The sequence below is a fragment of the Triticum aestivum genome, chromosome 2B (assembly GCF_018294505.1).
Source record: "Triticum aestivum cultivar Chinese Spring chromosome 2B, IWGSC CS RefSeq v2.1, whole genome shotgun sequence".
In the NCBI taxonomy this organism is placed as follows: Eukaryota; Viridiplantae; Streptophyta; class Magnoliopsida; order Poales; family Poaceae; genus Triticum; species Triticum aestivum.
In genome coordinates this window covers 388,814,220-388,886,308 of record NC_057798.1, presented here as the reverse complement: position 1 = coordinate 388,886,308, position 72,089 = coordinate 388,814,220, and positions in this window count along the sequence as shown.

Sequence of the window (72,089 nt, the reverse complement as noted above, 5' to 3'; positions counted from 1 at the left end):
CCGTCATCGCCGGCCTTGGCATCTAGTCGAGAGCAGGTTTTCACCCAGATCTGTTCGAAGAACTCCATCCAGCTTCTTGTGCACGGATCGCCGCCTTCTCTGTCGGGGTTTGGACCACAAGGCTCCAGCCGCCTGATCGGCCGTGACAACACCACTGTGCCAAAGCAGCCGATTTTGTCATGCCCACCACGCCAACCTGCTGTCGCATACCAGATCCGTCGGCCCGTCAAAGCCCATCTGGGCCTGGCGAGATCCGAGACTTCGGCCGCCGCCACAGGGGCGTCTCCGCCATGGGAAGGCCGCGCTGCCGCTGTCGCCGCCGGGATCCCGGGGCACCGCACTGCCGAATTATCATAGACCATGTCGTCGCCGCCAGAAGAAGAAGTCACCATGCATGAGGGAGAAGACCCCGCCGCCGCCGTCACAGCCCATAGCCAGGGCTTCATCGGCGTGAACTCGAGCGGCGGCGGGAGGGAGAGATCGGAGAGAGGTGACTGAGGGCCGGCGACGTGATCTCTCCCCACTGTGTCGCCTAGGGTTGGCGACGCGGGGGTTGGTGAGTGAGCATCACGCGACGTCACAAGCCCTAACAAAAATCAGTTCCCATGATACTACCTTTGAAATAATAATAATAATATATGACAAATAGTTCTGAAATTTTTTAGATGTTCTCAAGACATGTCTACAAGCCCTAACAAAAATCACTTCCAAAATCGAGTGTGTTCTAAACAATGCCTTTTCTATAAAAATAATAACTTTGGGGGTATTTAAAATATATATTATGCCTATATTTCTCAGAAAATAATGTTTTGTGCCTTGTTCGGGCTTATTTTGAGGCTTTCGGGCCGGGCTTCGGGTGAAAAAGCTTAGCCCGAGCCCAGCCCGGATGTCGGGCTGTCCAGGCAGACTGTCCATACCCGTGTCTAGGTACAATACATGGCATAAAAAGCAAGCATGCATAGACATGGTGCCAGAGAAACTCGGCCTGAGCAGAAGAAACAACATGATTACACCCACCCAGCCCTGAACTAGAGAGGCAGGCCAAAAGCAATATGACTTCCAAAATCACCAAAGCCAACAACAAGGAGGTCGCGAGCGAGCATGATGGCGCCTTCCGGCGTCATACACCGGGGGTGGCTAATTCAGAGGAGCCCAGCCCTACGCCTCGTTGGGGCCTACAATGCCCAAGGCCGGACTAAACCCTAAGGATAACGTCAGGGACCTTCCTGCCGACAAAGACAAAGATCGGAGGCGCCCCAAATCGCATATGTTCCCCTGTAAACCCTAGACCTCCTATATCTATATATGGGGAGGTCAGAGAGCTTTCCTCCCATCTAATCTCAAATAGCAACTCTCGGTAGTACCATCAAACACCATTATAAACCCCTCACACGAGTTATCCCTCCACCATGAAATATCAAAGCAAACATGATGTAGGCTATTAGTCTTCGGAGGCCCTAACCTGGGAAAACCTTTGTGCGACCTCTCAGGGTGACCTATACTAAGGGGTACTAACCTATACGGCCCGCAGTCCATGGGCCAGTCTTATGGCCCGCCGATCACTAAAAAGGACTACCAAAGCGGGGAACTTCGGTGTGATCAAGATGGAAACCTTCGAAGACTTGGTGTGTCTACTTCAACGATCGGTCTATAGCCGGCGCATTGGCAACCGACTATGTGTGTAACCTAGGTACCCCTGGTGCATATATAAGCCGAGGGGTTTAGTCTTTAGAGGGACGATTACCAGCCTTAGGGTTTAGAACACAATCATACAATGTCGAGGTAGATCATCTTGTACTCTGTACTCCATCACATCAATACAATCAAAGCAAGATGTAGAGTTTTACCTCTTCAAGAGGGCCCGAACCTGGGTAAACATCGTCTCGCTTCGTACCTTGTTACCCTTGTTCCTAGACCTACAACTCGAGACCCCCTACCCGATATCCGTTGGGTTTAGCACGAACATTGGTGCCCGTTATAGGTCCCGCTATCCGGTCGCCCTGAAATAACGGAGGCATCGATCATCGATCAGATTCAAAATGGCGTATCTTAGCGCCGGACTCTCAAGTCGTCGATTCAACCAAAAATTAAAAACACATCTGATTGCTCTTCCTTCCTATAGAGCTAAAGGTTGACGATCTTGAATCTATACCCGAGCCTCGCACTCTATCTCCTAACTCGACCGAGGACCTCCACGTGCGGATGAACCAGAAATCTGAACGCCAACTGAGGGAGGATGACAAGCCTGACCAATCAGAAGGAGCCTGGAGCTTGGACTCGAAGGTCGGCCCAACTGGTTCGGCCTCAGCGCCACAACCTCGGGAGCAACACTTCGGATCGACAATCCTGCATTAGGGTGGGGTTAAATTTTTACTACCACCCACCCCCACATCGAGTACTGCCCGAGTAACTCCGGACCACCTGATGTCTGGGATCTAATCTATGTCAAGCAGCAACCTCATGAGACAGTTCGACAGTTCTCGATGTGTTTCCCGTTCGTCAAGAACAAAATTTTGGACTGTTGCGTGATATGTCTCCGTCGTATCGATAATTTTTTATTGTTTCATGCCAATATTTTACAACTTTCATATACTTTTGGCAACATTTATATTACTTTTGGGACTAACATATTGATATAGTGCCCAGTGCCAGTTCCTGTTTTTTTGCATGTTTTTTGTTTCGCAGAAAATCTATATCAAACGGAGTCCAAACACGATAAATTTTATGGAGATTTATTTTGGAATATATGTTATTTTTGGGAAGAAGAATCAACGCAAGACGGTGCCCGAGGGCCCCACAAGGCAATAGGGCATGCCATAGGGGGTATGGCTCGTCGTGTTGCCTTGTTACTCGCTCGTAATTCAGTTTGGTCCCTTCTTTCGCCGCAAGAAAGATAATTTTTAGATAAAAACTATGTTAAAATTTCAGCCCAATCAGAGTTACGGATCTCCGGGTATATAAGAAACGGTGAAGGGGTCCAAAAGTAAACGCGAAACAGAAGAGAAACACACACACACACACACACACACACACACACAGAGAGAGAGAGAGAGAGAGAGAGAGAGATAGAGAGAGAGAGAGAGAGAGAGAGAGAGAGGGATCCAATCTCACAGGGGCTCCTGCCCTCTGGGAGCCATTGCAGCCAAGGACCATAGGGTTAACCCTCCTCCCATTGAGGGGGGGGGGGGCAAGGAAGAAGATGAAGGAGGGGGGCTCTCTCCCCCTTTCTCCTGGTGGTGCTAGAGCGCCCGCCAAGGGAACCGTCGTGACAGCGATCTACTCCAACAAGTCCACCATCTTCCTCAACACCCCGATCACCTCCCCACATCTATTATCAACGGTCCACTCTCCCTCAACTCGCTGTACCCCCTACTTGCACTACAAAAACACACTTCCGTGATGATACGTGTTTGTCACAGTAGATCATAATATTCATACAAGATAGTCGTACCTATGCTATCATAGAAGTGTTCCATGACAATAATCAAATTATCATCATGGAAGTGACCACTTCCATGATGATAAATGACTCGTCATGGAAGTGTTTTTGTCAAGGGTAACCGACACATGGAATCCACCATCACGGGTCGCGGTTAAGCTACGAGTTCTTGTTTGGATCGATAACTCATTAACAGCGCGGACCAACGACGATTTTCCACATGTAAAATTCTCATTGGCCTAAGGAACCACGTGTCAGCTCAGAGTCACGACAGATATCATTCAGCGAATGGATGATACGAGCCTATGAAAAGAGACATGTGGCACGACCCAACAATAGTCCATTGAGGTTAAAAAGGTCGGCCCAGTCAAAGGCCCATATGATTTACCCAGGTGCTAGTGGGCTAGCCCACTAATGGCCTGCTTAAACATGGCCATCTATGGCCCACCGCCAGATCGGGCCCATTAATTGTTCGCCTAGTCTTTGGGCCCCATTACTGCCCAGTGAGTTTGAGGCCTATTAGAGGCCCGATGTAGACATGGGCCCATTTTAGTCTGGTGTCTCTTTCGGCCTGGTAATGGCAGTGCTGCGGATGGGCCATATATGGTCTGACACGACATTCAGCCCATTACAGGTCCGTGATCTCGGTGGCAACAGTTCAGCCCAACCTGACTTTGGGCGTGTTAAAGGCCTGTCGTACAATTCGGCCCATTGATGCCTCTACTAAGCTTTCGGCCTATTAAAGGCCCATGATATTAGTGGGCCAACCAAAGCCCGACATATGTTTTGGCCTAATAACAACCTGTCATATAACTGGGCGAATAATGGCCCGAGGTATATTTCAGCCTGCTAAAGGCCCGTGGACGACTCTTGGAAATTGAGGCCCAACATGGTTTTTGGCTTGCTAAAGGCCCATGGTGTCTTCTGGGCCATAACAGGCTAGCAGAATATTCAACCTGTTAATGGCCCGAAGCTACATGGGCCCAATTAAACTTTGGGCCCACTAAAGGCCCATGTGATTTATGGGCCTGGCACATTGTGTCCATGAAGGGCCCATATGGCAGGTCCGCGCATGCCCAAGCAAAGCCTATTGCGGGCTGGCCCAATTATGGCCCGTTAGGGGTGAATGTTTCGGCCAGCTCGCCTCCATCAGATTTTTGCTATTTGTTTCTGATAGCGAACGATGGCATATACGGTAACTAGGAATTCAGAACAAACCTACCCTACACAATAAAGAAATTATGACATAGTAACTTAGAATAAAGGATTAAGGGTATATTACATCCACTAGGCATCAAAGTTCGCCACCAGTGATCATAAACCTCAACCAAGAAGCAAATTACAAAAATCGGGCGTCAAAGGTCCTGCCATTCCAACACGACAAAATAATACCGAACCAAGACCACTTCAAAACAGTTCAAGAAATGTTATCCTTGCGTGGGAGTTGCTGCACAAGCAGTTGAGCAAGGCAGTGAGACCGGACTACATGTCAGCCATATCTTCCAGATGTAGTTGTTTAGCAATGAGGTCCTCATTGGAGTTCTCTGCGATCTTCCTTAGAGATTAGACTTCAAGTCGAAGTTGAATTGCAGAATGCCTTTCTGCTTGAAGTTGAGACTAAACAAGTCGAACTGATTCAGGCAGTGAGTTCTATGAGCCTGTGTGATTACTATCTCGAGTAACTTGAACACTGTATCAAGACATGACTTTGGGGTTGTCTCGCTATCTTCAAGATGTTTTGCTTTCTTTGCTGCAATATATGTTGGGGTTGTCTCATGACCTTCAGTAGACTTGTGCGTGCCATCAGACATATCACCCTGAAACAAGTACATAGATGACATGTTTTGCACGTATATAAATAAAGATGGTAGCTGCAGTGTTAATTCCATCCAATTCATATTAGAATATAAAGACACAATTCAAAATGTTAATAGTATAATTTGGCATTGTTCATAATGCGGGGAGCTTCACCACACTACTGGATTACAGATCAACAAAACAAGCATAGATGCAGGGCAAAAGACAATCATTGTATCTCTTTTTGTTAATGTGCCTGGCATCATATCATCAGCCAGATCAGTAAGATAAAGCAGGAAATGACAAGGTGCAAATGTGGGTAGCTTCACCACACACTGGATTACATATGGACAAAACAAGCGTACATGCAGGGCTAAAGAAAATCATTGGATCTGTATTGAATAATGTGCATGGTATGAATAAGGAATTTGGTTTTACGACTAAAACTTGGAACTTATAGTTGATGCGAACATGCATTTTGATAGAAATAGCAAAACTAAACAACAGTTGACGATAGGGAGTATGAGCAATTTAAACATCAGTTGAGGATAAAGGCTTTAGAAGCACTTACATTAACAGTTAACACCGGCTCTATAATGCCCTTCTCCATATCAAGGGAGGGATAACTCGAGAATTTCAGCACAAAATCTTCTTCATAAGCATTGCCCGTACTCTAAATTTTGTAGAGAGTAATTATACATATAATAATACTAGAAGGGATTGAGGATAATGTAGATAAGATGTAGATTAATTCTACATAATTAACTACCTATCCATGTAAGTACAACATTACATGACAAAATGTGCTGACAAGAGCAATGGGCTACACTTCTGCACTAGCATTGTCTATGTATTCAACTTTTTGGTAAGATTAAATATAGATCTGATAATTTTTAGGAAATGGTAGGCGAGGGAGATAAGATGGAGAGTGATGCTACACAATGAACCACTCCCTCCTACCCACAATGTAAGAGTATTTTGTACACTAGTGTACTATACAAAACACTCTTATATTATGGGACGGAGGGAGTAGCTGTTAATGTAGGTACAGTGATACAAGACATTCGGTGCTCACAAGAGGACTGCAGAGCTAAACCTCTTCAAAAGCATTGGGTTGATTCTAAATTTATTTAAGAGTCAATAAAGATATTATAATGTCCACCAAATGGAGGATAAGGAGGCTAACATGTGCAGTGATGCTACATAATCAACCAACTATGAAAGTAAGTAGGGTGGTATAGATAAAGAGGTACTCACAAGACCAATGTAGTGTGCAATATAGTTGAGAGATTCTGTGGTCCCCTGAGAATGAATATTCTTCTGCAAACAGTTTTCATATAAGTGAGACAGTAAGGCACATGCAGAGATGTAGTTCAAATTGTGATGTGATATCATAGATAGTACCTTACACCGCAAACGAGACCAATGTGTAACAAGCTTGTTCCAGTCACTGTCTAGTAAATGTAGCACCGAAGACTATAGAAATTTTGTTTAGAGGCTTGTCATCGAAGTACGCTTGCCTCAGGTAGCAACGACACTTCATCAACGCGTGCTTGAAAACCACAACCAAGCTTTGCTCATCTTGACTATCCAGTTTGGTCCTCGCCTATTTAAAATAATGAAATATTTTGTGTTTTGTCAGCAAAAATATAGGCACTAATTACCATAAATAACATTAGTACATTACTTACATGTAAGTTGCAGAGGAAGAATGGAAATTGTTCTTTGTCTGTAGTCTAATCTTTCCATGAAGGAAAGATGCGCACAAATTTCCTCACAATAATAAAAGCTTCATCTTCTAAACTAGGAAGAAGTGGAACAGGGGTCCTATTTTCTGAATTTGGGGCTCTCTCCAATTCAAAAAGGGACTTCGCAACTGGAGTTGGTGTACCCTTTGCTGGAATGGGGGTTTTGTGTTGTTGAGCTCGTGCTATGTCAACTGGCATCATCATACTGTTTGCTGCAGTTGGGGTCTGCTGAGTTGGGAGGTAGAGTCTGTTGCTACCTCTTGAGCTTGCGTTGGTTTTCCTTTGAAGAGGAAAGGGTGATGCAGCAAAGTAGCGTAAGTATTTCCCTCACTTTTGAGAACCAAGGTATCAATCTAGTAGGAGACGACGCACAAGCCACCAAATACCTGCACAAACAATCAAGAACTTGCAACTAACGCGATAAAGGGGTTGTTAATCCCTTCACGGTCACTCGCAAAATTGAGATCTGATAGAGATAATAAAGTAAATATTTTTGGTATTTTTGTTGTATAGATTGGAAAGTAAAGATTGTAAAATAGTAAACGATATTCGACTATATGGAAAAGAGACTTAATATAATGGAAAAGAGACCCCGGGGCCATAGGTTTCACTAGTGGCTTCTCTCGAGATAGCATGTATTACTGTGGGCGAACAAATTACTGTCGAGCAATTGATAGACAAGCGCATAATCATGATGACATCTAAGGCAATGATCATGAACATAGGCATCACGCCCGTGTCAAGTAGACCGACTCCTCCCTGCATCTACTACTATTACTCCACACATCGACCGCTATCTAGCATGCATCTAGAGTATTAAGTTCATAAAGAAAGGAGTAACGCATTGAGCAAGATGACATGATGTAGAGGGATAAACTCAAGCAATATGATATAAACCCAATCTTTTTTCCTCGCTGGCAACAATACAATACGTGCCTTGCTGCCCCTACTGTCACTGGGAAAGGACACCGCAAGATTGAACCCAAAGCTAAGCACTTCTCCCATGGCAAGAAAGATCAATCAAGTAGGCCAAACTAAACCGATAATTCGAAGAGACTTGGAAAGATATCAAATCATGCATATAATAATTCAGAGAAGAAGCAAATAATATTCATAGATAATCTTGATCATAAATCCACAATTCATCAGATCTCGGCAAACACACCGTAAAAGAGTATTACATTGAATAGATCTCCAAGAACATCGAGGAGAACTTTGTATTGAGAATCAAAGAGAGAGAAGAAGCCATCTAGCTAATAACTATGGACCCATAGGTCTGTGGTAAACTACTCACGCTTCATCGGAGAGGCAATGGTGTTGATGTAGAAGCCCTCCGTGATTGATTTCCCCTCCGGCAGATCGTCGGAAAAGGCCCCAAGATGGGACTCACGGGTATAGAAGGTTGCGGCAGTGGAAAAAGTGGTTTCGTGGCTCCCCCTGATGTTTTTAGGGTATAAGAGTATATGTAGGCGAAAGAACTAGGTCGCTGGAGCTACGAGGGGTCCACGAGGGTGGGGGGCGGGCCTACCCCCTGGGCGCGCCCTCCTGCCTCGTGGACGCCTCGTTGCGTCTCCGACTTCAACTCCAAGTATTCTGGTTTGCTTTCAGTCGAAGAAAGATCATCGCGAAGGTTTCATTCTGTTTGGACTCCGTTTGGTATTCCTTTTCTGCAAACTCTAAAATAGGCAGAAAAAAAACAGAAACTGGCACTGGGCCTATGGTTAATAGGTTAGTCCCAAAAACAATATGAAAGAACATATTAAAGCCCATTAAACATCCAAAACAGATAATATAATAGCATGGAACAATCAAAAATTATAGATAAGTTGGAGACGTATCAAGCATCCCCAAGCTTAATTCCTGCTCATCCTCGAGTAGGTAAATGATAAAAACATAATTTTTGATGTGGAATGCTACCTAACATGTTGATCAATGTAATTTTCTTTATTGTGGCATTAATGTTTAGATCCGAAAGATTCAAGACAAAAGTTTAATATTGACAGAAAAATAATAATACTTCAAGCATATAAAGCAATCATGTCTTCTCAAAATAACATGGCCAAAGAAAGCTATCCCTACAAAATCATATAGTCTGGTTATGCTCTATCTTCATCACACAAAGTATTTAATCATGCTCAACCCCAATGACAAGCCAAGCAATTTTTTCATACTTTTGATGTTCTCAAACTTTTTCAATCTTCACGCAATACATGAGCATGAGCCATGGACATAGCACTATAGGTGAAATAGAATGGTAGTTGTGGAGAAGACAAAAAGGAGAAGATAGTCTCACATCAACTAGGCGTATCAATGGGCTATGGAGATGCCCATCAATAGATATCAATGTGAGTGAGTAGTGATTGCCATGCAACGGATGCACTAGAGCTATAAGTGTACGAAAGTTCATAAAGAAACTAAGTGGGTGTGCATCCAACTTGCTTGCTCACGAAGACCTAGGGCACTTTGAGGAAGCCCATCATTGGAATATACAAGCCAAGTTCTATAATGAAAAATTCTCACTAGTATATGTAAGTGTCAAAATAGGAGACTCTCTATCATGAAGATCATGGTGCTACTTTGAAACAAAAGTGTGTAAAAAGGATAGTAACATTGCCCCTTCTCTCTTTTTCTCTCATTTTTTTATTTGGGCATTTTCTCTTTTTTTATGGCCTCTTTTTTTTCGTCTGGAGTCTCGTCCCTACTTGTGGGGGAACCATAGTCTCCATCATCCTTTCCTCACTGGGACAATTCTCTAATAATGAAGATCATCACACTTTTATTTACTTACAACTCAAGAATCACAACTCGATACTTAGAACAAAATGTGACTCTATGTGAATGCGTCCGGCGGTGTACCGGGATGTGCAATGATTCAAGAGCGACATGTATAAAAAAATTATGAACGGTGGCTTTTCCACAAATACAATGTCAACTACATGATCATGCAAAGCTATATGACAATGATGAAGCATGTCATAATAAACGGAATAGTGGAAAGTTGCGTGTCAATATATCTCGGAATGGCTATAGAAATGCCATAATAGGTAGGTACGGTGGCTGTTTTGAGGAAGGTATATGGTGGGTGTATGGTACCGGCTAAAGTTGCGCGGTACTAGAGAGGCTAGCAATGTGGAAGGGTGAGAGTGCGTATAATCCATGGACTCAACATTAGTCATAAAGAACTCACATACTTATTGCAAAAATCTATTAGTTATTGAAACGAGTACTACGCGCATGCTCCTAGGGGGATAGATTGGTAGGAAAAGACCATCGGTCGTCCCGGACCGCCACTCATAAGGAAGACAATCAATAAATAAATCATGCTCCAACTTCATCACATAACGGTTCACCATACGTGCATGCTACGGGAATCACAAACTTTAACACAAGTATCTCTCAAATTCACAACTACTCTACTAGCATGACACTAATATCACCATCTTCATATCTCAAAACAATCATAAAGAATCAAACTTGTCATAGTATTCAATGCACTTTATATGAAAGTTTTTATTATATCCATCTTGGAGCCCATCATATTAGGACTAATTTTATAACCTAAGAAAATTACCATGATGTTCTAAAAGACTCTAAAAATAATATAAGTGAAGCATGAGAGATCAATAATTTCTACAAAATAAAACTACCGTCGTGCTCTAAAAAGATATAAGTGAAGCACTAGAGCAATATTGTCTAGCTCAAAAGATATAAGTGAAGCACATAGCGTATTCTAATAAATTCCGATTCATGCATGTCTCTCCCAAAAGGTGTGTACAGAAAGGATGATTGTGGTAAACTAAAAAGCAAAGACTCAAGTCATACAAGATGCTCCAAGCAAAACACATATCATGTGGTAAATAAAAATATAGCCTCAAGTAAAGTTACCGATAGAAGAAGACGAAAGAGGGGATGCCTTCCGGGGCATCGCCAAGCTTAGGCTTTTGGTTGTCCTTGAATTTTACATTGGGGTGCCTTGGCCATCCCCAAGAAGGCTCTTGCCACTCCTTATTCTAAAATCCATCAAATCTTTACCCATAACTTGAAAACTTCACAACACAAAACTTCAACAGAAAATCTCATGAGCTCCGTTAGTATAAGAAAATAAACCACCACTTTAAGGTACTGTAATGAACTCATTCTTTATTTATATTGGTGTTAAACCTAATTTATTCCAACCTCTCTATGGTTTATACCCCCGATACTACTCATAGATTCATCAAAATAAGCAAACAACACACGAAAGACAGGATCTGTAAAAAAACAGAACAGTCTGTAGTAATCTGTAACTTTTGAATACTTCCGTAACTCCAAGAATTCTGAAATAAATTGTTGGACATGAGGAATTTGTATATTAATCTTATGCAAAAGGAATCAACCTAACAGCACTCTTCTGTAAAAAGAATGACAACTATTCTCGTGAGCGTAAAAGTTTCTGTTTTTTACAGCAAGATCGCAAAGATTTCACCCAAGTCTTCCCAAAGGTTCTACTTGGCACAAACACTAATTAAAACATAAAAACACATCTAACCAGAAACTAAATGAATTATTTATTACTAAACAGGAGCAAAAATCAAAGAACAAAAATAAAATTGGGTTGCCTCCCAACAAGCGCTATCGTTTAACGCCCCTAGTGAGGCATAAACACAAGAATAGATCTAGGTATTGCCATCTTTGGTGTGCAATCCATAAGTGGCTCTCATAATATATCATAAGGAAATTTTATTTTCTTCTTAGTAAAGTGTTCCATGCATTTCCTTAACGGAAATTGGAATCTAATTTTCCTTCTTTCATATCAATAATTGCACCAATCTTTCTAAGGAAAGGTCTATCAAGAATAATAGGACATGTAGGATTGCAATCTAGATCAAGAACAATGAAATCTACGGGCACATAATTCCTATTTGCAACAATAAGAATGTCATTAATTCTTTCCATAGGTTTCTTAATGGTGGAATCCGCAAGAGGTAAATTTATAGAACAATCATCCAATTCACGGAAACCTAGCACATCACACAAAGTTTTTGGAATCGTGGAAACACTAGCACCCAAATCACACAAAGCATAACATTCATAATCTTTAATCTTAATTTTAATAGTAGGTTCCCACTCATCATAAAGTTTCTAGGGTTAGAAACTTCTAGTTCAAGCTTTTCATCATAAGATTGCATCAAAGCATCAATGATATGTTTAGTAAAAGCTTTATTTTGATTATAAACATGAGGAGAATTTAACACGGATTGCAACAAGGAAATACAATCCATTAAAGAACAATTCATAATTAAATCCCTAGAAATCCAAAATAGTGGGTTTATTGCTATTTAAAGTTTTGACCTCTTCAATCCCACTTTTATCAATTTTTGCATCTAGATCTAAAAAGTCTGAATCATTGGGACACCTTTTAACTAAAGTTGACTCATATCCAGCCCCATCTTTATCAAGATTCATATTGGAAAACAAAGATTTAATATGAGTCACATCAATCACTTTTAGATCTTCATCATTATTATCATGAAAACTAGAAGAACACGCTTCCATAAACCAATATTTTTTAGCACACATCCTAGCCGTTCTTTCTTTGCACTCATCAATGGAAATTATCATGGCTTTGAGAGACTCATTGATATCATGCTTAGGTGGAATAGATCTAAGTTTCAAGGAATCAACATCAAGAGAAATTCTATCCACGTTCCTAGCCAACTCATCAATCTTAAGTAATTTTTCTTCAATCGGAGCGTTGAAATTCTTTTGCGAACTCACAAATTATTTAACACTATTCTCAAAATCAGAGGGAATCTTATTAAAATTTTCATAAGAGTTGTTGTAGGAATTACCATAATTATTAGAGGAATTACTAGGAAACGACCTAGGATTAAAATTGCCTCTATACGCATTGTTACCAAAATTGTTCCTAGCAACAAAATTCACATCCATGGATTCATTATTATTCTCAATCAAAGTGGACAAAGACATATCATTGGGATCATAAGAAACAATTTTATTAGCAAATAATTTCATAAGTTCATCCATCTTTCCACTCAAAACATTAATCTCTTGATTCGCATGAACTTTTTTACTAGTGGATCTTTCGATGTGCCATTGAGAATAATTAACCATAATATTATCTAGGAGCTTAGTAGCTTCTCCTAAAGTTATTTCCATAAAAGTGCCTCCCACGGCCGAATCTAAAAGATTTCTAGAAGCAAAATTGAACCCGGCATAATTTTTTTTGTATAATCATCCATAAATTCAAACCATGTGTAGGGCAATTACGTATCATTAATTTCATCCTCTCCCAAGCTTGTGCAACATGCTCATGATCAAGTTGCTTAAAATTCATAATATCGTTCCTAAGGGAGATGATCTTAGCGGGAGGAAAATACTTAGAGATAAAAGCATCTTTGCACTTATTCCATGAATCAATACTATTTTTAGGCAAAGATGAGAACCAAGTTTTCGCATGATCTCTAGGCGAAAACAGAAATAGCTTCAATTCAACAATATCATTATCCACATATTTCTTCTTTTGCATATCACAGAAATCAACAATGTTGTTTAGATGGGTTGCGGCATCTTCACTAGGAAGGTCAGAAAATTGATCTTTCATAACAAGATTCAACAAAACGGTATTAATTTCACAAGATTTAGCATCAGTAGTAGGAGCAATCTGAGTGCTAATAAAATCATTGTTGTTCGTATTGGAAAAGTCACACAATTTAGTATTATCTTGAGCCATCGTGACAAGCAATCAATCCAACACACAAACACACAAGAAGCAAGCGAAAAGAGACGAACGGAAGAGGGGTGAAGAAAAGGCAAAGGTTTTCAAAAAGTGATTTAGAAGTGGGGGAGAGGAAAACAAGAGGCGAATGGAAAATAATGTAATGCAAGGGAGAAGAGTTTATGATGGGTACTTGGTATGGCTTGACTTGGTGTGGATCTCCCCGGCAACGGCGCCAGAAATCCTTCTTGCTACCTCTTAAATTGCGTTGGTTTTCCCTTGAAGAGGAAAGGGTGATGCAGCAAAGTAGCATAAGTATTTCCCTCGGTTTTGAGAACCAAGGTATCAATCCAGTAGGAGATGATGCACAAGCCACCGAATACCTGCACAAACAATCAAGAACTTGCAAACAATGCGATAAATGGGTTGTCAATCCCTTCACGGTCACTCACAAAAGTGAGATCTGATAGCGATAATAAAGTGAATATTTTTGGTATTTTTGTTGTATAGATTGGAAAGTAAAGATTGCAAAATAGTAAACGAGATTCAACAATATGGAAAAGAGACTTAATATAATGGAAAAGAGACCCCGGGGCCAAAAGTTTCACTAGTGGCTTCTCTCGAGATAGCATGTATTATGGTGGATGAACAAATTGTTGCCGAGCAATTGATAGACAAGCGCATAATTATGATGACATCTAAGGCAATGATCATAAACATAGGCATCACGCCCGTGTCAAGTAGACCAACTCCTCCCTGCATCTACTACTATTACTCCACACTTCGACCGCTATCGAGCATGCATCTAGAGTATTAAGTTCACAAAGAACGGAGTAACGCATTAAGCAAGATGACATGATGTAGAGGGATAAACTCAAGCAATATGATATAAACCCCATCTTTTTATCCTCGATGGCAACAATACAATACGTGCCTTGCTGCCCCTACTGTCACTGGGAAAGGACACTGCAAGATTGAACCTAAAGCTAAGCACTTCTCCCATGGCAAGAAAGATCAATCTAGTAGGCCAAACTAAACCGACAATTTGAAGAGACTTGGAAAGATATCAAATCATGCATATAAGAATTCAGAGAAGAACCAAATAATATTCATAGATAATCTTGATCATAAATCCACAATTTATCGGATCTCGGCAAACACACCGCAAAAGAGTATTACATCGAATAGATCTCCAAGATCATCGAGGAGAACTTTGTATTGAGAATCAAGGAGAGAGAAGAAGCCATCTAGCTAATAACTATGGACCCACAGGTCTGTGGTAAACTACTCACGCTTCATCGGAGAGGCAATGGTGTTGATGTAGAAGCCCTCCGTGATCGATTCCCCCTCCGGCAGATCACCGGAAAAGGCTCGAAGATGGGATCTCACAGGTACCGAAGGTTGCGGCGTTGGAAAAGTGGTTTCGTGGCTCCCCCTGATGTTTTTAGGGTATAAGAGTACATATAGGCGAAAGAACTAGGTCGGTGGAGCTACAAGGGGCCCACAAGGGTGAGGGGCGCGCCCTCCTGCCTCGTGGACGCCTTGTTGCATCTCCGACTTCAACTCCAAGTCTTCTGGTTTGCTTTCGGTCCAAGAAAGATTATCACGAAGGTTTTATTCCGTTTGGAATCCGTTTGGTATTCCTTTTCTGCAAAACTCTAAAATAGGCAAAAAAAAGAAACTCACTGGGCCTTCGGTTAATATGTTAGTCCCAAAAATAATATAAAAGGAGCATATTAAAGCCCATTAAACATCCAAAACAGATAATATAATAGCATGGAACAATAAAAAATTATAGATATGTTGGAGACGGATCATCTGCTAAAGTTGGGGCTGTGTTTTGCGGGTCAGTTGATATTGCTACTACAGGTTATGAGCTATTTGATTTATCACGTGGCACTACCTTTTCCAAATACTTTGTTCGTGCTCCTTCGCGATCAACAATCGCCCTCTTCCTTTTGAATGTCTAATACACAAGAACAACATTTGAATGCAGAAATATGGCACGATGACAGATAAAATATGTACTAAAAATGGATAGGCAGGGCATATTCACATATATGATGTGTAAACTAAGCAAATGGCGATGCAACATAGTAGTAGCAATGCAAAGCATCATTGCAAGATAAGTGCGATAAATATAACCTTGCAAACTTAAAGCAAGCACCTAGATGGGTGAATAAGACATGGCATCTACCTCTGACTCCTCCACTAGGGAGCTAAATTGACTTATGGGTCCCTCTAGCTCAGAATCATTGTTAGGATAATATGCTGAACATGAATCTGCAGGTGGGGAGCGTGTGCATTCCATTGCATCCAGACTGTATCTCGGTCCCTTATGCCAAGTTTGACAGCTATGGCATTGTTCTGCTTTATTCTTATCATGCGCTCAAGCTCATAATCATTATGATGATGTTCAGTATCTAAGATTCAAGAAAACATAAAAAGTAGTTAGATTGTCTATGGAATGCACTGCGGATTCTACTCCAATAGTGTCTCCCTACAAACACCCACATACAAAGTTCATCCCCCAACCATGCTGACCAGACCACACACAAAAATACAAACCTCTTATATATCTATAAGGGTCGGACACACATTTCAAATCAGAAGTAGGAACACTAGCATCATATCAAATTCATATTTGAACAAATAAACTTCGGACTTCAATGGTGGAGTGTTGGTAGTGTGATACAAAGCAAGTAGGCAGATTACATTCCATGTAAAAGATTGTAGTCTATGTAAAAGGTGGATATAACACTTTTCTTTCTATACAATGCAGTGTTCATTGACCACACATGATGGAAGAGATCATACAGAGAAATACTATTCACTCATGTCTACGGTTCTAGGATTTTGAAACAGGGTGGTCCATCCTAAAAAAATATTGACAACAAATATGACAAGGCAAGCATAGAGCTAGTGAATCAATCATTGATACGTCTTCAATGTATCTAATTTTCCTAACGCTTTTCCTCTTGTTTTGGACTCTAATTTGCATGATTTGAATGAAACTAACCCCGGACTGACGTTGTTTTTAGCAGAACTACCATGGTGTTATTTTTGTGCAGAAATAAAAGTTCTCGGAATGGAACGAAACTTTGTGAGGATTTTTTATATCAAATGAGAGAATTTATGGAGCCAGGAGGGACCTGAGGGGGGCACCTGGGTGTGCACAACCCACCAGGGCGCGCCAGCCCCCCTAGGCGCACCCTGGTGGGTGCTGCCCACCTGGTGGCCCCGTTGACCCTCAAACCGACACTATAAAATCCCATATTTCCAGAAAAAATCAGGGAGAAAGAATTACCGCGTTTCATGAGACGAAGCCGCCGCCATCTCCTGTTCTTCATCAGGAGGCCAGATCTGGAGTCCGTTTGGGGCTCCAAGAGGGGGATCTTCGATCTTCGTCATCACCAACACATCTCCATCGCCAATTCCATGATGCTCCCCACCGGGAGTGAGTAATTCCTTCATAGGCTCACTGGTCGGTGAGGAGTTGGATGACATTCATCATGTAATCGAGTTAGTTTTGTTAGGGCTTGATCCCTAGTATCCACTATGTTCTGAGATTGATGTTACTATGACTTTGCCATGCTTAATGCTTGTCACTTTGGACCCGGGTGCCATGATTTTAGATCTGAAGCGTTTATGTTATCACCATTATATCCATGTTCTAGATGCGATCTTGCAAGTTATAGTCACCTACTACGTGTTATGATACGGTAACCCCAGAGTGACAATAGTCGGGACCACTACCGGTGATGACCGTAGTTTGAGGAGTTCATGTATTCACCGTGTGCAAATGTTTTATTCCGGTTCTCTCTTAAAAGGAGGCCTTAATATCCCTTAGTTTCCAATAGGACCCTGCTTCCACAGGAGGGTAGGACAAAAGATGTCATGCAAGTTCTTTCCATAAGCACGTATGACTATTTACGGAATACATGCCTACATTATATTTATGAACTGGAAGTAGTGCCGTATCGCCCTAGGTTATAACTGTCTCATGATGAATATCATCCAACGAGTCATCGATCCAATGCCTACGAATTTATCCTATATTGTTCCCGTAAAGTTACTACTGTTGCTACTGCTATCGTTACTGCTACAATATCACTGCTATCACTGTTATTGTTGCCGTTACTGTTACCACTGCTGCTATCATCAAAACTATCATACTACTGTGCTACTAATCACTTTTTTTGACACCCGAAACAGTAGGAGAGGCTCCTACTGTGTATATTAATTAAAGTATCAAAAAGTTCTTACAAAATCATAACCTTACATCCATGGCCATGATATAAAACAGAGTGCTAGTTGGGGTGAGTAAGGTAAAAGAGTACCCTACGGATGTACAAAGTTCTCTAGGAAAGATGGAACAAACCCTCTGTGTCTCTCCTTGGCTCTATGAATAAGGAGAGAGAAGTCATCTTTGAATCTTCTTGCCCACGAGCTAATAGTAGGAACAATACCTCGAAAATGTTTATTGTTCCTCTCTTTCCACAAGCTGCAAGAGGCATACAGGAATATCTCCATGAACATCGGGTTGTTCCAAGCAAATTTGGCTTCTTGGATCCAAACCAATCTATCTCCATGTGTAGCCCAGTGGATATGAAAAGTGTCCCAACATGCCTTACTGAATGGGCAGTGGAATATCATATGTTCAAGAGTTTCCTCATCATTACTACCGCAGAGGATGCATCCATAGTTGTCTCCAATATTGTAACTTCTTCTCTTGAGCATATTTCTTGTGTTAAGACGGTCAGAGAGAAGTAACCACCCAAAAACCTTGATTTTCAGTGTGGCGGAAGATTTCCAAAGCCATTTGTAAGATTTGTGAGCTGACACTTCCCGAAAGTAGAAATTGTAGTAACTTTTGGTTGTGTAGACGTCAGATCCCAAGGCATAGCACCACTGATCCCTCTCAACCGCATCAACTTGGTTACCAACATGTGCTGTGATTTCCTGGATATGTCTCAGCTCATCATGGGCTTGCATGGATAGGGGAAGGTGGAAGGTTTCATTGAGATTGTGGCTCCCAAGGAAGTCTCTTACCGAGATATCTTCAAGTTTAGCGTAAGAAAATGCACGTGGGTGTGATTCTGCCAGTACCTCATCAAGCCAAAGATCTTTCCACATCACCACCGTGTCCCCCGAGTGGACAATCACATTGGAGATGCCTCGATAAGTTGGAGTAAGTTTGAGAATGTCTTTGCACCAGAACGAACCGCAAGGGTCTGAGGCATGAGGGATCTTGTCAACATAGTAGGTAGACCAGATCAAGTCAACCCATGGTACATCCCAATGCTTGTAGAATTTATGTAGGTATTTCATGAGCAATGCATCACTTTGGGGTTTAATGTCCAGAACCCCGAGACCTCCACAATCTTTCGGGCGGCATACCAATTGCCAGGAGGCCAGAGAGTTGCACTTGTCTCCATCGTCCGTTTTCTTTGTCCAAAGGGCTTTCCTTCTGATTCTTTCAAGAATATCAATGATCTTTGGCGGTAATTTCAGAGTACATAGCGCAAAGATTATCAAGGACGTGATGACAGAATTCAAGAGCGACAATTTGCCTCCATAAGATATCATTGACAAGGTGGAGGAGAGACGCCTTTGAACTCTAGAGACTATATGCGTTAGACCTTGCACCGTTGGTTTTGAGGTACCCATGGGTAGACCAAGGTAAGTGAATGGTAGTTTTCCTATCACACAACCGAATATGTGAGCAATATGTTGAGCAGTGGCAGCATCTGCTGGAGATAACTTATCTCCAGGTGTGGTTGAATTGACAACTCAACTGCTAATACCTTCAAACATTCTTTGGCTCCCCTTGTGTCGAATCTATAAGTTTGGGTTGAATACTCTACCCTCGAAAACTATTGCGATCCCCTATACTTATGAGTTATCAATCATTACTTGTGAGCTTACTAGGACAAGTACGCAGAATTGTAACTGCAATAAGAGACCGTCCAAAATTTGAATTAAGAAGTTGGGCTAGCACTTTTTTTGCAACTAATGGAAGTGAATAATTGGATACCCATATCGAATAAGTAAGAAAGACAAGTAAAATTTTCTACAAACCTGGCCCGCAGTAGTAATCTGGGTCAATGTCACTATGGCCAACAATCCAACATGACTAGTGTTTGTTGCTAGGCCAGGAATTTTGAAACCCTGTCAACTTTAAGCGTACTAAAGATTATTGAAACATCTGAACCATTAAGTGTAGGTAGCACTTAGTACACAATAAATCCTAATGACAGTCCTGCCTAATGACTAATGAATCAATTAGAAAATGGGTGATGGGGAGTGGCTACTGAGTGCTGAGGACGTATGTCAGGATAAATCGGGTTGGCTGAGTGGGTGCTTCACGCCTGAGCCCTGAACGGACTGGGAAGCTAGGCACGACGGCACGCCCAGGCAGCGGTAACATTCTTGGGCGAGCGGCTCCTGACCTCCTATTAGTCCGGCGTCTCTTCCTAAAGTTATGCCATCCGGCGATAACAAGTCGTCGACGAGTAGGGATCGGAAGCGCAGGAGAACAGAGGGGAATCGTGATCTGGGCCGACCCAAAATCCCAAGGTGGGCCGGCCCACCCTGGCCACCATGTAGATCCACCCAACGACGCACATGCATATCGAAACTAAATTAGGAACATTTAGCTGAAAAATTAAATGACTCTGTTTTACTAATATCAGCATCATATCAGATTCGTATATGAACAACTAAGCTTGTTTAGCTTGATGGGCGGACCTGTGCTATTATGATACGAAGCACATAGGCTGATCGTATGGTGATCATAAAAGGGGGGAAACCATAAGCATGGTCAATCAAACCCTATTATGACTGTGCCATGGCAGATTTGAAGTTGCAAACCGCATAAAGGCTACTTAGCGACAAATGTTTGCTTTGAACTAACAAGAAAGATTCTAAGAGCTGAAAAGAAAGTATAGTAAACAAGTGACAATCTATTTTCTGGTTGAGATCAAAAAGTTGAGCAGATATGGAGTATTATCCTCTCTTGCAGCGCCGTGTAGGCATCGGGGGTGCGATGGATGTCGGCGAGGTGGAAGCAGATCTGCGATGGTAGACAGAGGAATCGGAGGATAAGTCCCGCTGCGGTGGATGAGAAGATCGTCAGAGCGGCCCCTACAAGGTGGACGACGACGCGGATGAAGCAAGAGGACGCGATGCAAGGTTCTACTTGTGAGCCGCGTTGCGATTTCCCTGAAGAGGAGAGTATGAAGCAGTACAGTAGAGATAAGTATTTCCTTTAGTTAAGAACCAAGGTTATCAATCCAGTAGGACAACCACACAGAACCTCGTTAGCAGCACCTGCACACACAAAAGGAAATTCTTGCACCCAACGCAAACTAGGGGGTTGTCAATCCCCTCGACGGTTACTTGCAAGGATTAAATCTCTTAGTGATAGGTAAATAGATAAATTGCAAAACAAAATAAAATAAAATAAATTACAACAAGGTATTTTTGTGTTTTTATATGTGATAAAAGTAGACCCAGGGCCATAGTTTTCACTAGAGGCTTCTCTCTCGAGCACATAGCATACGATGGGTGAACAAATTAATGTTGGGCAATTGATAGAAAAGCGCATAGTTATGACGATATTCAAGCAATGATCATGTATATAGGCATCACGTCCGAGACAAGTAGACCGACTCCTGTCTGCATCTACTACTATTACTCCACCCATCGACCGCTATCCAGCATGCATCTAGGGTATTAAGTATAAAACAGAGTAACGTCTTAAGCAAGATGACATGATGTAGACAAAGTAAACCCTAGCAATATGAATAAACCCCATCATTTTCCCCTTAATGGAAACAATACAAATATGTGTATTGCCCCTTTCTATCACTGGGATAGAGCACCACAAGATTGAACCCATTACAAAGCAGCCCTCCCATTACAAGATAAATCAATCTAGTTGGCCAACCTAAACCGATAGATCGGAGACAAATACAAAGCTATAACAATCATGCATAAAATAGTTAGAGAAGACTCAATTAATATTCATAAATATTCAGATCATAAACCCACAATTCATCAAATCCCAACAAACACACCACATAAGAAGATTACATCGGATAGAACTCCAAGAATATTGTATTGAAGATTAAAGAGAGAGAAGAAGCCATCTAGCCACTAGCTATGGACCCGTAGGTCTGTGGTGAACTACTCATGCATCATCGGAGGGCAGCAAGGATGATGAAGAAGCCCTCCGTGATCGATTCCCCCTCTGGCAAAGCACCAGAAAGGCCTCTAGATGGGATCGCGGAAGAACAGAAACTTGCGGCGGCGGAAAAAGTGTTTGGGGTCGCTCTCTATTGGTTTCTCGATTTTAGAGAATTTATAGAGGTGGAATTAGGTCAGATGGAGCCACATGAGGCCTATAAGGCATCAGGGTTTGCCTACCCCCTGGGCAAGCCCTATTGCCTTGTCATCTCCTCACTTCTCGTCTGGTCTCCTCCCAAAGCTTCTAGGGTCTCTTTTTTCTAGAAAAAAATCGTCAAAAAGTTATAGCATCTGGACTCCGTTTGGTACAGATTTCCTAGAAAACCAAAAACAAGTACAAAACAATAACTGGCACTTGACACCGGGTTAATAGGTTAGTCCCAGAAAATGATATAAAATACCACAAAAGTTATATAAAACATCCAAGATTGATACTATAATAGCATGGAACAATCAAAGATTATATGTACGTTGGAGAGATATCAACATCCCCAAGCTTAATTCCTGCTCGTCCTCGAGTAGGTAAATGATAAAAACAGAATTTTTGATGTGGAATGCTACTTAACATGTTTATCATGTAATCTTTGTTTTATGGTATGAATATTAAGATCTGAATGATTCAAAGCAATAGTCTATAATTTGACATAAAGACATCAATACTCTGGCATACCAACAAACAATCGTGTCTTTCAAAATAAAAATGCTGAAGGACGTTATCAAAATCTTATAGACTTGTCATGCTCCATATTCTTAAGACAAAATATAAATCATATACATCTTCGGTATCAGCGAAGTAATTGGTTCATACTTTTTAACACACTTAAGCTTTTTCAACCCCTGTGCAATACATGAGATTAAGGCATGGATATAGCACTATGGGTGGAATAGAAAGCGGTGGTAGAGATTAATAAGGGGAAGTCAAGGAAGATAGTCTCACATCGATGCAGCTAATCAACATGCTATGGAGATTCCCATCAATTGATGTCAATGAGAGGAGTAGGGATTGCCATGCAACAGATGCACTAAGAGCTATAAGTGTATGAAAGCCGAAACTGAAAACTAAGTGGATGTTCATCGAACTTGCTTGCTCATGAAAACCTTGGGCATTTGAGGAACCCATCATCAAAATATACAAGCCAAGTTCTATAATGAAAAATTCCCACTAGTATATGAAAGTGACAATATAGGATACTCTCTATATGAAAAATGTGGTGCTACTTTGAAGCACAAGTGTGGAAAAGGATAATAACATTGCCCCTTGATGGCTCACAAGTATAGGTGATCAATCGTAGTCCTTTCGATAAGTAAGAGTGTCGAACCCAACGAGGAGCAGAAGGAAATGACAAGTGGTTCTCAACAAGGTAATTTCTGCAAGCACTGAAATTGTCAGTAACATGTAGTTTGATAGCAAGATAATTTGTAACGAGCAAGTAACGGTAACGGTAAATAAAGTGCATCAAGGTATCCCAATCCTTTTGTGGCAAAGGACAGGCCCAAACGGTCTCTTATAATAAGCAAAGTGTTCTTAAGGGCACACGGGAATTTTACCATGTCACTTTCATCATGTTGGTTTGATTCGTGCTCACTACTTTGATAATTTGATATGTGGGTGGACCGGTGCTTAGGTGCTGTTCTTACTTGAACAAACCTCCTACTTATGATTAACCCCCTCGCAAGCATCCGCAACTACGAGAAAAGTATTAAGATAAAATCTAACCATAGCATTAAACATATGGATCCAAATCAGTCCCTTACGAAATAGCGCATAAACCAGGGTTTAAGCTTCTGTCACTCTAGAAACCCATCATCTAATACCTACTCCACAATGCATTCCATTAGGCCCAAAGATGGTGAAGTGCCATTGATGCGGCTTGAACTACATCGGTATTTCCCCAAAGAGGAAGGGATGATGCGGCACAACTACGGTAGGTATTTCCCTCAGTGATGTGACCAAGGTTATCGAACTAGTAGGAGAACCACACAACACTATGTAAACGGTACCTGCACAGAAAGAACAAATACTTGCAACCCGACGTGTAAGAGGGGTTGTCAATCCCTCCTGGGTAAAAAGATAGATAAATTTGTAGTAGATTGGATAAATAGATCTTGCGGAAACGCGAAATAAAATAAATAATAAAAAATTGCAGCAAGGTATTTTTGGTTTTTTGGATTAATAGATCTGAAAATAAAAGCAAATAAAAATTGATCTCGAAGGCAAATATGGTAAAGAAGAGATCTGGGGGCCGTAGATTTCACTAGTGGCTTCTCTCGAGAAAAATAGCATATGACGGGTAAACAAATTACTGTTGGGCAATTGATTGAACTTCAAATAACTATGATGATATCCAGGCAATGATCATTATATATGCATCACGTCCAAGATTAGTCGACCAACTCATGCCTACATCTACAACTATTACTCCACACATCGACTACTATCCAGCATGCACCTATGGTATTAAGTTCATGGAGAAACGGAGTAATGCAATAAGAACGATGACATGATGTAGACAAGATCTATTCATGTAGGAATAGACCCCATCTTGTTATCCTTAATTGCAATGATACATACATGTGAATTCCCCTTCTGTCACTGGGATTGAGCATTGTAAGATCGAACCCATCACAAAGCACCTCTTCCCATGGCAAGAAAAATCGATCTAGTCGGCCTAACTAAACCAAAGATTCGAAGAAGAAATATGAGGTTATAAGTAATCATGCATATAAGAGAGCAAAACTCAAATAACTTTCATGGATAAAATATATCTAATCATAAACTCAAAGTTCATCAGATCCGAACAAACTGCTACCTCTTGAGCTTGCGTTGGTTTTCCCCTTGAAGAGGAAAGGGTGATGCAGCAAAGTAGCGTAAGTATTTCCCTTAGTTTTGAGAACCAAGGTATCAATCCAGTAGGAGACGACGCACAAGTCACCGAATACCTGCACAAACAATCAAGAACTTGCAACGAACGCGATAAAGGGGTTGTCAATCCCTTCACGGTCACTCGCAAAAGTGAGATCTAATACAGATAATAAAGTAAATAGTTTTGGTATTTTTGATGTATAGATTGAAAAGTAAAGATTACAAAATAGTAAATGAGATTCAATAACATGGAAAAGAGACTTAATATAATGGGAAAGAGACCCGGGGGCCATAGGTTTCACTAGTGAATTCTCTCGAGATAGCATGTATTACGGTGGGTGAACAAATTACTGTCGAGCAATTGATAGAAAAGTGCATAATTATGATGACATCTAAGGCAATGATCATGAACATAGGCATCACGTCCGTGTCAAGTAGACCGACTCCTGCCTGCATCTACTACTATTACTCCACACACCAACCGCTATCCAACATGCATCTAGAGTATTAAGTTCATAAGAACGGAGTAATGCATTAAGCAAGATGACATGATGTAGAGGGATAAACTCAAGCAATATGATATAAACGCCATCTTTTTATCCTCGATAGCAACAATACAATACGTGCCTTGCTACCCCTACTGTCACTGGGAAAGGACACCGCAAGATTGAACCCAAAGCTAAGCACTTCTCCCATGGCAAGAAAGATCAATCTACTAGGACAAACTAAACCGATAATTCGAAGAGACTTGCAAAGATATCAAATCATGCATATAAGAATTCAGAAAAGAACCAAATAATATTCATAGACAATCTTGATCATAAATCCACAATTCATCGGATCTCGGCAAACACATCGCAAAAGAATATTACATCGAATAGATCTCCAAGAACATCGAGGAGAACTTTGTATTGAGAATCAAAGAGAGAGAAGAATCCATCTAGCTAATAACTATGGACCCGAAGGTCTGTGGTAAACTACTCACGCTTCATCGAAGAGGTATTGGTGTTGATGTAGAAGCCCTCCATGATCGAATCCCCCTCCAGGAGATCGCCGGAAAAGGCCCCAAGATGGGATCTCACGGGTACAGAAGGTTGCGGCGGTGGAAAAGTGGTTTTGTGGCTCCCTCTGATGTTTTTAGGGTATAAGAGTATATATAGGCGAAAGAACTAGATCGATGGAGCTACGAGGGACCCTCGAGGGTGGGGGCGCGCCTACCCCCCTAGGCGCGCCCTCCTGCCTCGTGGACTCCTCATTGCGTCTCCGACTTCATCACGAAGTCTTCTGGTTTGCTTTCGATCCAAGAAAGATCATCGCGAAGGTTTCATTCCGTTTAGACTCCGTTTGGTATTCCTTTTCTGCAAAACTCTAAAATAGGAAAAAAAAACATAAACTGGCACTGGCCCCTCGGTTAATAGGTTAGTCCCAAAAATAATATAAAAGAGCATATTAAAGCCCATTAAACATCCAAAACAGATAATATAATAACATGGAATAATAAAAAAATTTAAAAGATACGTTGGAGAGTATCAAGGATCCCCAAGCTTAATTTATACTCATCTTTGAGTAGGTAAATTATAAAAACAGAACTTTTGATGTGGAATGCTACCTAACATATTTATCAATGTAATTTTCTTTATTGTGGCATGAATGTTCAGATCCAAAAGATTCAAAACAATAGGTTAATATTGACATAAAAACAATAATATTTCAAGCATACTAACAAAGCAATCGTGTCTTCTCAAAATAAAATGGCCAAAGAAAGGTATCCCTACAAATCCATATAGTCTGGCTATGCTCTATCTTCATCACACAAAATATTTTAATCATGCACAACCTCGGCGACAAGCCAAGCAATTGTTTCATACTTTTGATGTTCTCAAACTTTTTCAATCTTCACGCAATACCTGAGCGTGAGCCATGGACATAGAACTATAGGTGGAATAGAATGGTGGTTGTGGAGAATACAAAAAGGAGAAGATAGTCTCACATCAACTAGGCGTATCGACGGGCTATGGAGATGCCCATCAATAGATATCAATGTGAGTGAGTAGGGATTGCCATGCAACGGATGCACTAGAGCTATAATTGTATGAAGGCTAAAAAAAAACTAAGTGGGTGTGCATCCAACTGACATGCTCATGAAGACCTAGGGCACTTTGAGGAAGCCCATCATTGGAATATACAAGACAAGTTCTATAATGAAAAATTCCCACTAGTATATGAAAGTGGCAACATAGGAGACTCTCTATCATGAAGATCATGGTGCTACTTTGAAGCACAAGTGTGGAAAAAGGATAGTAGCATTGCCCCTTCTCTCTTTTTCTCTCATCATTTTTTTATTTGGGCCTTTTCACTTTTTTATGGCCTCTTTTTTTTCGTCCGTTGTCTCATCCCGACTTGTGGGGGAATCATAGTCTCCATCATCCTTTACTCACTGGGACAATGCTCTAATAATGAAGATCATCACACTTTTATTTACTTACAACTTGAGAATTACAACTCGATTCTTAGAACGAAATATGACTCTATGTGAATGCCTCCGGCGGTGTACCCGGATGTGTAACGATTCAAGAGTGACATGTATGAAAAATTAGGAATGGTGGCTTTGCCACAAGTACGATGTCAAATACATGATCATGCAAGGAAATATGACAATGATGGAGTGTGTCATAATAAACAGAATGGTGGAAATTTGCATGGCAATATATCTCGGAATGGCTATGGAAATGCCACAATAAGTAGGTATGGTGGCTATTTTGAGGAAGGTATATGGTAGGTGTATGGTACCGGTGAAAGTTGCACGGTAGTAGAGAGGCTAGCAATGGTGGAAGGGTGAGAGTACGCATAATCCATGGACTCAACATTAGTCATAAAGAACTCACATACTTATTGCAAAAATCTATTAGTTATCGAAACGAAGTACTACGCGCACGCTCCTAGGGGGATAGATTGGTAGGAAAATACCATCGCTCGTCCCCGACCGCCACTCATAAGAAGACAATCAATAAATAAATCATGCTCCAACTTCATCACATAACGGTTCACCATACGTGCATGCTACGGGAATCACAAACTTTAACACAAGTATCTCTCAAATTCACAACTACTCTACTAGCATTACTCCAATATCACAATCTTCATATGTCAAAGCAATCTTAAAGAATCAAACTTCTATTCAATGCACTTCATATGAAAGTTTTTATTATATCCATCTTGGATGCCCATCCTATTAGGACTAATTTTATAACCAAAGCAAATTACCATGATGTTTATCATAATAATATAAGTGAATCATGAGAGATCAAAAATTTCTATAAAATAAAACTACCGCCATGCTCTAAAAAGATATAATTGAAGCACTAGAGCAATATTGTCTAGCTCAAAAGATATAAGTGAAGCACATAGAGTATTCTAATAAATCACGATTCATGCATGTCTCTCCCAAAAGGTGTGTACAGCAAGGATGATTGTGGTAAACTAAAAATCAAAGACTCAAGTCATACAAGACACTCCAAGCACAACACATATCATGTGGTAAATAAAAATATAGCCTCAAGTAAAGTTACCGATAGACGAAGACGAAAGAGCAAGCTTAGGCTTTTGGTTGTCCTTGAATTTTACATTGGGGTGCCTTGTCCATCCCCAAGTAGGCTCTTGCCACTCCTTATTCCAAAATCCATCAAATCTTTACCCATAACTTGAAAACTTCACAACACAAAACTTCAACAGAAAATCTCATGAGCTCCGTTAGTATAAGAAAATAAATCACCACTTTAAGGTACTGTAATGAACTCATTCTTTATTTATATTGGTGTTAAACCTAATTTATTCCAACTTCTCTATGGTTTATACCCGCCGATACTACTCATAGATTCATCAAAATAAGCAAACAACACACGAAAGATAGAATCTGTCAAAAAACAAAACAGTCTGTAGTAATCTGTAACTTTTGAATACTTCCGTAACTCCAAGAATTCTGAAATAAATTGTTGGACATGAGGAATTTGTATATTAATCTTATGCAAAAGGAATCAACCTAACAGCACTCTTCTGTAAAAAATGACAACTATTCTCGTGAGCGCACAAGTTTCTGTTTTTTACAGCAAGATCGCACAGACTTCACCCAAGTCTTCCCAAAGGTTCTACTTGGCACAAACACTAATTAAAACATAAAACCAAATCTAACCAGAAACTAAATGAATTATTTATTACTTAAAAGGAGCAAAAATCAAATAACAAAAATAAAATTGGGTTGCCTCCCAACAAGCGCTATCGTTTAACGCCCCTAGAGAGGCATAAAAACAAGAATAGATCTAGGTATTGCCATCTTTGGTGTGCAATCCATAAGTGGCTCTCATAATATATCATAAGGAAATTTTATTTTCTTCTTAGGAAAGTGTTCCATGCATTTCCTTAACAGAAATTGGAATCTAATTTTCCTTCTTTCATATCAATAATTGCACCAATCGTTCTAAGGAAAGGTCTACCAAGAATAATAGGACATGTAGGATTGCTATCTATATCAAGAACAATGAAATCTACGGACACATAATTCCTATTTGCAACAATAAAAACATCATTATCCTTCCCATAGGTTTCTTAATGGTGGAATCCGCAAGATGCAAATTTAAAGAACAATCATCAAATTCACGGAAACCTAGCACATCACATAAAGTTTTTAGAATCGTGGAAACACTAGCACCCAAATCACACAAAGCATAAAATTCATAATATTTAATATTAATTTTAATGGTAGGTTCCCACTCATCATAAAGTTTTCTAGGGATAGAAACTTCTAGTTCAAGCTTTTCTTCATAAGATTGCATCAAAGCATCAATGATATGTTTAGTAAAAGTTTTATTTTGATTATAAGCATGAAAGGAATTTAACACGGATTGCAACAAGGAAATACAATCTATTAAAGAACAATTATCATAGTTAAATTCCTTGAATTCCAAAATAGTGGGTTCATTGCTATTAAAGTTTTGACCTCTTCAATCCCACTTTTATCAATTTTTGCATCTAGATCTAAAAACTCCAAATCATTGGGACGCCTTTTAACTAAAGTTGACTCATCTCCAGTCCGATCTTTATCAAGATTCATATTGGAAAACAAAGATTTAATAGGAGTCACCTCAATAACTTTTAGATCTTCATCATTATTATCATGAAAACAAGAAGAACACGCTTTCACAAACCAATCTTTTTTAGCACGCACCCTAGCGGTTCTTTCTTTGCACTCATCAATGGAAATTTTCATGGCTTTGAGAGACTCATTGATATCATGCTTAGGTGGAATAGATCTAAGTTTCAAATAATAAACATCAAGAGAAATTCTATCCACGTTCCTAGCCAACTCATCAATCTTAAGAATTTTTTCTTCAATCAAAGCATTGAAATTATTTTGCAAACTCATAAATTCTTTAACACTATTTTCAAAACCAAAGGGAAACTTATTAAAATTTCCATAAGAGTTGTTGTAGAAATTACCATTTAAAATTGCCTCTGTACGCGTTGTTACCAAAATTGTTCCTACCAACAAAATTCACATCCATGGATTCATTATTATTCTCAATCAAAGTGGACAAATACATATCATTAGGATCAGAAGAAAAAAATTTATTAGCAAATAATTTCATAAGTTCATCCATCTTTCCACACAAAACATTCATTTCTTCAATCACATGAACTTTTTCACTAGTGGATCTTTTGGTGTGCCATTAAGAATAATTAACCATAATATTATCTAGGAGCTTAGTAGCTTCTCCTAAAGTGATTTCCATAAAAGTGCCTCCCGCGGCCGAATCTAAAAGATTTCTAGAAGCAAAATTCAATCTGGCATAATTTTTTTGTATAATCATCCATAAATTCAAACCATGTGTAGGGCAATTACGTATCATTAATTTCATCCTCTCCCAAGCTTGTGCAACATGCTCATGATCAAGTTGCTTAAAATTCATAACATCGTTCCTAAGGGAGATGATCTTACCGGGAGGAAAATACTTAGAGATAAAAACATCTTTGCACTTCTTCCATGAATCAATACTATTTTTAGGAAAAGATGAGAATCAAGTTTTAGCATGATCTCTAAGCGAAAATGGAAATAGCTTCAATTTAACAATATCATTATCCACATCTTTATTCTTTTGCATGTCAGACAAATCAACGAAGTTGTTTAGATGGGATGCGACATCTTCACTAGGAAGGCCAGAGAATAGATCTTTATAACAAGATTCAACAAAGCGGCATTAATTTCACAAGATTCAGCATTGGTAGTAGGAGAAATTGGAGTGCTAATAAAATCATTGTTGTTGGTTTTGGAAAAGTCACACAATTTAGTATTATCTTGAGCCATCGTGACAAGCAATCAATCAAATGGAAGAGGGGCGAAGAAAAGGCAAAGGTTTTCGAAAATCATCTTAGAAGTGGGGGGGGGGGGGAGGACAAAGAGAGGCGAATGGCGAATAATGTAATGCAAGGGAGAAGAGTTTATGATGGGTACTTGGTATGGCTTGACTTGGCGTAGATATCCCCGGCAATGGCGCCAGAAATCTTTTTTGCTACCTCTTGAGCTTGCATCGGTTTTCCCTTGAAGAGGAAAGGGTGATGCAGCAAAGTAGCGTAAGTATTTCCCTCAGTTTTGAGAACCAAGGTATCAATCCAGTAGGAGACGACGCACAAGTCACCGAATACCTGCACAAACAATCAAGAACTTGCAAGCAACACGATAAAGGGGTTGTCAATCCCTTCACGATGACTCGCAAAAGTGAGATCTAATAAATATAATAAAGTAAATATTTTTGGTATTTTTGATGTTATATATAGATTGAAAAGTAAAGATTACAAAATAGTAAACGAGATTCAATAACATGGAAAAAGATACTTAATATAATGGGAAAGAGACCCGGGGGCTATAGGTTTCACTAGTGGCTTCTCTCGAGATAGCATGTATTACGGTGGGTGAACAAATTACTGCCGAGCAATTGATAGAAAAGCGCATAATTATGATGACATCTAAGGCAATGATCATGGACATAGGCATCACGTCCGTGTCAAGTAGACCGACTCCTGCCTGCGTCTCCTACTATTACTCCACACATCGACCGCTATCCAGCATGCATCTAGAGTATTAAGTTCATCAGAACGAAGTAACACATTAAGCAAGATGACATGATGTAGAGGGATAAACTCAAGCAATATGATATAAACCCTATCTTTTTATCCTCAATGGCAACAATACAATACGTGCGTTGCTGCCCCTACTGTCACTAGGAAAAGACACCGCAAGATTGAACCCAAAGCTAAGCACTTCTCCCATGGCAAGAAAGATCAATCTAGTAGGCCAAACTAAACTGATACTTCGAAGAGACTTGCAAAGATATCAAATCATGCATGTAAGAATTCGGAGAAGAACCAAATAATATTCATAGATAATCTTGATCATAAATCCACAATTCATCGGATCTCGGCAAACACACCGCAAAAGAATATTACATTGAATAGATCGCCAAGAACATCGAGTTGAACTTTGTATTGAGAATCAAAGAGAGAGAAGAAGCCATCTAGCTAATAAATATGGACCCGAAGATCTGTGGTAAACTACTCATGCTTCATCGGAAAGGTAATGGTGTTGATGTATAAGCCCTCCGTGATCGAATCCCCCTCCGGGAGATCACTGAAAAAGGCCCCAAGATGGGATCTCACGGGTACAGAAGGTTGCGGCGGTGGAAAAGTGGTTTCGTGGCTCCCTTTGATGTTTTTAGGGTATAAGAGTATATGTAGGTGAAAGAACTAGGTCGGTGGAGCTACGAGGGGCCCATGAGGGTAGGGGCGCGCCCTCCTGCCTCGTGGACGCCTCGTTGTGTCTGTGACTTCATGTCCAAGTCTTCTGGTTTGCTTTCGGTCCAAGAAAGATCATCGCGAAGGTTTCATTCCGTTCGGACTCCATTTGGTGTTCCTTTTCTGCAAAACTCTAAAATAGGCAAAAAAGCAGAAACTAGCACTGGGCCCACGGTTAATAGGTTACTCCCAAAAATAATATAAAAGAGTGTATTAAAGCCCATTAAACATCCAAAACAGATAATATAATAGCATGGAACAATCAAAAATTATAGATACATTGGAGACGTATCACAAACACACAGCAAAAAGAGTTACATCAAATAGATCTCCAAGAGACCATTGTATTGAGAATCAAGAGAGAGAGAGAGAGAGGAAGCCATCTAGCTACTAACTAAGGACCTATAGGTCTACAATGAACTACTCACTCATCATTGGAGAGGCACCGATGAGGATGATGAACCCCTCGGTGATGGTGTCTAGATTGGATCTGTGGTTTCTCGAACTTCCGGCGGCTGGAATTTTGTTTCGTCGACTCCCCTAGGGTTTTTGGATTTTAGGGGTATTTATAGAGCAAAGATGCGGCGCGGGAGGCGGCCGAGGTGGGCACAACCCACCAAGGCGCGCCGGGGCCCCCAGGCGCACCCAGGTGGGTTGTGCTCCCCTCAGAGCCCATCTCTGGTATTTCCTTGGCCCAACTTGTGTCTTCTGGTCCAGAAAATCTCCAAAAAGTTTGCTGCGTTTGGACACCGTTTGGTATTGATTTTATGTGAAGTAAAAAACAAGCAAAAAAAGCAACTGGCACTGAGCACTATGTCAACAGGATAGTCCCAAAAAATGATATCAAGTTGCTATAAAATGATTGTAAAACATCCAAGAATGATAATACAATAGCATGGAACAATAAAAATTATAGATATGTTGGAGACATATCAGCCATGTATCGACATTCACATGACACGACTAAGGGAATCACAACATACATATCATCAAAATATCGAACACATATCAACTTCACATGATTACTTGCAACATGACTTCTCCCGTGACCTCAAGAACAAAAGTAACTACTCACAAATGATATTCATGCTCAAGATCGGAGGGGTATTAAATAGCATAGTGGATCTGAACGTATAATCTTCCACCAAATAAACCATATAGTAATTAACTACAAGATGTAATCAACACTGCTAGTCACCCATAGGTACTAATCTAAGGTTTCGGTACAAAGATTGAACACAAGAGATGAACTAGGGTTTGAGAGGAGATGGTGTTGTTGATGATGTTGATGAAGATTGGCCTCCCAAAGATGAGAGGGTTGTTGGTGATGACGATGGCTTCGCTTTCCCCCTCTAGGAGGGAAGTTCCCCCCGGAGGAATCGCTCCGCTGGAGGGCAAAAGTGCTCGTGCCCAAGTTATGCCTCGAGACGGTGGCGCTCTGTCCCGAAAGTCCTCTCATTATTTTTTTCTAGGTCAAAGTAATTTATATACTAGAAGATGGGCACCGGAGGTGGGCTGGGCTGAGCACAACCCACCAGGGCGCACCTGGGGGCCTAGCGCACCCTGGTGCCTTGTGCTCACCAAGTGCCCCCTCTCTGGTAGTTATTTACTCCAATATTTTTATATATTCCAAAACAATTCTTCATAAATTTTCAGCTCATTTGGAGATGTGTAGAATAGGTAACTCTGACATAGCTTTTTCAGCTCCATGATTCCAGCTGCCAGCATTCTCCCTCTTTGTGTAAAGCTTGCATATTATGAGAGAAAAGGCATTAGAATTACTCCATAAAGCATTATTATGCATAAGAACATTATAAATAATAGTAGGAAATCATGATGCAAAATGGACGCATCAACTCCCCCAAGCTTAGACCTCGCTTGTCCTCAAGTGAAAGCCGATATAATAAAATATGTCCACATGACTGGAGAGAGATGTGTCGACAAAAACAAAATACGGACATAGTAGCATCATGCTTATTATAATAGCAACAAACTTTATCATAGGACGTTTTCATATAACTTTTTCATGTAACATTTTCATACAACTTCTTCATATAACTTCTCATGAACAAGTAACAATTCATCACAACATCAAGGTATAGAGCATAAATCTTATTGAAAACCAACAAACTATGTTCTCCGTTAACTTTGCAACTACAATTCATAACATTTTTAGGAAGAGTCTCATATCGGAGCCTTTTGGCAAGTCCACATACTCAACCATCTTTTAGTCTTCTATGATTGCTAACACTCAAAGCATACCCATGAACAAAAAGTTTCAACCGGACACATAGAAAGATAGGGGCTTATAGTTTCGCCTCCCAACGTATTCACCTCAAGGGTGATGTCAACAATAATAACTCATGCTCATGCACATCTAGCTGGATATATGTGCCTATATCCTTCCTCACCACATGATGCTTGCAAAAAAAGAAAATAAAAAGGAATAGGGGAGAATACTTTAACTCTTACATAAAAGTGCATAAAATCAAAAGATAGGCCCTTCGCAGAGGGAAGCAGATGTTGTCATGCGCTTGTTTGTTTGTATGCCAAATACCTTATTTCAAAATAACATCACGTTACATTGCCCCTTATGATAGCACCTTTATTATGTAGTATGTCGCTTTTATTACTTTGCCATCACAAGTTCATACAACACTAAATTTTCTCTTACACTAAATGATCAAACACATTTAGAAGCAATTTTTATTGCCTTATTGCACCGATGACAACTTACTTGAAGGATCTTACTCAATCCATAGGTAGGTATGGTGGACTCTCAAACATGAGTTTGTGTTTAGGGTTTTTGGATGCACAAGTAGTATCTCTACTTAGTGCGAATTTTTTGGCTAGCAAAGATATTGAGAAAGCACCACATGTTAAAGGATCTATGACAATGTAACTTCTATGTGAATATGAACAAACATAACTCATTATGTTGCCTCCTTATCCAACGTCAACAATTTTGGCATATAATAATTAATGGGGGCTCACAATCATAAAAGACGTCCAAGATAGTGTATTTCATTTGAATCTTCTCTTCCCTTATTAATTCTTTCATGAGTTGCATCACTGACCAATGCTATGTTTGTAAACTTCCAACAAATTTTGCCACTTATACTTTTTCTTATGTGATGTCATTACTCACCATAAGATTAGTACATGATCCTTTTCATATATATATATATATTCTTTTATTTTGATTGTGACATAAAAGTAAAGAAGCAAAAACTCAAACTAAATTTTATTATATAATTCTCACTCGATTGCATAGATAGATAGATAGATCACAAAAAGTAAAGCTCGAAGATAGATCATGCTAAACTTTATTCAACTAAATCACAAAAATAACTAGGGATAAAACTAAAAATAGGTAAAGGTAATGGAAGTGATGGTGATACAATACTGGGGCACCTCCCCAAGCTTGGCACAAGCCAAGGGGAGTGCCCATACCCATGTACTCAAGTCTCCTTTGGTGGGGAAGATGATGAAGGTGGTGGTGATGAGGTAGCAAGCTTCAATAAGTATTCCAATCTACGGATGATGCTCCTGAGGCCGATGATGTGCTCTTGTAACAGAATATTTTCACGAGTGAGATATTTATTTTGATCACGAACCGCCTCAAAGGCTCTAAAGGCTTCAATTTTAGTGGGGGTGAGATGATTGTAATAAGGTTGAAGGATATCCTCTTCTTCTGCCAGCATAACTTGCCCTCCTATTAGAGCTTGATCTCCCATAGCCTCTTTGCCCTTGTTCTCCTTGATGGCTTCCTTTGGTTTCTCTCTTTTCATTTTTGTCTTCATCGACCAAGCATATTCTTCTACGTCGTTGGGGGAGGGAGAATACATGATGCCTGGCTTACTAGATCTAACAGAGAAATAGCACGAAACAAGAACAAAAGGTTTTTCTGCAATGCGGTGGTCAGATCGTTCTGGAATGTATAGAGAGATTTTTTATCTTGGGAAACAAGAATATGGAAGGAAAGCAGAGTCGAGAAGGTTCTCGAGGTGGACACAAACAACCTGGGTGCGCCAAGCAAGGCAGGCACGCCCTAGTGTCTTGTGCCCTCCTCGATTTCCTTCCTGGTTATTTCTTATTTTCCTATTTTTTGTAATATTCCAAAATTGACAGAAAATATTTTTGCAGATTTTTCAGAGTCTATTTACTTACCGTATCACGTACCTCCTCTTTTTCAAGGTTTAGGAGTGTTCTGGAAGGTTTCTTTTATGTGTTCCTCCAGTGTCATGGTTTGAATAATATTGCTTCAACATTAATAGGCGTACCTGAGATGTAGTGTTTAATTCTTTGTCCATTGACCACCTTTTGGTTAGTACCTTCGACATTATTAATCTTGATAGCTCCAGAGCCATACACCTCTTTGATAATATATGGTCCTTCCCATTTGGAGAGAAGTTTGCCTGCAAAGAATCTAAAACGAGAGTTGTACAATAGAACATATTCTCCAACTTTGAATTCCTGCTTTTGGATTCTTTTATCATCCCATCTTTTAACTATTTCTTTGAATAATCTGGCATTTTCATAGGCTTGGGTCTTCATTCATCTAGTGAGCTAATATCAAATAACCTCTTTTCAGCGGCAAGTTTGAAATCATAATTAAGTTCTTTGATTGCCCAATATGTGTAAGTGCATCTAGTGCCACCCCTAGTTGGTTTTGGAGTATTGACGACAAAGTTGGTTGAGGGACTAATGCGTTTGTGAGAATTGCAGGATAACGCAGGTAGTGTCCCTCATTGATTCGGTTTACCTATCGAAGATGACCCCTAAAAATGTATGAAGACATTGAAGACAATGGTGGTATGAGAAGATATTCATATTGAAGACTATGACATGAGAAGACATTGCGTGAAGACTATGGAGCGCGAAGACTGTGTGGTTTCGTTGCTTCCTTTTCTTCTTTGTTGAGTCATAGGAACCACCGTACTGTTAAGTGGGGTCCAAGTGAACTAAGTCAGAGTGACTGAAGTGATGCTCAACTCAAATCCTATGTCTTCGAGCGAAGACAATGAGAGCAAACCTTATCCAGAGCTGGATGAGTCAGCTTTGCTTGTAGCCCAAGTAAAGTTGCCGCGTGTGTTTGAAATCTGACCGTTGGAACACGTGTCAGTTCCTTAGTGACCCAGGGTCATTTTGGACAAATCAGGTCGGGTTGCCTAGTGGCTATAAATAGCCCACCCCCTACACCATAAATTGGTGGCTGCTCAGAGTTTGTACACGGCTTTTGTCGTTTGAGAGCAACCCACCTCGAAGCATTTGAGAGAGAGAAAATCCTTGCGAGGACAAAGCCCAAACACCCAGAGCCAAAGAGTGTTAGGCATCACTGAAGTCTTTCTGTCTGTGTGACCTGAAGACTTATTACACTTGAGGACTGTGAATCCTCCAGCCGGTTAGGCATCGCGTTCTGAGCATCCAAGAGTCATTGTGGATTGCCGGTGAACGAAGTCTGTGAAGGTTTGGAAGTCTCCCTTGAAGACTTACCAGAGTGATTGGGCGAGGACTGGGTGTCCTTAGCTCAAGGGGAATAAGGTGAAGACACGGTCTTCTGAGTTAAATCTCAGCCTCCCTAACCAGACGTACAGTTGTCACAGCAACTGGAACTGGTCAAACAAATCCTATGTCTTCAACAAGCAACTGGTTCTATCCCTTCCCAACCTTACTTTAGTTTGTCTTCATGAAGTCATTGCCTATCTATGTATCTGTTTGACTTCATTGCTTGACTACTAATGTTGATTGGCTTCACACTATCTTCCATTCCGATCCTTACTTACCTAGCTGCTATTAGTCCCGTACTTTCATATCTTTGTATACTTGACTATGGCTTGCTTTGGGTAGTTTATCTTCCGCTGCATTACAATTAGGTCATTTCTGTTGTTTGTCTTCGAAACTTCCAAGTTTTGAAGACTTTCATAAAAATCGCCTATTCACCCCCCCTCTAGTCGATAGTAGCACTTTCAATTGGTATCAGAGCAAGGTACTCCCTTGTTCTGTGTGATTCGGTTTAACCACCTGGAGTTTCAGCTATGTCGACTGCAGGGATAATCAAGGTCTCCGCTGCTTGCCCCGTGTTCGATGGAACTGAATATCCCTACTGGAAGAATAAGATGCGTATGCATCTTGAAGCCATTGATGTCGACCTCTGGTATGTCGTCAAGAATGGCGTTCCCAAAACTGGTGAAGGTGTCACCCCCACTGATGTCAAGAAGTTCATTCAACTGGACTCTACTGCAAAGAACATCATCTGTGGTCATTTGACCAAAGGACAGTATGGCCGTGTGAGTGCTCTGGAAACGTCGAAGCTAGTCTGGGACTGGCTATCCAAGGTCAACGAAGGCGTCTCAACCCAGAGAGATCAAAGAATCAGTGTTCTTCGCAACCTCTTCAACCGCTTCAAGAGAAACGACAATGAAAATGTCCAGCTCACGTTTGATCGCCTCACTGATATCACAAATGAACTTCAAGCTCTTGGCGCAACTGAGATTACACAGCATGAAATCGTCAAGACACTGCTGAGATCACTTGACAGCTCCTTTGACACCCTTGCCCTCATGATACAAGAACGTCCTGACTTCAAGACACTCGATCCGTCTGATATACTTGAGAGGCTCAACACACATGAGTTCCAGCTATCTGAGAAAAGAGATATCTATGGCCCAAACTATGGCCGAACTCGTGCTTTGAAGGCAAAAGTTGTTTCCTCATCTGAAGAAGAATCTGACTGCAGTTCTGAAGATCCTGAAGACATTGGAAGGGAACTTGCTATGCTTGTGAAGAAGTTCCAGAAATTCACAAAGAAGAAAGGCTTCAGAAAGTCTTCACGATCCAGCTCAAGGAATGATGAAGCTTCCACCCATGATCACAAGAAGAGAACCTGCCACAAGTGCAAGAAACCTGGTCACTACATATCTGAGTGTCCACAGTGGGACAATGAGAAGAAGAAGAAGAAAAGCAAGGAATATGATTCCGATGACAAGAAGAAGAAGAAATCCTCAAAGTCTTCTAAGTCTTCTTCCAAGTCTTCATCATACAAGAAGAGCTCATCTGGCAAGGCTCGTGCTTTTGTTGGCAAGGAAATGGATTCAGAGGAGGAGTCTGCTTCGGAGGAGGCGGAGGTGGAGTCTGGAGAGGAGTCTGACCCTGGCGTTGCAAGTCTGGCTCTAGCCACAGCCTATGTCGCCAAGTCCATCTTCAACACTGAAGACAATGACTTCCACACCAACGCTGAAGCTAATGACGAAGACGATCCTACTCCCACCTACTGCTTCATGGCACGTGGTGCCAAGGTAAAATCACGCGATGCTTACTTTCAAACTTCAAGTGAAGATGACTCTGATTGTGAATCCAAACCCAGCTACAAAACACTTGCTAAAATTGCAACTGAACAACAAAAGGCTATGGAACATACTCAAAAACTGTTAGACAAAAGCGATGACCTGTTGGACGCTGAAATGACACGTTCACAGTCCTTAGTTGATGACATAAAAAATCTTCATGCTAAGTACCAAGAACTTGAAGGTCGTCATGAATCGCTCTCAACTACTTATGAAAGGCTCTCCTATGATTATCTTCAAAGGAAACAAGAGCTTGAGAAATTGAGAGCGGCTCATGAAGATCTTCAAAAAGTGAATGAGTCACTTCGCGCTCAACAGATCAGTTCCGCTCAGGATGGATTTGAACCACCATGTCTAAAATGCATTGAGCGTGATAACGCTACATCTGTTGCTGAATGTTCCACTGCTGCTACTGTTTCATTGTCTTCACCTACTGAAGTGGTTACTAACCCCTCTGCGGAGGATACCACTGCTGTTGCTGATGAAAATGCTATGTTGAAGACATTGCTTGAAACAGGGATGTACAAAAGTTTGAAGGGACATCAGACTCTCTGCGATGTCCTCAAAAAGCAGATTCTGAACCGAAACCCTAGGAAAGAGGGTGTTGGGTTCGAAAGGAAAATGAATGTTGATGGCTCGTACTGGAAGCCTGAGCAGTACCCCAAAACCACATGGGTTGCTGCAAAGGAACCTTCAGTAGATCCATCCACCTTATCTGGCTTTACCTGTGCTAATCCTATTGTCATTGATGAATCCTTTGATGCAAACTATAAGCTGTTCAAAAATCAGAATGGTGAAGTGTTTGCCAGGTACATTGGTACTAACTGCAGGAATGGACCACCTATGAAGAAGATCTGGGTACCTAAGCAGTACATTGAGAATCTTCCTGTGAATGTCGTCATGACACCACCAAGGAAGAAGACAAACCCCAGACCTATAGCTTCATGTGGCCCAAAGGCTTCATACAGATACAGGACTCACATGAGTCACCCTAACGCCAATGTTTTGCAGGGAAATCATGCTCAGACTTATGAATATGAGCGTGTATCTTCGAACCGCTATGTTCATAGGACTAAGAACTTTTCAGCTTATTCATATGAGTATCATTCATCTCCTGCAAGGCTATTTGCTAGGGCTTCAAAGCCAAAATTCTCAGATGCTGCACTAAGACTCATTGCTTCTAAGCCACCACTGAAGATGTGGGTGGCAAAGAAGAACTAACTCTCTTTTGCAGAAAACGGTCTCCAGCCAGCAATCAATGGCGTCCGATACTATTGGTGGGGACCTAAAACTCATTTAGGACGCACGCTAAAATGTAATTCTATATACTTCACATCTGAATCTCTTATCAGTCATACTATGTCCTAACTTTGATATAAGCTGTGACTGTCCCTATATGTGTCAAATGCTTATGCTTCACAACACTCTTGTGAAGCCTATCCTCCTAACTGCACTGTAGGGTACATCACCAAAAGCTTCAGAATGGATTATGGACAGTGGATGCACAAATCATATGACTGGTGATCGAAGTCTTCTCATGGACTCAACCTTACGTCCATCCGACAAGAGTCACATTACATTTGCTGACACTGGTAAAAGCAAAGTATTGGGTCTAGGTAGAGTTGCAATCTCAAAGGATCAACACATGGATAAAGTGATGCTTGTTGAATCCCTTGGTTTCAACTTAATGTCTGTCTCAATGCTTTGTGACTTGAACATGATTGTGATATTTGGCAAATATCGTTGCCTTGTACTAATGGAATCTGACAAATCTCTAGTCTTTGAAGGGTATCGAAAAGATGATCTATACATGGTAGATTTCTCAGCAGGTCCACAGCTTGCCGTATGTCTTCTCACAAAAGCTTCAGAATGCTGGCTCTGGCATCGAAGGCTAGGACATGCTGGCATGAGGAACTTGCACTCACTTGTCAAGAAGAAGCATGTCATAGGCATCGAAGATGTCAAGTTCAAGAAGGATCATCTGTGTGGTGCCTGTGAAGCTGGAAAGATGACAAGGGCAAAGCACCCCTCGAAGACAATCATGACAACATCTCAACCCTTCGAGCTGTTACACATGGACTTATTTGGACCTACTCACTACTCCACCCTCACAACAACTGCCTGTCTCTATGGCTTCGTCATTGTTGATGACTACTCAAGATACACATGGGTTCATATAATTCTTTACAAGACTGAAGTGCAAGATGTCTTCAGGCGCTTCGCAAATCGAGCAATGAACAATTATGGCGTGAAGATCAAGCACATCAGAAGTGACAATGGCACTGAATTCAAGAACACTGGACTTGATCTGTATCTGGATACAATGGGAATCACTCATGAGTTCTCTGCTCCATACACACCTCAGCAAAATGGCATCGTTGAGCGCAAAAACAGAACCCTCATTGAGATGGCTCGAACAATGCTAGATGAGTACAAGACACCAAGAAAGTTCTGGCCTGAAGCTATTGATACAGCATGTCACATCATCAACCGTGTGTACATCCATAAGCTTCTGAACAAAACATCTTATGAGCTCCTTACTGGCAAGAAGCCAAACGTCAGTTACTTCAGAGTATTTGGAGCTAGATGCTGGATCAAGGATCCCCATCACAAGTCAAAATTTGCACCTAAGGCTCACGAAGGCTTCATGCTTGGCTATGGAAAGGATTCACACTCCTACAGAGTCTTCAACCTTTATCTCTACAAAATCGTTGAAACTGTGGATGTGAAATTTGATGAAACCAATGGTTCACAGAGAGAGATTCTGCCAAGTACACTAGATGAAGCTCCTTCAAACGAGTCTATCAAGCTGATGGGAACTGGTGAAATCATGCCCTCTGAAGCACAGCCTGAAGAGGAACTTATCATCTCTGCACCAAATCAACCTGAAGACAATGCTCAGACCGAAGACAATCCTCCCAATGATGACAATGATCAGCCAGAGCAAAATCTTCGTCCTGTTCATCCTCGTGTTGCAAATGAAGTTCAAATAGAGAAGATAATTGACAGCATCAATGCACCTGGTCCGCTCACTCGATCAAGAGCAACACAGCTAGCAAACTTCTGTGGGCACTTTTCATTTGTGTCAATATCAGAACCCAAGAAAGTTGCTGAAGCTTTTATGGAACCTGAATGGATTCAAGCCATGCAAGAAGAACTTCAACAGTTCAAGCTGAATAATGTTTGGGAACTCGTCAAGCGACCTGACCCTCGCAAGCATAACATTATTGGAACAAAGTGGATATATCGAAACAAGCAAGATGAGCATGGTCAAGTCGTCAGAAACAAAGCACGTCTTGTGGCTCAAGGATATACTCAAGTTGAAGGAATTGACTTCGATGAAACATTTGCTCCTGTTGCTAGGCTTGAAGCTATTCGCATACTGCTAGCCTACGCTAATCATCACAACATCTTGCTATATCAAATGGATGTAAAGAGTGCATTTCTCAATGGCAAGATTGAAGAAGAAGTATATGTCGCACAACCACCTGGCTTTGAAGATCCAAAACATCCTGATATGGTGTACAAGCTAAACAAAGCACTGTATGGCCTCAAACAAGCTCCTCGTGCCTGGTATGATACAATCAAAGACTTCCTGAAGAGCAAAGGCTTCAAACCTGGATCCCTCGATCCCACACTCTTCACGAAGACATATGATGGTGAACTGTTTGTGTGCCAAATATATGTGGATGACATAATCTTCGGCTGCACCAACCAGAAGTATAGTGATGAGTTTGGGTACATGATGCAAGAGCAATATCAAATGTCCATGATGGGTGAGCTGAAGTTCTTCCTTGGTCTTCAAATTCGTCAGCAAAGAAATGGCATCTTCATATCTCAAGAAAAATACCTCAAAGATTGTCTGAAGAAGTTTGGAATGGAAGACTGCAAAGGCTACACGACGCCAATGCCAGCCAAACACCATCTTGGTCCCGACGACAATGGTAAAGAGTTCGATCAAAAGGTATACCGCTCCATGATTGGTTCTTTGCTTTATTTATGTGCATCTAGGCCAGATATTATGCTTAGTGTTTGCATGTGTGCTCGATTCCAAGCGGCACCAAAGGAATCGCATCACTTAGCTGTGAAGCGAATTCTTCGATATTTGGCTTACACCCCAACACTCGGATTATGGTATCCCAAGGGCTCAAAATTTGATTTGGTTGGATTCTCGGATGCTGATTATGCTGGTGACAAGGTGGATCGCAAGTCTACATCAGGCACATGTCATTTTCTTGGTCGATCACTTGTCTGTTGGTCTTCAAAGAAGCAGAACTGTGTATCACTCTCAACTGCTGAATCTGAATACATTGCTGCTGGATCCTGTTGTGCTCAGCTTCTATGGATGAAGCAAACTCTCAAGGATTATGGCATCAACCTGAAACAAGTACCTCTCTTCTGCGACAACGAAAGTGCCATCAAGATAGCCAACAATCCAGTCCAGCACTCGAAGACAAAGCACATTGAAATTCGTCATCACTTTCTCAGAGATCATGTTATGAAGAAAGATATAGATATCATTCACGTCAACACTGAAGAGCAACTGGCAGATATCTTCACAAAGCCCTTGGATGAGAAAAGGTTTTGCAAGTTACGGTGTGAGCTAAATATCTTGGAATCCTCTAATGTCCTGTGATCAGGCACACATCCTAACACTTATGCATGTTGATGACTTAGATGTGCAACACACAAAGTAATGTATATCTTCAATCAATGAAGATTTACACTCTGAGTGTGAATACATTAACATGGAATTTGACTTCGGAGCGCCACGATAATTGTGCGCCGTGTCTGGGTCTAATACTTCCTATACGGTGGGTAACGCCACCACCAACTTTCTCTGTTTGAAGTGTTTCACTCATGGCGTTATATTGCAATGACTTCGCATTTGGTTTGTCTTCAGTTTCAATTTATCTTCATGATTTCTACACTATGATGATTTGATTGCTTTCTGATATATATATATATATATACTAGTGTTCTGTCCTCTACAGCATTCACTTATAGCTATGTCTTCAAGATTGGATCTTTTGAACTAAGTGAATGTGATCGGACCCTAACCTCTCTATGCTTCCTATCTCAAACTCTATCTGTCCAAATCATATGCATTCTATTGAAACTGTCGAATGTCTTCTCTGCGTCCTAGTCAGCAGAAGGCAAAGAGACAAACATTAAATCTGTTTTAAATGACTTATCTTTATTGTTGAAATCCGGAGAAGCCGGAACAACTCTCCGACATGCCTGGCGGGCGTGGGAACGTGGGACAACTCTGAGTATGTTGCATGCTTGCCACGTGCCCCTCAGATGTGAACCGCCAGGGGCACCAGCGTAATTGCGCTGTGTCTCTCACCTACTTATAAATACTTGTCCCCTGCGGTAAAGAAATCCTTCTTCCACCTCTCCACCTCCGTCAAAACCCTAGCGCCACCGCTAGCTCGCGACGACGCCGGCGACGAAGCGCTTAGCTGCCGCGACTTCTCCGACGCCGTCCTCACGCCGGCCGCGGACATCGTCCTCTCCGCCGTCGCCGTAGGTGTCCTCCGTCGCCAAGTTAGGGCACGGTGGGCTGAACTGCTCGGTCTCCTATTCATCCCATCTAGCAGTTCTTCGTGCGGTAATTATAACTCTATTTTTACCACCTTTTTGATCTTCAAGATTCATCCTGTTTACCGAAAGTGGTTTCTGCCTATTCAATGTTAGATCTATTCTGTCTGCATCTCATACTGCCTAGTCAATTCACTTAGATTTCCTGTCTAGTTTGATTCCTCACTTGTACTTATTCACGGATTGGTACAAATCTGGAACCAACTCACCTATATAAGTGAATGTCTTCGCATCATGAGGTCAATGTCTTCAAACTGATTTATCTTCAAAATCTTCTGAGAATGCATATGACCTCTTCCCCTTCCCTCGCATCTCTAATGCTGTCACAGGTACATGTCCGTGGGAGAATCCCTTGGTTCTCATAGTCTGCATTCGTTTGCAGAATACTTACAGCATCATATCAATTCTCCTGAAGCCAGTTCCTGCTTGACCAGCAAGCGTAAGTCTCTGAAGCCTTTGAACGTATTGAAGCCATTCAGCTTGAAGTTCATGGCTGCAGAAAAATCAGCAAGGAAGGGTGGCAGACAGCGCAGAGAAGGAACATCCAAAGATCTGCCTGATGACTTAGCAGAACTCTACAAGACAGATCCCGAAGAGAATTATCATCAGAGAAAGACGCGAATCCAATGGATTCGACGCTATTGGGCTGAGGAATGGTTCAAGTACAAGTTTGTGACGAAGGAATATGCAGAGAAGAATGCCATCAAGAGACCTTGGGGTGATATCCTCTATCGAGGCCTTCAACCCAAGAACAGAGCTGAAGCCATTGACCAAGGCTTCTATCCTTGCATGGTCCGTGGACCACAGCCTGAGAACGCAGATCCCACCTCACTACTCTGGTGTCGTGACGACTCTCTCTTCAAGCGCAACTACCAGTTTGCTGTGGCTTCGGCCAAGAAGAACAAGAAGTCCTTGGGTTTGGACTTCAACCCAGGTCCCTCTGCTCCCCGTGCTGACGGCTCCCGTGATGCTGATCCCAATGTGATCGGCCCCTTCTCCAACCTTGACGGCCTCATCACCTACATCATGGTCCAAGGTGCAAGAGTAGATCATTCTGACAATGATGCTGACTCCGATGAAGCCCCTGCTCCTCCTCCAAAGCCGCAGAAGCAAAAGAAGCCAAAGGCTTCAAGATCAGCTGCACCTCCGAAGACTTCTCGTGCGAAGCCACTGGCCACTGCACCTCCTGAAGCCAGTGTGCAGTCTGAAGATCAATCCCGTGTCTCCAAGAGAACGGAGAAGAAAAAGCAACTTGTCAGACCATCTGATCAAAGAGCCTTGACTCCTGCCGCCATTCTGCGCGAAGAACCCATTGATCTGTCAAGTGATGAAGATCTTGCTGATGATGCCCTTGAGCAGCTGATAAAGAGCAAGGAAGAAGCAGAAATCTTCAACAACTTGCCTCTCTTTGATGTGGCCATCATCCACAATTTCATTGATGAGTGGTTCGACACCCCCAATGTCAGCTTTGAAGATTTACAGCTTCCCATTGGCCTCAGTGTCGCCTTCAATGGCGCCATTGCTTCTGAGCTAGCTCTCGCTCAGCGATCGTTGAGCTCAAGAACAAGATTGATTATGAGAAGGCTCAATTCAAGAAGCATGTGGCCAAGCTAAGTGTTCAAGACGTCAGAAACTTCAAAGTCATGCTACATGAGCTTAAAGAAGCTTTTCTGAAGAAGCGTGAAGAAGCTCAGGGCTCTCGAGAGCGCATGAAGAGTTTGGCTGATAAGTGTGTGCTCGCCTACAATGAGGCTGAGAAGCGCAAGTCACTTGGCCGTCCTGGCATTGACCCCAGGATGGCTGCAAAGAAGAAGAAGAAGCTTCCTGCTGAACAGCCTGAACCTTCAAGCCAAGAAGCCCCTCGCATTATCTTCCCAAGCAGCATGACTGGCTCGAAGCCAAAGGTCACCACAACCGCTTCAGAACAGAAGAAGACGAGGGCTGCCGAGGCTGAAGCCAGAAAGAGAAAGAACACTGAAGCCTCTGATGCCGCTCCCTCCAAGAAGAAGCGCAAGACCAAGAAGACTAGGGCTGCTTCCACAGAGCCCTTAGTTGTTGAACCCATTTCAGTGGTTCGCCCAGCGTCAGAACATCAAGAACGAAGAATGATAGTCCATGAGCCTGCTCCACAGAGGCTCATGAAGCTGAAGATATTCCAGCAGCTGAACCCACCGCTGCTGAAGACATTGGTCATGATGACAATGTAGCTGATGATGAAGTTCTTCCTCAGATCGAACATGACGTGGTATCATCGCCTGTTCATACGAACAGCGAACTCATCAGCATTGGTCGTCCACTGACGCCAATTGCTCAGGATGCATCGTGGGCTGATCACCCACAACTACAAGACTCCCCCAGTACTCCCCAACAACAACAACAAGCTACACCCCCCGTGCAAGAAGAGGATGATGACTTTCAGGCCCAGCCAACTCCATCTCCCAAGGCGTTGCCAGCATTTCGCAGGCTTCGCAAAGGACAAAGGCCTCAAGTCCCTCTGTCGAGCATTCCAGAAGGAGAAGTGCAACGTTCACCTGTTGCACGTCAAGTATTTTCTGAACCTGCTCCAACTGTGAATGTCTCCGAGTCTGAAGCACATACTGCTGAAGACATTCCGGCTGCATCAGCCGAAGAAAATCAAGAAGAAGTACGTGTACCTACTCCCCCAGCAATTGAAGAAGAAGCAGTTCCTGATGTGAACGTGCCTGTGCCCGACCCTCCTGTTCGTCAAGAGGAGGTTGACAATGTTGAGGCTGCCACCGCCAACGCCAATGAAGCCAATGACGTAGTCATGGCTGACGCTAATGTGGAGCCTGCACCAACTAGTGTGCCTGAAGCAAGTGTGGCCACTGAACCTGAAACAACTGAGGCTGCTGCACCTGAAGCCAATGAGACAATCGCTCCCGAAGCACCTGTTGTGCAGCCTGACGCCTCAACTGTTGCCCCTGCTCCTGTTCCGCCACCAAGGCCTCACACAATTGAGCAAGCATACAGTCATGGTCAGCTTATCACTGTCCGATGGCCCATTCTGGTGCCTCCGCCTACTGCCTCAGGACCTCAATTTGACTATCATATTGAGCATAGGCCTCAGGTCCAGAAGCCAAAGCCTAGGTTGCCAAGGTTTCCAGGTACTGCAAACTCACCAGGGTCCTTCAATGCCAATGGCTTCAAAAGCCACAATACCTTCTTTGACAGCACCAAGAACCCCTACTCCAAGCCAAGGATATCATCAGATCGGTTCTGGAGCTATCAGCAGAGAAGCTATTACTCATGCGTACTATATGATCAAGGGCGCATTTTCCCTCATATGCGCCTTGATACAGAAGCCATTGCTGGACTGTCGTGCTTAGAAGAAGCACTTGATTGCTTTCGTGATGCTGGTCTGCTCCACTTTGTGACAGACAAAGAACATTGGAATGAAGAGCTATTGCTTCAATTCTATGCTACTCTACACATTCGCGGCTACTACAGAGACATCAAGACATGGGTTCTCGAGTGGATGACTGGAAATGTTCATCATGAAGCCAAAGCTATGGATATCATCGAGCTTACAGGGCTAGCCACTCCTGGAGAACTATATGAACCTGACTGTCAGCTACACCGCAATGCAGTAGAGAGTATCTTCCATAAGCCAGAACCCAATATGAGCCAGATGTTGAGCATGATGAAGCCCTTGCCATCTGACGCTGAATATCCAACAGATTTCTTTGTTGAAGACCTTGAGTATCTGCCTCGCACCATATATCATATCATCAGGCGAACTCTATGGCCTGTCAAAGGACATTCATCAGCGGCCAAGCTTGAAGGAGCTATGAAGACTTTGGTCTTCTATATTCTCAATGGCATCAGCTTCAACACTCAAGAATTCTTCATCAGGCAACTTGCTGCTTCTGGCTCTGACCTATTTGGTCTGAAGTTTTATGCTCCATGGGTCATGCGCCTCATCAAGAGACACTCATCTGTCAACTATCAGCCCTCTACTCGCAATCATATGATCTTTCTGCCAGAGGTTGATATGTCAGTTGAAGCTATATACTCTGACCCTGCCAAGAGGCCTCTTTGTCTTCAGAATGCCGAGCACCAAAGCTTCACTCAACCTATTGAAGGTGTTCAAGCAGCGACACGAATCTATCCATTGGCTGGAAACACTCGTCTGCCTCATCGAGCACCCACTGAAGCCACTGAAAGCACCATTGCACAAAGGCCTCGGAAGCGTTCTCGCGTTCTCAATGACCGAGAACTTCTTGTGGCCCTTCATCAGAAACAGGATAAGCATCATTTCTGGCTCAAGAGACAGATGCAAAGCCTCTTGGTGGATGTCAATCGCATTCGCAACCTTGCCACCAAGAATGCCTTTGTTGCTCATGAAACTTGCCGGCGATCATGGAAGAGTTTGACCCTGCTCAGTGCTGAAGCTGATCTTCAAGACGATGGCTTCAATGAAAGATTCCAGTTTGACTCCACTCCTCCACGGACTGCTGTCCTACGTCGCACTCCATCTCTTGAAGACTCTGAATATTCTTCCTCCGCGGCAACGGTAAATGCCAGAGTGATCGATGATGAAGATGATGCTACTTCACCACCTCCTACTACTGCGCGCATCGACACTGCACCAAGTTCATCTGCACCGCCACCCAACGACGACAACCCTGCTGCTTCACCTACTCATGTGACGAGTAGATGCTCTATGTCTTCAAACCTTTTTGGTCCTTACTGACAAAAGGGGGAGAAGCGTATGAGTTGATAGTCTTCAAGCGGGTTCATATGGGCGGTTGCATTATATTTTGCTGCGTGCTTACAACTCTTGCCTTTTGAAACATTTGGTTCTCTGAGTTGTAACACCTAAACTTGATGGTCGTCTGCTACTTATTTGCTTCACTGTGATGCGATGATAAATTCCGCATGTGCGATGATAACTTCCGCACTTAGATCATTCTGCAGACGTCCATTTTTCATTATGCATGTCATTCTACTTGCTATATCATTTCATAAGTTGAAGTGGATCTCCACAAGTACAACCTGCCATGTGCATTTGCATTCCAAAAGCAAATTACTTACATGCACATCTTCAGGGGGAACCCTTGCAACTTATGAAGACTATTTCCTATCCTTACAATTTCACATATTTATCCCCGTTGAAAACTTCAACCAGTTTGTTATCAATCACCAAAAAGGGGGAGATTGTAAGTGCATCTAGTGCCACCCCTAGTTGGTTCTGGACTATTGACGACAAAGTTGGTTGAGGGACTAATGTGTTTGTGAGAATTGCAGGATAACGCAGGTAGTGTCCCTCATTGATTCGGTTTACCTACCGAAGATGACCCCTAAAAATGTATGAAGACATTGAAGACAATGGTGGTATGAGAAGATATTCATATTAAAGACTATGACATGAGAAGACATTGCGTGAAGACTATGGAGCGCGAAGACTATGTGGATTCGTTGCTTCCTTTTCTTCTTTGTTGAGTCATTGCGTGAAGACTATGGAGCGCGAAGACTATGGAGCGCGAAGACTATGGAGCGCGAAGACATTGCGTGAAGACTATGGAGCGCGAAGACTATGTGGATTCGTTGCGAAGACATTGCGTGAAGACTATGGACCACCGTACTGTTAAGTGGGTCCAAGTGAACTAAGTCAGAGTGACTGAAGTGATGCTCAACTCAAATCCTATGTCTTCGAGCGAAGACAATGAGAGCAAACCTTATCCAGAGCTGGATGAGTCAGCTTTGCTTGTAGCCCAAGTAAAGTTGCCGCGTGTGTTTGAAATCTGACCGTTGGAACACATGTCAGTTCCTTAGTGACCCAGGGTCATTTTGGACAAATCAGGTCGGGTTGCCTAGTGGCTATAAATAGCCCACCCCCTACACCATAAATTGGTGGCTGCTCAGAGTTTGTGCACGGCTTTTGTCGTTTGAGAGCAACCCACCTCGAAGCATTTGAGAGAGAGAAAATCCTTGCGAGGACAAAGCCCAAACACCCAGAGCCAAAGAGTGTTAGGCATCACTGAAGTCTTTCTGTCTGTGTGACCTGAAGACTTATTACACTTGAGGACTGTGAATCCTCCAGCCGGTTAGGCGTTGCGTTCTGAGCATCCAAGAGTCATTGTGGATTGCCGGTGAACGAAGTCTGTGAAGGTTTGGAAGTCTCCCTTGAAGACTTACCAGAGTGATTGGGCGAGGACTGGGTGTCCTTAGCTCAAGGGGAATAAGGTGAAGACACGGTCTTCTGAGTTAAATCTCAGCCTCCCTAACCAGACATACAGTTGTCACAGCAACTGGAACTGGTCCAACAAATCATGTGTCTTCAACAAGCAACTGGTTCTATCCCTTCCCAACCTTACTTTAGTTTGTCTTCGTGAAGTCATTGCCTATCTCTGTATCTGTTTGACTTCATTGCTTGACTACTACTGTTGATTGACTTCACACTATCTTCCATTTTCTGATCCTTACTTACCTAGCTGCTATTAGTCCCGTACTTTCATATCTTTGTATACTTGACTATGGCTTGCTTTGGGTAGTTTATCTTCCGCTGCATTACAATTAGGTCATTTCTGTTGTTTGTCTTCGAAAATTCCAAGTTTTGAAGACTTTCATAAAAATCGCCTATTCACCCCCCTCTAGTCGATAGTAGCACTTCCAATATGCTTTATGTTCTAACTCAAGAAGCAAATGACAAGAGTTTCCATAAACCATTTTTATACGAAGACATACCCATAGGATTCTTATAAGCTGTTCTGTAGGCCCAAAGTGCATCATCCAATTTCTTGGATCAATTCTCTCGGGACCTATTGACAGTCTTTTGTAATATTAGTTTTATTTTGTCTATTGCTAAGTTCAACTTGACCACTAGATTGAGGATGATAGGGTGATGCAATTCTATGGTTAACATCATATTTATCAAGCATTTTATGGAAAGCACCATGAATAAAGTGTTAACCACCATCAGTCATTAAATACCTAGGGACTCCAAACCTTGGGAAAATAAATTCTTTAAGCCTTTTATTGGAAGTGTTATGATCAACACTACTAGTTGGAATATCTTCTACGCACTTAGTAACATAGTCAACAACAACCAAAATATGAGTATACCCATTATAGGAAGGAAAAGGTCCCATATAATCAAAACCCTAAACATCAAATGGTTCAACAACAAGTGAATAATTCATAGGCATTTCCTGGCGCTTACTGAAATTACCAATTCTTTGGCATTCATCAGAAGACAAGACAAACTTATGGGCATCCTTGAAAAAAGTAGGCCAGTAAAAACCAGATTGCAATACCTTGTGAGCAATTCTATCTCCCGCATGACATCCTCCATAAGCTTCAGGGTGAAATTTCCGTAAGATTTGTTCCTGTTCATGCTCAGGTACACAACGTGTGATAATACCATCTACTCCTTTATAAATACACAGGTCGCCCCAAAAGTAATTTCTTAAATCATAGAAGAATTTTTTTCTTTTGTCGGTATGTGAAACTAGGTGGTATATATTTAGCAAAATGTAATTAGCATAGTCAGCATACCAAGGAGTATTATGAGAAACATTTATTGCAGGTAGTTGTTCATCAGAAAAGCTATCATCAATAGGTAGTGGGTCATCAAGAATATTTTCTAACATAGAGAAGTTATCAGCTAATGGGTTCTCAACTCCTTTCCTATCAGTGATATGTAAATCAACTTCTTGTAGCAAGAGAATCCACCTAATGAGTCTAGGTTTAGCATCTTTCTTTTCCATTAGATAGTTTATAGCAGCATGATTAGTGTGAAAAATTACTTAAAAATCAACAATGTAAGATACGAATTTATCACAAGCAAACACAACTGCTAGGAATTCTTTTTCAGTAGTAGCATAATTTCTTTGGGCACTGTCTAGAGTTTTACTAGCATAATGGATAACATTTAATTTCTTATCAACTCTTTGTCCTAGAACAGCACCAACAACATAATCACTAGCATCACACATAATTTAAAAAGGCATGTTCCAATCAGGTGGTTGAACAATAGGTGCAGAAGTTAAGGCTTTCTTAAGTGTTTCAAAGGCTTCTACACAATCATCATAAAAATAAATGGAACATCCTTTTGTAAAAGATTATTAAGAGGCCTAAATTTTTTAGAGAAGTCTTTAATAAGCCTCCTATAGAAACCTGCATGACCAAGGAAATGACAAATACCTTTAATATCTTTAGGACATGGCATTTTCTCAATTGCATCAACTTTAGCTTTATCCACCTCAATACCTCATTCAGAAATTTTATGCCCCAAGATAATACCTTCTTTAACCATAAAGTGGCACTTCTCCAAATTCAAGACAAGATTAGTTTGTTCACATATCTGCAAAACTCGATCAAGGTTGTTTAAGCAATCATCAAAAGAAGTTCCATAAACGCAAAAATGATCCATGAAAATCTCAACAATCTTTTCACAAAAATCACAGAATATAGCAGTCAAACATCTTTGAAAGGTAATAGGTGCATTGCATAAACCAAAAGGCATACACCTATAAGCATAAGTTCCAAAGGGACAAGTAAAGGTGGTTTTCTCTGGATCAGGTTGTGAAACAGGTATTTGAGAGAAACCAGAATATCCATCAAGAAAACAAAAGTGTGTGTGCTTAGATAATCTTTCTAGCATTTGACCAATAAAAGGCAAAGGGTAATGATCTTCTAGTAGCTTTGTTCAATTTTCTAAAATCAATTACCTCTGTAGCTAGTGACAATTCTTTGTGGGATAAGCTCATTTTTATCATTAGGAACAACAGTAATACCTCCCGTCTTAGGGACACAATGAACATGACTTACCCATCTACTATCAACTATGGGATAGATTATACCTGCTTCTAGAAGCTTTAAAATTTCAGTTCTTACCACTTCTTTCATTTTAGGATTCAACCATCACTGGTGATCAACAACGGGTTTAGCATCAGGTTCCATATTAATCTTGTGCTGACATAGACTGGGATTAATGCCCTTAAGATCATCGAGAGTATATCCAATAGCAGCATGGTGCTTCCTCAGAATTTTCAATAAACTTTCTTCTTCATGTTCTGAAAGGTTAGCACTTACAATAATAGGATATATTCTTTTCTCATCAAGATAAGCATACTTCAAAGTGTCAGGCAATTGTTTTAATTCAAACACAAGATCACCTTCAGGTGGAGGACGACTTCCTAGAGTTTCAATAGGCAAACTGTGTTTTAGGATAGGTTGTTGGTCAAAGAATATTTTGTCTATTTCATTTCTTTCGCGCAAGTGCATATCATTTTCATGGTCTAGCAAATATTATTCTAAAGGATCAGTAGGAGGCATGACAATAGAAGCAAGACCAGGTATTTCATCCTTACTAGGTAATTCTTTATTACGAGGTTGTCTACTAAACTTAGAGAAATTAAACTCATGAGACTCATCACCAAAATTGACACCCACAATTTGTTTTTCACTATCTATCTTACCATTAAGGGTGTTCAAGAAAGGTCTACCAAAGATAATGGGACAAAAGTAATCTTGTGGGGAACCAAGAACTAGAAAATTAGTAGGGTATTTGATTATCCCACACAAGACGTCAACATCTCTAACTATCCGAAGCGGTGTGACGGTGTCTCTATTAGCAAGTTTAATAGCAACATCTATGTCTTCCATTTCAGCGGGTGATATGTCATTCATAATTTCTTGGTAAAGAGTAAAAGGAATAGTACTCACACTAGCACCCAAGCACATAAACCATGATATCAATGATCTCCAATTTTAACTGAAACAACAGGCATGCCAACTACGGGTCTTTGTTTATCTTTTTCATCGGGTTTGGCAATTCTAGTAGCTTCATCATAGAAGTAAATAGCATGCCCGTCAATATTTTCTAGCAAGAGATCTTTAACCATAGCAACACTAGGTTCTACTTTAATTTGTTCAGAGGGTTTACGTGCTTTAATATTACTTTTGCGAACCACAGTTGATACCTTAGCATGTTCCTTTATCCTAACAGGGAAAGGTGGTTTTTCAATATAAGCAGTTGGCACAACTGGATCAATATTGTAAATGATAGTTTCATCTTTAGCTATAACCAGTTCTTTAATTTCTTATTTAATAGAGGGATGATATTTATACCACTTCTCCTTAGGGAGATCAACATGAGTAGCAAATGATTCACACAAAGAGGCTACTATCTCAGAGTCAAGTCCACATTTAGTGCTAAACTTTTGAAAAGCATCGGTATTCATAAAAGATTTAGCACAACCAAACTTAAGCTTAATACCTGACTCTTTACCGTCGTTGACTCCCAAATTGTCAAAGTTGCGCTTAATTATTTCTAAAAGATCCTACCTGAATTAAATAGTCTTCTTCATAAAAGAACTAGTAGAAGAAGTATCGAGCATGGATTGATCATCACGAGAAAGCCGAGCATAAAAATTCTGAATAATAATTTCTCTTGAGAGCTCATGATTGGGGCATGAATATAACATAGACTTAAGCCCCCCCCCCCAAGCTAGAGCGATACTTTCTCCTTCACGAGGCCAAAAATTATATATATAATTCCAATAAGATGAACTAGATGCATATGATAATTTTTTTTGGTGAAATTCCAATTTCAACCGATTCCAGTTCCATGATCCAATATCATTGCATAGCCTATACCATGTCAATTCCTTTCCCTTCAAAGATAAAGGGAAGAACTTATCCTTAGCTTCATCTTCGGGTAAACCTGCAAGCTTAAATAATCCACAAATTTCATCCACATATATCAAATGCATATCAGGATGTTCAGTTCCATCTCCTGCATAAGGATTAGCTAGCAGTTGTTCTATCATACCCGTAGGAAATTCATAACCAATATTTTTAGTAGGTGCAGTAGGTTGAGGCGCAACTAATTGTGTTTACGGTCAAGGTGGAGATACCCCGAACAAACCCCTCAAAGGATGGTTTTCCATAGTAACAAGTGACAACAATTAACAGACATGTGACCACATATAGGGTATATGGATCAATGATATCAACTAACATACATAAGCCATGCCATTGTACTACTTTTGGCTACTAGAGCATCTTTTTTTTAGCAAAGCTAGCACAACATCTTGGCCCTTTCAGATGTGTGCCACTTAAAGCCCATCTGTACTACTATTTTTGTTAAATGTAGTGTTGAACCAGATTAGCATATTTGTAGGTCTGGCATAGAAAACACTACAAACTTTGCTCTATTTTGCGATGATTCACTTGTGTCACATAAAACTGTTTTTCGTCATAGAAAATCAGGCCAAGTGAAGTTACAAACCTACCCCTATCGAGAGCAGTGGAAATTGGACCGATAGGTTGTGCGCGTCAGGGGTAGACAGTAATTTCTATAGCGCAAACACTTGTTTTGGGGGAGCTGACGTGGGAGTGGGTGTTTTGCCGCTTCTTTCAAAATTTGGGAGAATAAGCATTCACATTTACCCTAGCAACTAAATTCGAATCCATTTTGTATTCTTATATGAATCGTTACAAATCATTCTATGTTTTTTATATATCTTCAAAATCACAACAAAGATGTATTCCCCCTTTATATATTAATATGACCTGCAATTGCCATGATACTCAAATTCCGAAGGTTGAATCCAGTTTAAGGTGAATTTGAATATTTGAAACCACTTTATGTTCAACTCAAGTGTAACATGTATGACACATGTAATATATAGTGTACTCCTATTTAGATATGAATTTCAGAAGCTAAGCGATGTCTCCAAATTCAAAATACTGAGTCAAATAATCAATAATATAGAAAACTAACAAACATATGACCACGCACTACTGGAAACAGATAATTTGCCATCAGTCAGCTCTTTGCCATATACTAGCGAACAACAAAGAAGGCCTTTGCCATCTGCTTATAAAAATGGGACAGCAAAGACATGGCTGATGGCAAAGAGCCTAGTTGCCATCAGCCATTTCTTTGCCATCCGCCAGCAGACGGCAAAGAGGTGGGTGGGGTCCAGTGGAGGCCTAAACCCTAACAGCCCACCAGCCTCACCTCATTGCCGTTCGCTAGAAAACGACAATGAATCTTTGTCGTTTGCTGGCAGACGACAAAGCAAACGCTACCTAACGGCCCACCCCCACCCCGCATCTGATACATCTCCAATGTATCTATATTTTTTGATTGTTCCAGGCTATTATATTACAATTCTTGGATGCTTTACAATCATTTCATAATCATTTTGTATCTTTTTTGGTACTAACCTATTGACATAGTGCCCAGTGCCAGTTGTTGTTTTCTACTTGTTTTTCACATCGAGGAAATCAATACCAAACGGAGTCCAAACGATGCGAAACTTTTTGTGGATTTTTTCTGGACCAAAAGACACAAGTTGGACCGAAGAAGTACCAGAGGGGTGCCCCGAGGGGGGCACAACCCACCAGGGCACCTGGGGGCCCAGGTGCGCCCAGGTGGGTTATTCCCACCTTGGTGGCCTCCCGTACTTCCTCTTTGCTCTATAAATACCCCAATATTCCAGAAACCCTACGAGAGTTGATGAAAATCAATTCCAGCCGCCGCAAGTTCCAAAACCAGCAGATCCAATCGAAACACCATAACGAAAGGGTTCATCATGCCCATTGGTGCCTCTCCGATGATGCGTGAGTAGTTCATTGTAGACATACGGGTCCGTAGTTAGTAGATAGATGGCTTCCTCTCTCTCTCTCTCTCTCTCTCTCTCTGTCTCTCTCTCTCTCTCTCTCTCTCTCTCTCTCTCTCTCTCTCTCTTGATTCTCAATACAATGGTCTCTTGGAGATCCATATGATGTAAGTCTTTTTGCGGTGTGTTTGTTAGGATCTGATGAACTTTGAGTTTATGATCAGATCTATGTTCTTATCCATGAAAGTAATTTGAGTCTTCTTTGATCTCTTATATGCATGATTGATTATAGCCTCATATTTCTTCTCTGATATTTGGGCTTTGTTTGGCCAACTTGATCTATTTATCTTGCAACGGGAAGAGGTGCTTTGTGATGGGTTCGATCTTACGGTGCTTGATCCCAGTGACAGAAGGGGAAACGACACGTATGTATCGTTGCTATTAAGGATTACAAGATGTGGTCCATTTCTACATAAATAGATCTTGTTGTAGCGACCGGACCTCAAACGGTCAAGTCTCGGTGCATCAGTGTCATCCCTGGATCGGTAATGCTGACACGCATAGTACTCGAGGAATTATAACAGAGTTTCAATCATACACTTATTACATCGAATCGTCATAAAGAGTATGATTACATAAATAAAATCATGGCTGAAGGCCATCTAAACTAGATAACTACGGAAGCTTCGAAGGTAAATGAGTCCATCAACTCCAACGGCATAACTGAGTGCAAAACAACGACCTATCGCACCTTACTCGTCGTCTGAGTAGTCTGTAACATAAGACGTTGCAGCCCGAAATGGGTCAGCACATGGAATATGCTGGCATAGTTACACTGTAAAGCAATGATAATGCAAGAACTATATCTACATGCAATATTTGGCTGGTAGAGGTTGTAAGTTTCATTTTGCATAAAGCAATTTTTTCCTACAACAAAGGAATAAATTTATTTAACTACGCCCAAGTTGCCCATTATTTGAGAAGGTAACCCCAACTCAAATCCCAAATAAAAGTATCATCATTAACCCAACATCATAATTAATTAAAGTAACGTGTTGAGATCACATCAATAGATTCAAGTACTAGATACTCAAAACGTCCATAACCGGGGACACGACTAACCATGATTAGTTTATACACTCTGCAGAGGTTTGCACACTTTTCCCCACAAGACTCGACCGCATCCATGATCGGATGATCGAGACATAGCCTTTCTGAAGCATTAACTCTCTATTCCAGGTAGACAGTACCACCTACAACCCTCTACATCTGCTAGTCTACCTCTTCAAGAGCTCACGCAAGTTACTCAACTATGCCAGAGCCCATAATGGCTTGTGGCTGCACACGGAAGTTTCTAACATGAATAATCTTATGATCCCTTTGAGCCTGGGTGGCAGTCCATCGGAGAATCACACGGTAACCCCGGGAATTCCAAAAAAACAGGCAACATTGGGTTCCCCAGGTACCTCAACCAATCCACCCAAATGTGTATTAATGTTGCCACCTTAATGTTATCCAATTAAAATAACTCTCAAACTTCCATGTGTGAATCACAATCTAATCCCCACCTACGAGCATGGCTAAGCAATAATAAGCATAACGTATATTCCCGGGGTGATCAAAAGGTATTAGGTTACTACCTCAAGCACTACAACCAAAACCACATGTTCCCAATCCTACCAATGCAAATTTTTGTGGGCAGAACTAATGCATAGTAAAAACTGGGTATAAGAGAGTATGATCAAAGTGTAACTTGCCTTGCTGACGATCTGCAAACTCTAGAGATTCATAGTAACAAGCTTTGCACTCCGGGTAATCTAGCATAGACAAAAAATAGCAAACATAAGCAATCACTCAATCGAAACACAAGAGAAACCGAGAAAAGATCCAAATCAAACACGAAACAAACAAATGGCTTAAACTAACAAGAGTCAAATCCTAAAAGCAATATTAACATGTGAATTAGATCTTAACAGTAGGTACATGTGATTAGCTATGATTTGCAAAAATATTCAACTCAAACGGAGCAACGACACTCAAAATACAACCGAAACAAGATCGTTTTACTAATCTGGACTAAAGTCAAATTTTACAGTACCAAAATCATGTTCAAGTTGATTAACTGGAAATAGGGCTTCGAGACGAAGATTTCGGCACTGGTTTCATCTAATTTGGATAAACGAGTAAAAAGTTATACTAGTTTAAATATCAGGGGCTGGATCGTGATAAAAATAATCGCAGAAAAGTCCCTGGCCAAAAATAAAATAAAAAGAAAAGACTAACGAATGGACGTTCTTTGTCAGAACCTAACCGGCGAACAACGTTCGTTAAAATGAACGAACGGACGAACGTCCGCTAAATAAACTAAACCGACAAAAACCGATCTAAAATAGAAAACCGCAAAACATAAAAAAACTGAGGGAGGTATCGGTTTTTACCGATTAACCGAACGGACCGACAGGCGGCGGATAGCGGCGTCGGTGCGGGTCAGCGGCGGTGGCAGCAGTGGCAGTGCCGCGAGCAGTGGCGGCGGCGGCTAAGGGCGGCGGCGGCGTTGTGGTGGCGGAAGGCGATGGCACAACGACTTGAGGGCTCGCGGGGGGGGGGGGGAGGCGCTTATAAAGCCTCGGGAGGGCTTGCTTGCGGGAGGGGCTGGCGGCGGCGGGAGTCCACCGGCGACATGGTGGCACACCATGGGGGCGGTGGTGCGAATGGGCCGGCTGGCTTCGGCCCAGTTCGGTCCGGAGAGTTTTTTTATATAAATAATTTAGCCCGAAGAGAAAGATACTAATAAAATATAAAAAAAATTCTAAAAATGCCAAAAACAATTTTCACGGTCTAAATGAAATATTTAGAACAAAGTGAACATTTTTCTGGCCTAGGATGCAATTTTAAAAAATGGATATTTTTCTAATTCAAATAAAATACCAAAAAAAATCATAATTTGATTTTAAAATTCTTTCTCCAATATTTCTGTTAATTTGAAGAAGTCATATTATCTTCTCTCATTTATTTTTGATATTGAAAATATTTGGGGAGAAAAATAATAAAAGCAGATTGATCCTTTCTTCAAATTTGAATAAAACTCAAGTATGAATTTTGTGAAACCTCCAACTCTCTCCGCGGGTCCTTGAGTTGCTTAAGATTTCTAGGATCTGAACCAAAATGCAAAAACAAATATGGTATGCATATGATGATCTAAGTATAACATCCAAATTGAAAATTGGGATGTTACAAACCTACCCCCCTTAAGATGAATCTCGCCCTCGAGATTCGGGTTGGTCAGCAAAAAGGTTTGGGTGATCTCTACGAATGTCTTCCTCTCGCTCCCAGGTGGCTTCCTCCTCGGTATGGTGGTTCCATTGAACTTTGCAAAACTTGATAACCTTGCTGTGAGTGACTTGGCTAGAAAACTCGAGAATCTTGACTGGCTCTCCTCATAAGTCAAATCGTTGTCTAACTGAATCGCTTCCAGTGGCATTGTATCTCTCAGAGGAATATCGGCCATCTCTGCGTGGCACTTCTTCAACTGGGAAACGTGAAACACATCGTGAACTCCTGACAATCCTTCTGGCAATTCCAGCTTGTATGCAACTACTCCCATGCATTTCAAAACTCTGTATGGTCCCACAAAACATGGTGCTAGATTTCTCTTAACTCCAAAATGCTTAAATCCTCGAAGTGGGGACACACGAAGATATACTCTGTCTCCGACTTTGTAAACCATCTCTTTGCGTTTAGAATCCGCATAACTCTTCTGCCTAGACTGGGCTACCTTGAGTCTATCGTGAATCAACTTAACCTGCTCTTCAGAGTCTTTGATTCAATCTGGTCCGAACAATTGTCTATCTCCAACTTCATCCCACAATAACAGTGTCCTGCACCTCCTTCCGTACAAAGCTTCAAAAGGGGCCATCTTCAAACTGGCTTGATAACTGTTGTTATAAGAGAACTCTACATACGACAAATTGTCGTCCCATCTAGATCCATAATCTAGCACACAAGCTCTCAGCATGTCTTCCAGAATCTGATTGACTCTCTCGATCTGTCCATCTGTTTGTGGATGAAAGGCTGTACTGAACTCTAGCCTAGTACCCAAAGTCTCATGCAACTGATTCCAGAACTTTGAGGTAAACTGGGTTCCTCTATCCGATACGATAGTCCTCAAAACTCCGTGCAGACATACGATCCTGGTCATGTATATCTTTGCCAACTTAGCACTCGTATAAGTGGTCTTCACCGGGATGAAATGAGCTACTTTAGTCAAATGATCGACCCGGTGCCTGGCAATAGCTCAATCAAAAACTTAATGTCTCGATCCGGTGGCATGCCTGGCAACACCTCCGGAAATACGTCAGGGAAATCCTTCACCACTGGTACTTCCTCCTGTACAACTCCTGATAAGGAATTTACTTGAGTCCCCTTCGGCACATGCCGGGATACATACTTGATCCTTCTTCGTTCTGGGGTGGTGAGGTATATCGACTTACTAGCACAATTAATGTTCCCTCCATACTTAGGTAACCAATACATGCCTAATATTATATCCAATCCTTGTGACTCCAAAATTATTAGGTCCGAGGGAAACACATAGTTACCAATCCTTAAGGGTAACCGATCACACCATCGGTTGGCCATATACTCTGCTCCTGGCAAGCTTACTAACATGGGTGACCTAAGGGCTTGGGTTGGCACTTTATACTTATCCACAAATCCCCTTGATATGTATGAATGCGATGCACTAGTATCAAAAAGAACAAGTGTGGTAAATGCATTAATCAAAAACTTACTGACAACTGTGTTGGGTTGATCGTCAATCTGCTCCATGCTGATGTGGTTCACCTGACCTTTGGTGAAAGGGTTGGGCTTCTTGGCAGAATTCCCATTACCATTTCCATTCTTTGCGTCAGGACATTCATTGGCATAATGTCCAGTCTTCTCGCACTTGAAACAGGTAACGTGGCTCAAATCCCTCTTGACTGGTGTTGAAGGGTTGGAACGATTCTGGCTGCTGCTTCCTCCATTCCCATTGCCATTCTTGGGGCCACTATGGTTGTGTGAACTTGATCTGTTGTGCGTGTGTCCTCCATGGTTGTGGGTATGTCCTCTCGAGTACGGGGAATAGCGGGGATTCTGCTGGGCTCCAGAAGTGTACCTCCCCTGTCCATACTTCCTCTTGCGATTATCAATTTGTTGCTGCTTGCCTTCAATCATAAGAGCCCTGTCTACTAACTCCTGGTAGTTGTTGAATGTTGCCACCATCAACTGCATGCTCAACTCATCATTTAGTCCTTCCAGAAATTTCTCCTGCTTAGCGGCATCTGTAGCTACGTCATCAGGGGCATAGCGTGCTAGCTTACTAAACTCATCCACATACTGCCCCACTGTATGTCCTCCTTGGCGCAAGTTGCAAAACTCATGCTTCTTCATGCTCAGCTCTAGATGAAACATGGGCAGTGCGGAAAGCCTGCTGAAACTGATCCCATGTAACAGCGTCAATGGGGTAAGTGGCTATGAAATTCTCCCACCATGATGATGCGTGTCCATCAAGCTGATGTGCGGCGAAACACACTCTTTCCGCATCTGTGCATTCTGCAGTGGTTAGCTCTCTTCCAATCCTGTGGAGCCAATCATCTGCAACAATTGGCTCGATGCTACTAGAGAACACTGGTGGATTCAACCTTAGGAAACGGGCTAGGTGATCAACAGGGGGTGGTGGTGGTGGGTTGTTGTTGTTGTTGCCTTGGTTCTGATTCTGGACTAAAAGTTGCACCAAGGTATTCTACTGCTGGATCAACTGAGTGAGCTCCGGTGGGAAGGTAAATCCATTGTCACGTCTCGGAGGCATCTGATGTGTTGGTTGTCCTTCTTTGGCGCAGAGTCTCCCATGAATACTCCTAGCTTCCTTGTCAGGTCGTCATTCTTTTCTACTAATATAGCAATCTCCTCCTCGTATCCATCGTGTGTAGACTTGATCTCCTCTTCCAGCTCGTTGTTTCTCCTCATCAGTTTCTTGATCTTCTTCATGTGGATAATTTGTTGATTCTCCTGTCGACGAATATGATCTCCCATCTCTTGAATGTAAGCTGCAGTTGATCCATCCCTCCTGGTACGAATCATCTCCCATTTGTCATCTTAGGGGCCACATATCTGGTAGATAGTATTCTCCAGCTCCTTGTGATACACTTCACATATGCGTCCAAAGGTGATATGTGAGGCCATACTCTTTCCAATACTCCAGCTTGGTGCATCCAGGTAGAAATCAATAGGCTCCGTTGTTGGCACAAAGGTCCTCCCAGGTACCCAGACATTGATCTTCCAGCGCTCCTCTTCCAGTACAGATGTAGAGATATTCCCCGTGAAGCTTGGTAATCCGATGTTCCGATACTTAGTGACTTCCTTCAAATACTTTCTGCTATGTCTTGAGCTTGCGTTGGTTTTCCTCGAAGAGGAGAGGGTGATGCAGCAAGTGTAGCGTAAGTATTTCCCTCAGTTTTGAGAACCAAGGTATCAATTCAGTAGGAGGCTCCTCAAAAGTCCCACGCACCTACACAAACAAACTGAGAACTCGCAACCAATGAATAAAGGGGTTGTCAATCCCTTCACGGCCACTTGCCAAAGTGAGATCTAATAAAGATAGTAAGATAAGATAAATATATTTTTGGTATTTTATAATATAGATGCAAAAAGTAAAGATGCAAGTAAAAGTAGACTGAAAGCAAATATGATAAGAGATAGACCCGAGGGCCATAGATTTCACTAGTGGCTTCTCTCAAGATAGCATAAGTATTATGGTGGGTGAACAAATTACTGTCAGGCAGTTGATAGAAAAGCGCATAGTTATGAGATTATCTAGGCATGAGCATGTATATAGGCATCACGTCCATAACAAGTAGACCGACTCCTGCCTGCATCTACTACTATTACTCCACACATCGACCGACTCCTGCCTGCATCTAGAGTATTAAGTTCATAAGAACAGAGTAACGCGTTAGCAAGATGACATGATGTAGAGGGATAAACTCATGCAATATGATTTAAACCCCATCTTGTTATCCTCGATGGCAACAATACAATATGTGCCTTGCAACCCTTTTTGTCACTGGGTAAGGACACCGCAAGATTGAACCCAAAGCTAAGCACTTCTCCCATGGCAAGAAAGACCAATCTAGTAGGCCAAACCAAACTGATAATTCGAAGAGACTTGCAAAGATAACTCAATCATACATAAAAGAATTCAGAGAGGATTCAAATATTATTCATAGATAAACTTGATCATAAACCCACAATTCATCGGATCTCAACAAACACACCGCAAAAAGAGTTTACATTGAATAGATCTCCGCAAGAGAGGGGGAGAACATTGTATTGAGATCCAAAAAGAGAGAAGAAGCCATCTAGCTAATAACTATGGACCCGTAGGTCTGTGGTAAACTACTCACAACTCATCGGAGGGGCAAGGATGTTGATGTAGAGGCCCTCCATGGTCGATTCCCCCTCCGGTAGAGTGCCGAGGAAGGCTCCAAGATGGGATCTCGTGGATACAAAACGTTACGACGGTAGAAATTGTGTTTCGTGGTGCTCCTGGATGTTTTGAGGGTACGTAGGTATATATAGGAAGAAGAAGTACGTCAGTGGCCGCCCGAGGGGCCCACGAGACAGGGGCACGCCCTACCGGGGGGGGGGGGCGTGGCCTCCTATCTCGTGGCTTCCTCGGTAGCTTCTTGACTTGCACTCCAAGTTCTCCGGATCACGTTCGTTCCAAAAATCACGCTCCCGAAGGTTTCATTCCGTTTGGACTCCATTTGATATTCCTTTTCTTCGAAATACTGAAATAGGAAAAAAACAATATGGGTTGGGCCTCCGGTTAGTAGGTTAGTCCCAAAAATGATATAAATGTGTAAAATAATGCCCATAGACATCCAAAAGGGGTAATATAATAGCATGGAACAAGCAAAAATTATAGATACATTGGAGACGCATCAAGCATCCCCAAGCTTAATTCCTGCTCGTCCTCGAGTAGATAAATGATAAAAAAAGAAATTTTTGATGTGGAATGCTACCTAGCATATTTCTCAATGTAATTTTCTTTATTGTGGCATGAATGTTCAGATCCAAATGAGTACAAAATAAAAGTTCATATTGATGTAAGAAATAGTAACACTTCAAGCATACTAATCAAAGTAATCATGTCTTCTCAAAATAACATGGCTAAAGAAAGTTATCCCTACAAAATCATATAGTCTGGCTGTTGCTCTATCTTCATCACACAAAGTATTTAATCATGCACAACCCCGATGACAAGCTAAGCAATTGTTTCATACTTTTTATAATCTCAAACTTTTTCAACTTTCACGCAATACATGAGCGTGAGCCATGGACATAGCACTATATGTGGAATAGAATGGTGGTTGTGGAGAAGACAAAAAAGGAGAAGATAGTCTCACATCAACTAGGCGTATCAACGGGCTATGGAGATGCCCATTAATAGATATCAATGTGAGTGAGTAGGGATTGCCATGCAACGGATGCACTAGAGCTATAAATATATGAAAGCTCAACAAAAGAAACTAAGTGGGGTGCATCCAACTTGCTTGCTCACGAATACCTAGGGCACTTTTGAGGAAGCCCATCATTGGAATATACAAGACAAGTTCTATAATGAAAAATTCCCACTAGTATATGAAAGTGACAACATATGAGACTCTCTATCATGAAGATCATGGTGCTATTTTGAAGCACAAGTGTGGAAAAAGAGATAGTAGCATTGTCCCTTCTCTCTTTTTCTCTCATTTTCTATTTTTTCTTTTTTTTCTTTTCTTTGGCCTTCTATTTTTTTGGCATTTCCCCCCTTTTTTTCTTTTCTTTTTGTAAAGTCCGAAGTCTCATCCTGACTTGTGGGGGAATCATAGTCTTCATCATCCTTTCCTCACTAGGACAATGCTCTAATAATGAAGATCATCACACTTTTATGGATTTACAACTCAAAGCTAGAACAAGATATGACTCTATATGAATGCCTCCGGTGGTGTACCGGGATATGCAATGAATCAAGAGCGACATGTATGAAAATTATGAAGGTGGCCTTGCCACAAATACAATGTCAACTGCATAATCATGCAAAAAGCAATATGACAAAAGTAATGCATGTCATATGAATGGAACGGTGGAAAGTTGCATGGCAATATATCTCGGAATGGCTATGAAATGCCATAATAGGTAAGTATGCTGGCTGTTTTGAGGAAGGTAAATGGTGGGTATATGGTACCGGCGAAAGTTGCGCGGTACAAGAGAGGCTAGCAATGGTGGAAAGGTGAAAGGGTGCGTATAATCCATGGACTCAACATTAATCAAAAGAACTCATATACTTGTTGCAAAAATTTAGAAGTCATCAAAAACAAAAGCACTACGCGCATGCTCCTAGGGGGATAGATTGGTAGGAAAATACCATCGCTCGTCCCCGACCGCCACTCATAAGGAAGACAATCAATAAATAAAATTGTGCTCCAACTTCATCACAAAGCGGTTCACCATACGTGCATGCTACGGGAATCACAAACTTCAACACAAGCATTCTTTAAATTCATAATCACCCAACTAGCATGACTTTAATATCACTACCTCCATATCTCAAAACAATTATCAAGCATCAAGTTGATCATAGCATCCAATTCACTTTCTATGATAGTTTTTATTATACCCAACTTGGATGCTCATCATTCTAGGACCAACTTTAAAACCATAGCAAATACCATGCTGTTCTAAAAGACTCTCAAAATGATATAAGTGAAGCATGAGAGACTAGCAATTTCTTGAAAATTAAGACACCACCGTGCTCTAAAAGATATAAGTGAAGCACTAAAGCAAAAACTATCAAGCTCAAAAGATATAAGTGAAGCACATAGAGTATTCTAGCAAATTCTAATCAAATAGGCTTCTCCCAAAAGGTGTGTACAGCAAAGATGATTGTGGTAAACTAAAAATCAAAGACTATTATAATACACGACGCTCCATGCAAAACACATATCATGTGGCGAATAAAAATATAGCTCCAAGTAAAGTTACCAATGAACAAAGACGAAAGAAGGGATGCCTTCCCGGGGCATCCCCAAGCCTAGGCTTTTGGATATCCTTGAATATCTTGGGGTGCCATGGGCATCCCCAAGCTTAGGTTCTTGCCACTCCTTATTCCATAGTCCATAAAAGCTTTACCCAAAACTTGAAAACTTCACAACACAAAACTCAACAGGAAATCTTGTAAGCTCCGTTAGTGAAAGAAAACAAAACCACCACATAAGGTACTGCAATGAACTCATTTTTTATTTAATTTGGTGTTAAACCTACTGTATTCCAACTTCCTTATGGTTTATAAACTAATTTACTAGCCATAGATGCATTGAAATGAGCAAACAACACACGAAAAACAGAATCTGTCAAAAACAGAACATTCTGTACCAATCTGTAACTAACGCAAACTTCTGGAACTCTAAAAATCCTACCAAAATAGGAATTCCTGGAAAATTTGTTTATTGAACAGAAGCAAAAAGAATAAACGCAAAATCACGTTCGTGTGATTTAATAAAATTATATTCATGCGTGCAAAGTTTCTGTTTTTCAGCAGAATCAAATCAACTATCATCGTAGGTTATCCTATAGGTTCTACTTGGCACAAACACTAATTAAAAGATAAAAACACATCTAAATAGAAGGTAGATGAAATATTTATTACTAAAAAGTAGCAAAAAACAAAAAAATAAAGAAAATTGGGTTGCCTCCCAACTAGCGCTATCATTTAACGCCCCTAGCTAGGCATAAAAGCAAAGATAGATCTAACGAGTGCCATCTTTGGCACTAAATTCATCAATAGAGAGCTTGTGATCTCTAGGGATTTCTCCCTTTTTAACATTGGCTAAACCTTTAGGTAAAAAATCAAGAAATTCATTGGTAGCAAAAGGTTCCTTAACGATAGACAGACAATTGGGAAGAACACTTATGGATTTGAGATCCGCGTCTCCCTTAGAAGATTCACCCTTATTTTTAGGAACATAAATAAACTTGGCAGTTTTAGTAGGGGGTTTTGGAGTGTTTTTCATGGGGGAAAACGCGGAACCTAAGTTTGTAATGATATCCTCAAGTTTACTGATTCTAGCAGAGTCTAGATCTATTTTTCATTGACTATAGGTTCTTTTTACTTAGGATTTTTCAAAGTAACTCCGACCCTAGATCCAAATTGGGTAATGTGATTATGAATCTTTTTATCCAAATTTTCAATCAACTCAATAGTGGCAATTTTATTTTCAATAATCTCAAGTCGTTGCATAACGTGTTCTAGAGTTAAAACAGTTCCATTGACCAAAAGAGGTGGTGGGCCAAACAAATCTAACATAGCAGTATAAGCATCAAACGTATGGCTACTCAAGAAATCACCTCCGGTAGCAATATCAAGAACACATCTATTCCAAGGAATAATGCCTACATAAAAATTGCGGAGAAGAACGGAAGTGGAAAGCTTCCTAGAAGATTTACATTGAGCATTGCAAATTCTATGCCAAGCATCTTTTAAATTTTCTCCCTCCCTTTGCTTAAAATTGAGAATTTCTTGTTCGGGGGTGAGAATAAGGATAGGAGGAGTAGCCATAACGACAAGGTAGACGAACTAACACACGGGCAAACCGAAAAAGGCAAGCGAAAAAGAGAGGTAGAGATTAGGAAAGAGAGGACGAATAAAACGGCAAGGGTGAAGTGGGGAAGAGGAAAATGAGAGGCAAATGGCAAATAATGTAAATGCGAGGGAGATGGGTTTGTGATGGGTACTTGGTATGTCTTGACTTGAGCGAAGACCTCCCCGGCAACGGCGCCAGAAATCCTTCTTGCTACGTCTTGAGCTTGCGTTGGTTTTCCTCGAAGAGGAGAGGGTGATGCAGCAAGGTGTAGCATAAGTATTTTCCTCAGTTTTGAGAACCATGGTATCAATCCAGTAGGAGGCTCCTCAAAAGTCCCACGCACCTACACAAACAAACTGAGAACTCGCAACCAACATAATAAAGGGGCTGTCAATCCCTTCACGGCCACTTGCGAAAGTGAGATCTAATAAAGATAGTAAGATAAGATAAATATTTTTTTGCTATTTTATAATATAGATGCAAAAAGTAAAGATGCAAATAAAAGTAGATTGAAAGCAAATATGATAAGAGATAGACCCGGGGGCCATAGGTTTCACTAGTGGCTTCTCTCAAGATAGCATAAGTATTACGGTGGGTGAACAAATTACTGTCGAGCAATTGATAGAAAAGCGCATAGTTATGAGATTATCTAGGCATGATCATGTATATAGGCATCACATCCATAACAAGTAGACCGACTCCTGCCTGCATCTACTACTATTACTCCACACATCGACCGACTCCTGCCTGCATCTAGAGTATTAAGTTCATCAGAACAGAGTAACGCATTAAGCAAGATGACATGATGTAGAGGGATAAACTCATTCAATATGATATAAACCCCATCTTGTTATCCTCGATGGCAACAATACAATACGTGCCTTGCAACCCTTTTTGTCACTGGGTAAGGACGCTGCAAGATTGAACCCAAAGCTAAGCACTTCTCCCATTGCAAGAAAGACCAATCTAGTAGGCCAAACCAAACTGATAATTCGAAGAGACTTGCAAAGATAACTCAATCGTACATAAAAGAATTCAGAGAGGATTCAAATATTATTCATAGATAAACTTGATCATAAACCCACAATTCATTGGATCTCGACAAAAACACCGCAAAAAGAGTTTACATCGAATAGATCTCCACAAGAGAGGGGGAGAACATTGTACTGAGATCCAAAAAGAGAGAAGAAGCCATCTAGCTAATAACTATGGACCCGTAGGTCTGTGGTAAACTACTCACAACTCATCAGAAGGGCAAGGATGTTGATGTAGAGGCCCTCCATGGTTGATTCCCCCTTCGGCAGAGTGCCAAGGAAGGCTCCAAGATGGGATCTCGCGGATACAAAACGTTACGACGGTGGAAATTGTGTTTCGTGGTGCTCCTGGATGTTTTGAGGGTACGTAGGTATATATAGGAGGAAGAAGTACGTCAGTGGCCGCCGGAGGGGCCCACGAGACAGGGGCACGCCCTACCGGGGGGGGGGCGTGGCCTCCTATCTCGTGGCTTCCTCGGTAGCTTCTTGACTTGCACTCCAAGTTCTCCGGATCACGTTCGTTCCAAAAATCACGCTCCCGAAGGTTTCATTCCGTTTGGACTCCGTTTGATATTCCTTTCTTCGAAATACTAAAATAGGCAAAAAAACAGCAATATGGACTAGGCCTCGGGTTAGTAGGTTAGTCCCAAAAATGATATAAATGTGCAAAATAAAGCCCATAGACATCCAAAAGGGCTAATATAATAGCATGGAACAATAAAAAATTATAGATACGTTGGAGACGTATCACTTTCCAAAAGGGGTGTCGTCATCCGGCTGAGTGAACTTGTTCCTGGAATCTGCCATCTATAGAGTAGAAAGAGAGGAGAATTAGAAATGAGTAGAGAAGAGAAATCATGTGGCTCATTCTAGTGCTCGCGTCCTACAGTCAGCGTATGCTCTGATACCATCTTGAAGCGACCAGACCTCAAACGGTCAAGTCTCTGTGCATCAGTGTCATCCCTGGATTGGTAATGCTGACATGCGCAGTACTCGAGGAATTATAACAGAATTTCAATCACACACTTATTACATCGAGTCCTCATAAAAGAGTATGATTACATAAATAAAATCATGGCTGAAGGCCATATAAACTAGATAACTACGGAAGCTTCGAAGGTAAATGAGTCCATCAACTCCAACGGCATAGCTGAGTGCAAAACAACGACGTATCGCACCCTATTCGTCG